This window comes from Medicago sativa, chromosome 3 (genome assembly GCF_051527215.1).
Source record: "Medicago sativa cultivar Bolivia chromosome 3, Bolivia_mono, whole genome shotgun sequence".
In the NCBI taxonomy this organism is placed as follows: Eukaryota; Viridiplantae; Streptophyta; class Magnoliopsida; order Fabales; family Fabaceae; genus Medicago; species Medicago sativa.
The window spans coordinates 41,538,759-41,610,847 of NC_140751.1; positions in this window are offsets into that span (position 1 = coordinate 41,538,759).

The following is a 72,089-nucleotide window of genomic DNA, read 5'->3' on the forward strand; positions in this document are numbered from 1 at the left end:
AAGGGAGATCGAGGGACAAGTTCAACCTTTATCAAACTTCTAACCATATAGGCTAAAATCTCATTTTCGCGACAAAGTCATTCCAATACTTTCATTTTTCCGAATATAAAACCAAATAGGTTCACATATCATGTTTCGTATCAAGGGAGATCGAGGGACAACTTCAACCTTTATCAAACTTCTAACCATATAGGCTAAAATCTCATTTTTGCGACAAAGTTATTCCAATACTTTCATTTTTCCGAATATAAAACCAAATAGGTTCACATATCATGTTTCGCATCAAGGGACATCGAGGGACAAGTTTAACCTTTATCAAACTTCTAACCACATAGGCTAACATTTCATTTTCGCGACAAGGGTCATTTCAATACTTTCATTTTACCGAATTTCAAACCAAATAGGTTCACATATCATGTTTCGCATCAAGGGACATCGAGGGACATGTTCAACCTTCGTATTTAACAAACATGCAACAATATAAGCTAAAATCTCGTTTTCGCGATAAGGGTCATCTCATTACTTTCTATTTACCAAATTTAAAACGAAATTCGTTCAAATATTATGTTACGCAATAAAGGACATCGAGGGACAAATTCAACATTAATATTTATCAAACTTTTAACCATATAGGCTAAAATCTCATTTTTGGGACAATGCTCATTCAAATAATTTCATTTTGCCGAATACAAAACCAAATAGGTTCACATATCATGTTTCGTATCAAGGGAGATCGAGGGACAAGTTCAACCTTTATCAAACTTCTAACCATATAAGGCTAAAATCTCATTTTCGCGACAAAGTGATTCCAATACTTTCATTTTTCCGAATATAAAACCAAATAAGTTCACATATCATGTTTCGCATCAAGGGACATCGAGGGACAAGTTCACTGTTTATCAAACTTCTAACCACATAGGCTAACATTTCATTTTCGCGACAAGGGTCATTTCAATACTTTCATTTTACCGAATGTCAAACCAAATAGGTTCACATATCATGTTTCACATCAACGGACATCGAGGGACATGTTCAACCTTCATATTTAACAAACATGCAACAATATAAGCTAAAATCTCGTTTTCGCGATAAGGGTCATCTCATTACTTTCTATTTACCAAATTTAAAACGAAATTGGTTCAAATATTATGTTACGCAATAAAGGACATCGAGGGACAAATTCAACATTAATATTTATCAAACTTTTAACCATATAGGCTAAAATCTCATTTTTGGGACAATGCTCATTCAAATAATTTCATTTTGCCGAATACAAAACCAAATAGGTTCACATATCATGTTTCGTATCAAAGGAGATCGAGGGACAAGTTCAACCTTTATCAAACTTCTAACCATATAAGGCTAAAATCTCATTTTCGCGACAAAGTGATTCCAATACTTTCATTTTTCCGAATATAAAACCAAATAAGTTCACATATCATGTTTCGCATCATGGGACATCGAGGGACAAGTTCACTGTTTATCAAACTTCTAACCACATAGGCTAACATATCATTTTCGCGACAAGGGTCATTTCAATACTTTCATTTTACCAAATTTCAAACCAAATAGGTTCACATATCATGTTTCACATCAACGGACATCGAGGGACATGTTTAACCTTCATATTTAACAAACATGCAACAATATAAGCTAAAATCTCGTTTTTGCGATAAGGGTCATCTCATTACTTTCTATTTACCAAATTTAAAACAAAATTGGTTCAAATATTATGTTACGCAATAAAGGACATCGAGGGACAAATTCAACATTAATATTTCTCAAACTTTTAACCATATAGGCTAAAATCTCTTTTTTGGGACAATGGTCATTCAAATAATTTCATTTTGCCGAATACAAAACCAAATAGGTTCACATATCATGTTTCGTATCAAGGGAGATCGAGGGACAAGTTCAACCTTTATCAAACTTCTAACCATATAGGCTAAAATCTCATTTTCGCGACAAAGTCATTCCAATACTTTCATTTTTCCGAATATAAAACCAAATAGGTTCACATATCATGTTTCGTATCAAGGGAGATCGAGGGACAAGTTCAACCTTTATCAAACTTCTAGCCATATAGGCTAAAATCTCATTTTTGCGACAAAGTTATTCCAATACTTTCATTTTTCCGAATATAAAACCAAATAGGTTCACATATCATGTTTCGCATCAAGGGACATCGAGGGACAAGTTTAACCTTTATCAAACTTCTAACCACATAGGCTAACATTTCATTTTCGCGACAAGGGTCATTTCAATACTTTCATTTTACCGAATTTCAAACCAAATAGGTTCACATATCATGTTTCGCATCAAGGGACATCGATGGACATGTTCAACCTTCGTATTTAACAAACATGCAACAATATAAGCTAAAATCTCGTTTTCGCGATAAGGGTCATATCATTACTTTCTATTTACCAAATTTAAAACGAAATTGGTTCAAATATTATGTTACGCAATAAAGGACATCGAGGGACAAATTCAACATTAATATTTATCAAACTTTTAACCATATAGGCTAAAATCTCATTTTTGGGACAATGCTCATTCAAATAATTTCATTTTGCCGAATACAAAACCAAATAGGTTCACATATCATGTTTCGTATCAAGGGAGATCGAGGGACAAGTTCAACCTTTATCAAACTTCTAACCATATAAGGCTAAAATCTCATTTTCGCGACAAAGTGATTCCAATACTTTCATTTTTCCGAATATAAAACCAAATAAGTTCACATATCATGTTTCGCATCAAGGGACATCGAGGGACAAGTTCACTGTTTATCAAACTTCTAACCACATAGGCTAACATTTCATTTTCGCGACAAGGGTCATTTCAATACTTTCATTTTACCGAATGTCAAACCAAATAGGTTCACATATCATGTTTCACATCAACGGACATCGAGGGACATGTTCAACCTTCATATTTAACAAACATGCAACAATATAAGCTAAAATCTCGTTTTCGCGATAAGGGTCATCTCATTACTTTCTATTTACCAAATTTAAAACGAAATTGGTTCAAATATTATGTTACGCAATAAAGGACATCGAGGGACAAATTCAACATTAATATTTATCAAACTTTTAACCATATAGGCTAAAATCTCATTTTTGGGATAATGCTCATTCAAATAATTTCATTTTGCCGAATACAAAACCAAATAGGTTCACATATCATGTTTCGTATCAAGGGAGATCGAGGGACAAGTTCAACCTTTATCAAACTTCTAACCATATAGGCTAAAATCTCATTTTCGCGACAAAGTCATTCCAATACTTTCATTTTTCCGAATATAAAACCAAATAGGTTCACATATCATGTTTCGTATCAAGGGAGATCGAGGGACAACTTCAACCTTTATCAAACTTCTAACCATATAGGCTAAAATCTCATTTTTGCGACAAAGTTATTCCAATACTTTCATTTTTCCGAATATAAAACCAAATAGGTTCACATATCATGTTTCGCATCAAGGGACATCGAGGGACAAGTTTAACCTTTATCAAACTTCTAACCACATAGGCTAACATTTCATTTTCGCGACAAGGGTCATTTCAATACTTTCATTTTACCGAATTTCAAACCAAATAGGTTCACATATCATGTTTCGCATCAAGGGACATCGAGGGACATGTTCAACCTTCGTATTTAACAAACATGCAACAATATAAGCTAAAATCTCGTTTTCGCGATAAGGGTCATCTCATTACTTTCTATTTACCAAATTTAAAACAAAATTCGTTCAAATATTATGTTACGCAATAAAGGACATCGAGGGACAAATTCAACATTAATATTTATCAAACTTTTAACCATATAGGCTAAAATCTCATTTTTGGGACAATGCTCATTCAAATAATTTCATTTTGCCGAATACAAAACCAAATAGGTTCACATATCATGTTTCGTATCAAGGGAGATCGAGGGACAAGTTCAACCTTTATCAAACTTCTAACCATATAAGGCTAAAATCTCATTTTCGCGACAAAGTGATTCCAATACTTTCATTTTTCCGAATATAAAACCAAATAAGTTCACATATCATGTTTCGCATCAAGGGACATCGAGGGACAAGTTCACTGTTTATCAAACTTCTAACCACATAGGCTAACATTTCATTTTCGCGACAAGGGTCATTTCAATACTTTCATTTTACCGAATGTCAAACCAAATAGGTTCACATATCATGTTTCACATCAACGGACATCGAGGGACATGTTCAACCTTCATATTTAACAAACATGCAACAATATAAGCTAAAATCTCGTTTTCGCGATAAGGGTCATCTCATTACTTTCTATTTACCAAATTTAAAACGAAATTGGTTCAAATATTATGTTACGCAATAAAGGACATCGAGGGACAAATTCAACATTAATATTTATCAAACTTTTAACCATATAGGCTAAAATCTCATTTTTGGGACAATGCTCATTCAAATAATTTCATTTTGCCGAATACAAAACCAAATAGGTTCACATATCATGTTTCGTATCAAAGGAGATCGAGGGACAAGTTCAACCTTTATCAAACTTCTAACCATATAAGGCTAAAATCTCATTTTCGCGACAAAGTGATTCCAATACTTTCATTTTTCCGAATATAAAACCAAATAAGTTCACATATCATGTTTCGCATCATGGGACATCGAGGGACAAGTTCACTGTTTATCAAACTTCTAACCACATAGGCTAACATATCATTTTCGCGACAAGGGTCATTTCAATACTTTCATTTTACCAAATTTCAAACCAAATAGGTTCACATATCATGTTTCACATCAACGGACATCGAGGGACATGTTTAACCTTCATATTTAACAAACATGCAACAATATAAGCTAAAATCTCGTTTTTGCGATAAGGGTCATCTCATTACTTTCTATTTACCAAATTTAAAACAAAATTGGTTCAAATATTATGTTACGCAATAAAGGACATCGAGGGACAAATTCAACATTAATATTTCTCAAACTTTTAACCATATAGGCTAAAATCTCTTTTTTGGGACAATGGTCATTCAAATAATTTCATTTTGCCGAATACAAAACCAAATAGGTTCACATATCATGTTTCGTATCAAGGGAGATCGAGGGACAAGTTCAACCTTTATCAAACTTCTAACCATATAGGCTAAAATCTCATTTTCGCGACAAAGTCATTCCAATACTTTCATTTTTCCGAATATAAAACCAAATAGGTTCACATATCATGTTTCGTATCAAGGGAGATCGAGGGACAAGTTCAACCTTTATCAAACTTCTAGCCATATAGGCTAAAATCTCATTTTTGCGACAAAGTTATTCCAATACTTTCATTTTTCCGAATATAAAACCAAATAGGTTCACATATCATGTTTCGCATCAAGGGACATCGAGGGACAAGTTTAACCTTTATCAAACTTCTAACCACATAGGCTAACATTTCATTTTCGCGACAAGGGTCATTTCAATACTTTCATTTTACCGAATTTCAAACCAAATAGGTTCACATATCATGTTTCGCATCAAGGGACATCGATGGACATGTTCAACCTTCGTATTTAACAAACATGCAACAATATAAGCTAAAATCTCGTTTTCGCGATAAGGGTCATATCATTACTTTCTATTTACCAAATTTAAAACGAAATTGGTTCAAATATTATGTTACGCAATAAAGGACATCGAGGGACAAATTCAACATTAATATTTATCAAACTTTTAACCATATAGGCTAAAATCTCATTTTTGGGACAATGCTCATTCAAATAATTTCATTTTGCCGAATACAAAACCAAATAGGTTCACATATCATGTTTCGTATCAAGGGAGATCGAGGGACAAGTTCAACCTTTATCAAACTTCTAACCATATAAGGCTAAAATCTCATTTTCGCGACAAAGTGATTCCAATACTTTCATTTTTCCGAATATAAAACCAAATAAGTTCACATATCATGTTTCGCATCAAGGGACATCGAGGGACAAGTTCACTGTTTATCAAACTTCTAACCACATAGGCTAACATTTCATTTTCGCGACAAGGGTCATTTCAATACTTTCATTTTACCGAATGTCAAACCAAATAGGTTCACATATCATGTTTCACATCAACGGACATCGAGGGACATGTTCAACCTTCATATTTAACAAACATGCAACAATATAAGCTAAAATCTCGTTTTCGCGATAAGGGTCATCTCATTACTTTCTATTTACCAAATTTAAAACGAAATTGGTTCAAATATTATGTTACGCAATAAAGGACATCGAGGGACAAATTCAACATTAATATTTATCAAACTTTTAACCATATAGGCTAAAATCTCATTTTTGGGATAATGCTCATTCAAATAATTTCATTTTGCCGAATACAAAACCAAATAGGTTCACATATCATGTTTCGTATCAAGGGAGATCGAGGGACAAGTTCAACCTTTATCAAACTTCTAACCATATAGGCTAAAATCTCATTTTCGCGACAAAGTCATTCCAATACTTTCATTTTTCCGAATATAAAACCAAATAGGTTCACATATCATGTTTCGTATCAAGGGAGATCGAGGGACAACTTCAACCTTTATCAAACTTCTAACCATATAGGCTAAAATCTCATTTTTGCGACAAAGTTATTCCAATACTTTCATTTTTCCGAATATAAAACCAAATAGGTTCACATATCATGTTTCGCATCAAGGGACATCGAGGGACAAGTTTAACCTTTATCAAACTTCTAACCACATAGGCTAACATTTCATTTTCGCGACAAGGGTCATTTCAATACTTTCATTTTACCGAATTTCAAACCAAATAGGTTCACATATCATGTTTCGCATCAAGGGACATCGAGGGACATGTTCAACCTTCGTATTTAACAAACATGCAACAATATAAGCTAAAATCTCGTTTTCGCGATAAGGGTCATCTCATTACTTTCTATTTACCAAATTTAAAACGAAATTCGTTCAAATATTATGTTACGCAATAAAGGACATCGAGGGACAAATTCAACATTAATATTTATCAAACTTTTAACCATATAGGCTAAAATCTCATTTTTGGGACAATGCTCATTCAAATAATTTCATTTTGCCGAATACAAAACCAAATAGGTTCACATATCATGTTTCGTATCAAGGGAGATCGAGGGACAAGTTCAACCTTTATCAAACTTCTAACCATATAAGGCTAAAATCTCATTTTCGCGACAAAGTGATTCCAATACTTTCATTTTTCCGAATATAAAACCAAATAAGTTCACATATCATGTTTCGCATCAAGGGACATCGAGGGACAAGTTCACTGTTTATCAAACTTCTAACCACATAGGCTAACATTTCATTTTCGCGACAAGGGTCATTTCAATACTTTCATTTTACCGAATGTCAAACCAAATAGGTTCACATATCATGTTTCACATCAACTGACATCGAGGGACATGTTCAACCTTCATATTTAACAAACATGCAACAATATAAGCTAAAATCTCGTTTTCGCGATAAGGGTCATCTCATTACTTTCTATTTACCAAATTTAAAACGAAATTGGTTCAAATATTATGTTACGCAATAAAGGACATCGAGGGACAAATTCAACATTAATATTTATCAAACTTTTAACCATATAGGCTAAAATCTCATTTTTGGGATAATGCTCATTCAAATAATTTCATTTTGCCGAATACAAAACCAAATAGGTTCACATATCATGTTTCGTATCAAGGGAGATCGAGGGACAAGTTCAACCTTTATCAAACTTCTAACCATATAGGCTAAAATCTCATTTTCGCGACAAAGTCATTCCAATACTTTCATTTTTCCGAATATAAAACCAAATAGGTTCACATATCATGTTTCGTATCAAGGGAGATCGAGGGACAACTTCAACCTTTATCAAACTTCTAACCATATAGGCTAAAATCTCATTTTTGCGACAAAGTTATTCCAATACTTTCATTTTTCCGAATATAAAACCAAATAGGTTCACATATCATGTTTCGCATCAAGGGACATCGAGGGACAAGTTTAACCTTTATCAAACTTCTAACCACATAGGCTAACATTTCATTTTCGCGACAAGGGTCATTTCAATACTTTCATTTTACCGAATTTCAAACCAAATAGGTTCACATATCATGTTTCGCATCAAGGGACATCGAGGGACATGTTCAACCTTCGTATTTAACAAACATGCAACAATATAAGCTAAAATCTCGTTTTCGCGATAAGGGTCATCTCATTACTTTCTATTTACCAAATTTAAAACGAAATTCGTTCAAATATTATGTTACGCAATAAAGGACATCGAGGGACAAATTCAACATTAATATTTATCAAACTTTTAACCATATAGGCTAAAATCTCATTTTTGGGACAATGCTCATTCAAATAATTTCATTTTGCCGAATACAAAACCAAATAGGTTCACATATCATGTTTCGTATCAAGGGAGATCGAGGGACAAGTTCAACCTTTATCAAACTTCTAACCATATAAGGCTAAAATCTCATTTTCGCGACAAAGTGATTCCAATACTTTCATTTTTCCGAATATAAAACCAAATAAGTTCACATATCATGTTTCGCATCAAGGGACATCGAGGGACAAGTTCACTGTTTATCAAACTTCTAACCACATAGGCTAACATTTCATTTTCGCGACAAGGGTCATTTCAATACTTTCATTTTACCGAATGTCAAACCAAATAGGTTCACATATCATGTTTCACATCAACGGACATCGAGGGACATGTTCAACCTTCATATTTAACAAACATGCAACAATATAAGCTAAAATCTCGTTTTCGCGATAAGGGTCATCTCATTACTTTCTATTTACCAAATTTAAAACGAAATTGGTTCAAATATTATGTTACGCAATAAAGGACATCGAGGGACAAATTCAACATTAATATTTATCAAACTTTTAACCATATAGGCTAAAATCTCATTTTTGGGACAATGCTCATTCAAATAATTTCATTTTGCCGAATACAAAACCAAATAGGTTCACATATCATGTTTCGTATCAAAGGAGATCGAGGGACAAGTTCAACCTTTATCAAACTTCTAACCATATAAGGCTAAAATCTCATTTTCGCGACAAAGTGATTCCAATACTTTCATTTTTCCGAATATAAAACCAAATAAGTTCACATATCATGTTTCGCATCATGGGACATCGAGGGACAAGTTCACTGTTTATCAAACTTCTAACCACATAGGCTAACATATCATTTTCGCGACAAGGGTCATTTCAATACTTTCATTTTACCAAATTTCAAACCAAATAGGTTCACATATCATGTTTCACATCAACGGACATCGAGGGACATGTTTAACCTTCATATTTAACAAACATGCAACAATATAAGCTAAAATCTCGTTTTTGCGATAAGGGTCATCTCATTACTTTCTATTTACCAAATTTAAAACAAAATTGGTTCAAATATTATGTTACGCAATAAAGGACATCGAGGGACAAATTCAACATTAATATTTCTCAAACTTTTAACCATATAGGCTAAAATCTCTTTTTTGGGACAATGGTCATTCAAATAATTTCATTTTGCCGAATACAAAACCAAATAGGTTCACATATCATGTTTCGTATCAAGGGAGATCGAGGGACAAGTTCAACCTTTATCAAACTTCTAACCATATAGGCTAAAATCTCATTTTCGCGACAAAGTCATTCCAATACTTTCATTTTTCCGAATATAAAACCAAATAGGTTCACATATCATGTTTCGTATCAAGGGAGATCGAGGGACAAGTTCAACCTTTATCAAACTTCTAGCCATATAGGCTAAAATCTCATTTTTGCGACAAAGTTATTCCAATACTTTCATTTTTCCGAATATAAAACCAAATAGGTTCACATATCATGTTTCGCATCAAGGGACATCGAGGGACAAGTTTAACCTTTATCAAACTTCTAACCACATAGGCTAACATTTCATTTTCGCGACAAGGGTCATTTCAATACTTTCATTTTACCGAATTTCAAACCAAATAGGTTCACATATCATGTTTCGCATCAAGGGACATCGATGGACATGTTCAACCTTCGTATTTAACAAACATGCAACAATATAAGCTAAAATCTCGTTTTCGCGATAAGGGTCATATCATTACTTTCTATTTACCAAATTTAAAACGAAATTGGTTCAAATATTATGTTACGCAATAAAGGACATCGAGGGACAAATTCAACATTAATATTTATCAAACTTTTAACCATATAGGCTAAAATCTCATTTTTGGGACAATGCTCATTCAAATAATTTCATTTTGCCGAATACAAAACCAAATAGGTTCACATATCATGTTTCGTATCAAGGGAGATCGAGGGACAAGTTCAACCTTTATCAAACTTCTAACCATATAAGGCTAAAATCTCATTTTCGCGACAAAGTGATTCCAATACTTTCATTTTTCCGAATATAAAACCAAATAAGTTCACATATCATGTTTCGCATCAAGGGACATCGAGGGACAAGTTCACTGTTTATCAAACTTCTAACCACATAGGCTAACATTTCATTTTCGCGACAAGGGTCATTTCAATACTTTCATTTTACCGAATGTCAAACCAAATAGGTTCACATATCATGTTTCACATCAACGGACATCGAGGGACATGTTCAACCTTCATATTTAACAAACATGCAACAATATAAGCTAAAATCTCGTTTTCGCGATAAGGGTCATCTCATTACTTTCTATTTACCAAATTTAAAACGAAATTGGTTCAAATATTATGTTACGCAATAAAGGACATCGAGGGACAAATTCAACATTAATATTTATCAAACTTTTAACCATATAGGCTAAAATCTCATTTTTGGGATAATGCTCATTCAAATAATTTCATTTTGCCGAATACAAAACCAAATAGGTTCACATATCATGTTTCGTATCAAGGGAGATCGAGGGACAAGTTCAACCTTTATCAAACTTCTAACCATATAGGCTAAAATCTCATTTTCGCGACAAAGTCATTCCAATACTTTCATTTTTCCGAATATAAAACCAAATAGGTTCACATATCATGTTTCGTATCAAGGGAGATCGAGGGACAACTTCAACCTTTATCAAACTTCTAACCATATAGGCTAAAATCTCATTTTTGCGACAAAGTTATTCCAATACTTTCATTTTTCCGAATATAAAACCAAATAGGTTCACATATCATGTTTCGCATCAAGGGACATCGAGGGACAAGTTTAACCTTTATCAAACTTCTAACCACATAGGCTAACATTTCATTTTCGCGACAAGGGTCATTTCAATACTTTCATTTTACCGAATTTCAAACCAAATAGGTTCACATATCATGTTTCGCATCAAGGGACATCGAGGGACATGTTATACCTTCGTATTTAACAAACATGCAACAATATAAGCTAAAATCTCGTTTTCGCGATAAGGGTCATCTCATTACTTTCTATTTACCAAATTTAAAACAAAATTGGTTCAAATATTATGTTACGCAATAAAGGACATCGAGGGACAAATTCAACATTAATATTTCTCAAACTTTTAACCATATAGGCTAAAATCTCTTTTTTGGGACAATGGTCATTCAAATAATTTCATTTTGCCGAATACAAAACCAAATAGGTTCACATATCATGTTTCGTATCAAGGGAGATCGAGGGACAAGTTCAACCTTTATCAAACTTCTAACCATATAGGCTAAAATCTCATTTTCGCGACAAAGTCATTCCAATACTTTCATTTTTCCGAATATAAAACCAAATAGGTTCACATATCATGTTTCGTATCAAGGGAGATCGAGGGACAAGTTCAACCTTTATCAAACTTCTAGCCATATAGGCTAAAATCTCATTTTTGCGACAAAGTTATTCCAATACTTTCATTTTTCCGAATATAAAACCAAATAGGTTCACATATCATGTTTCGCATCAAGGGACATCGAGGGACAAGTTTAACCTTTATCAAACTTCTAACCACATAGGCTAACATTTCATTTTCGCGACAAGGGTCATTTCAATACTTTCATTTTACCGAATTTCAAACCAAATAGGTTCACATATCATGTTTCGCATCAAGGGACATCGATGGACATGTTCAACCTTCGTATTTAACAAACATGCAACAATAAAAGCTAAAATCTCGTTTTCGCGATAAGGGTCATATCATTACTTTCTATTTACCAAATTTAAAACGAAATTGGTTCAAATATTATGTTACGCAATAAAGGACATCGAGGGACAAATTCAACATTAATATTTATCAAACTTTTAACCATATAGGCTAAAATCTCATTTTTGGGACAATGCTCATTCAAATAATTTCATTTTGCCGAATACAAAACCAAATAGGTTCACATATCATGTTTCGTATCAAGGGAGATCGAGGGACAAGTTCAACCTTTATCAAACTTCTAACCATATAAGGCTAAAATCTCATTTTCGCGACAAAGTGATTCCAATACTTTCATTTTTCCGAATATAAAACCAAATAAGTTCACATATCATGTTTCGCATCAAGGGACATCGAGGGACAAGTTCACTGTTTATCAAACTTCTAACCACATAGGCTAACATTTCATTTTCGCGACAAGGGTCATTTCAATACTTTCATTTTACCGAATGTCAAACCAAATAGGTTCACATATCATGTTTCACATCAACGGACATCGAGGGACATGTTCAACCTTCATATTTAACAAACATGCAACAATATAAACTAAAATCTCGTTTTCGCGATAAGGGTCATCTCATTACTTTCTATTTACCAAATTTAAAACGAAATTGGTTCAAATATTATGTTACGCAATAAAGGACATCGAGGGACAAATTCAACATTAATATTTATCAAACTTTTAACCATATAGGCTAAAATCTCATTTTTGGGATAATGCTCATTCAAATAATTTCATTTTGCCGAATACAAAACCAAATAGGTTCACATATCATGTTTCGTATCAAGGGAGATCGAGGGACAAGTTCAACCTTTATCAAACTTCTAACCATATAGGCTAAAATCTCATTTTCGCGACAAAGTCATTCCAATACTTTCATTTTTCCGAATATAAAACCAAATAGGTTCACATATCATGTTTCGTATCAAGGGAGATCGAGGGACAACTTCAACCTTTATCAAACTTCTAACCATATAGGCTAAAATCTCATTTTTGCGACAAAGTTATTCCAATACTTTCATTTTTCCGAATATAAAACCAAATAGGTTCACATATCATGTTTCGCATCAAGGGACATCGAGGGACAAGTTTAACCTTTATCAAACTTCTAACCACATAGGCTAACATTTCATTTTCGCGACAAGGGTCATTTCAATACTTTCATTTTACCGAATTTCAAACCAAATAGGTTCACATATCATGTTTCGCATCAAGGGACATCGAGGGACATGTTCAACCTTCGTATTTAACAAACATGCAACAATATAAGCTAAAATCTCGTTTTCGCGATAAGGGTCATCTCATTACTTTCTATTTACCAAATTTAAAACGAAATTCGTTCAAATATTATGTTACGCAATAAAGGACATCGAGGGACAAATTCAACATTAATATTTATCAAACTTTTAACCATATAGGCTAAAATCTCATTTTTGGGACAATGCTCATTCAAATAATTTCATTTTGCCGAATACAAAACCAAATAGGTTCACATATCATGTTTCGTATCAAGGGAGATCGAGGGACAAGTTCAACCTTTATCAAACTTCTAACCATATAAGGCTAAAATCTCATTTTCGCGACAAAGTGATTCCAATACTTTCATTTTTCCGAATATAAAACCAAATAAGTTCACATATCATGTTTCGCATCAAGGGACATCGAGGGACAAGTTCACTGTTTATCAAACTTCTAACCACATAGGCTAACATTTCATTTTCGCGACAAGGGTCATTTCAATACTTTCATTTTACCGAATGTCAAACCAAATAGGTTCACATATCATGTTTCACATCAACGGACATCGAGGGACATGTTCAACCTTCATATTTAACAAACATGCAACAATATAAGCTAAAATCTCGTTTTCGCGATAAGGGTCATCTCATTACTTTCTATTTACCAAATTTAAAACGAAATTGGTTCAAATATTATGTTACGCAATAAAGGACATCGAGGGACAAATTCAACATTAATATTTATCAAACTTTTAACCATATAGGCTAAAATCTCATTTTTGGGACAATGCTCATTCAAATAATTTCATTTTGCCGAATACAAAACCAAATAGGTTCACATATCATGTTTCGTATCAAAGGAGATCGAGGGACAAGTTCAACCTTTATCAAACTTCTAACCATATAAGGCTAAAATCTCATTTTCGCGACAAAGTGATTCCAATACTTTCATTTTTCCGAATATAAAACCAAATAAGTTCACATATCATGTTTCGCATCATGGGACATCGAGGGACAAGTTCACTGTTTATCAAACTTCTAACCACATAGGCTAACATATCATTTTCGCGACAAGGGTCATTTCAATACTTTCATTTTACCAAATTTCAAACCAAATAGGTTCACATATCATGTTTCACATCAACGGACATCGAGGGACATGTTTAACCTTCAAATTTAACAAACATGCAACAATATAAGCTAAAATCTCGTTTTCGCGATAAGGGTCATCTCATTACTTTCTATTTACCAAATTTAAAACAAAATTGGTTCAAATATTATGTTACGCAATAAAGGACATCGAGGGACAAATTCAACATTAATATTTCTCAAACTTTTAACCATATAGGCTAAAATCTCTTTTTTGGGACAATGGTCATTCAAATAATTTCATTTTGCCGAATACAAAACCAAATAGGTTCACATATCATGTTTCGTATCAAGGGAGATCGAGGGACAAGTTCAACCTTTATCAAACTTCTAACCATATAGGCTAAAATCTCATTTTCGCGACAAAGTCATTCCAATACTTTCATTTTTCCGAATATAAAACCAAATAGGTTCACATATCATGTTTCGTATCAAGGGAGATCGAGGGACAAGTTCAACCTTTATCAAACTTCTAGCCATATAGGCTAAAATCTCATTTTTGCGACAAAGTTATTCCAATACTTTCATTTTTCCGAATATAAAACCAAATAGGTTCACATATCATGTTTCGCATCAAGGGACATCGAGGGACAAGTTTAACCTTTATCAAACTTCTAACCACATAGGCTAACATTTCATTTTCGCGACAAGGGTCATTTCAATACTTTCATTTTACCGAATTTCAAACCAAATAGGTTCACATATCATGTTTCGCATCAAGGGACATCGATGGACATGTTCAACCTTCGTATTTAACAAACATGCAACAATATAAGCTAAAATCTCGTTTTCGCGATAAGGGTCATCTCATTACTTTCTATTTACCAAATTTAAAACAAAATTGGTTCAAATATTATGTTACGCAATAAAGGACATCGAGGGACAAATTCAACATTAATATTTCTCAAACTTTTAACCATATAGGCTAAAATCTCTTTTTTGGGACAATGGTCATTCAAATAATTTCATTTTGCCGAATACAAAACCAAATAGGTTCACATATCATGTTTCGTATCAAGGGAGATCGAGGGACAAGTTCAACCTTTATCAAACTTCTAACCATATAGGCTAAAATCTCATTTTCGCGACAAAGTCATTCCAATACTTTCATTTTTCCGAATATAAAACCAAATAGGTTCACATATCATGTTTCGTATCAAGGGAGATCGAGGGACAAGTTCAACCTTTATCAAACTTCTAGCCATATAGGCTAAAATCTCATTTTTGCGACAAAGTTATTCCAATACTTTCATTTTTCCGAATATAAAACCAAATAGGTTCACATATCATGTTTCGCATCAAGGGACATCGAGGGACAAGTTTAACCTTTATCAAACTTCTAACCACATAGGCTAACATTTCATTTTCGCGACAAGGGTCATTTCAATACTTTCATTTTACCGAATTTCAAACCAAATAGGTTCACATATCATGTTTCGCATCAAGGGACATCGATGGACATGTTCAACCTTCGTATTTAACAAACATGCAACAATAAAAGCTAAAATCTCGTTTTCGCGATAAGGGTCATATCATTACTTTCTATTTACCAAATTTAAAACGAAATTGGTTCAAATATTATGTTACGCAATAAAGGACATCGAGGGACAAATTCAACATTAATATTTATCAAACTTTTAACCATATAGGCTAAAATCTCATTTTTGGGACAATGCTCATTCAAATAATTTCATTTTGCCGAATACAAAACCAAATAGGTTCACATATCATGTTTCGTATCAAGGGAGATCGAGGGACAAGTTCAACCTTTATCAAACTTCTAACCATATAAGGCTAAAATCTCATTTTCGCGACAAAGTGATTCCAATACTTTCATTTTTCCGAATATAAAACCAAATAAGTTCACATATCATGTTTCGCATCAAGGGACATCGAGGGACAAGTTCACTGTTTATCAAACTTCTAACCACATAGGCTAACATTTCATTTTCGCGACAAGGGTCATTTCAATACTTTCATTTTACCGAATGTCAAACCAAATAGGTTCACATATCATGTTTCACATCAACGGACATCGAGGGACATGTTCAACCTTCATATTTAACAAACATGCAACAATATAAGCTAAAATCTCGTTTTCGCGATAAGGGTCATCTCATTACTTTCTATTTACCAAATTTAAAACGAAATTGGTTCAAATATTATGTTACGCAATAAAGGACATCGAGGGACAAATTCAACATTAATATTTATCAAACTTTTAACCATATAGGCTAAAATCTCATTTTTGGGATAATGCTCATTCAAATAATTTCATTTTGCCGAATACAAAACCAAATAGGTTCACATATCATGTTTCGTATCAAGGGAGATCGAGGGACAAGTTCAACCTTTATCAAACTTCTAACCATATAGGCTAAAATCTCATTTTCGCGACAAAGTCATTCCAATACTTTCATTTTTCCGAATATAAAACCAAATAGGTTCACATATCATGTTTCGTATCAAGGGAGATCGAGGGACAACTTCAACCTTTATCAAACTTCTAACCATATAGGCTAAAATCTCATTTTTGCGACAAAGTTATTCCAATACTTTCATTTTTCCGAATATAAAACCAAATAGGTTCACATATCATGTTTCGCATCAAGGGACATCGAGGGACAAGTTTAACCTTTATCAAACTTCTAACCACATAGGCTAACATTTCATTTTCGCGACAAGGGTCATTTCAATACTTTCATTTTACCGAATTTCAAACCAAATAGGTTCACATATCATGTTTCGCATCAAGGGACATCGAGGGACATGTTCAACCTTCGTATTTAACAAACATGCAACAATATAAGCTAAAATCTCGTTTTCGCGATAAGGGTCATCTCATTACTTTCTATTTACCAAATTTAAAACGAAATTCGTTCAAATATTATGTTACGCAATAAAGGACATCGAGGGACAAATTCAACATTAATATTTATCAAACTTTTAACCATATAGGCTAAAATCTCATTTTTGGGACAATGCTCATTCAAATAATTTCATTTTGCCGAATACAAAACCAAATAGGTTCACATATCATGTTTCGTATCAAGGGAGATCGAGGGACAAGTTCAACCTTTATCAAACTTCTAACCATATAAGGCTAAAATCTCATTTTCGCGACAAAGTGATTCCAATACTTTCATTTTTCCGAATATAAAACCAAATAAGTTCACATATCATGTTTCGCATCAAGGGACATCGAGGGACAAGTTCACTGTTTATCAAACTTCTAACCACATAGGCTAACATTTCATTTTCGCGACAAGGGTCATTTCAATACTTTCATTTTACCGAATGTCAAACCAAATAGGTTCACATATCATGTTTCACATCAACGGACATCGAGGGACATGTTCAACCTTCATATTTAACAAACATGCAACAATATAAGCTAAAATCTCGTTTTCGCGATAAGGGTCATCTCATTACTTTCTATTTACCAAATTTAAAACAAAATTGGTTCAAATATTATGTTACGCAATAAAGGACATCGAGGGACAAATTCAACATTAATATTTCTCAAACTTTTAACCATATAGGCTAAAATCTCTTTTTTGGGACAATGGTCATTCAAATAATTTCATTTTGCCGAATACAAAACCAAATAGGTTCACATATCATGTTTCGTATCAAGGGAGATCGAGGGACAAGTTCAACCTTTATCAAACTTCTAACCATATAGGCTAAAATCTCATTTTCGCGACAAAGTCATTCCAATACTTTCATTTTTCCGAATATAAAACCAAATAGGTTCACATATCATGTTTCGTATCAAGGGAGATCGAGGGACAAGTTCAACCTTTATCAAACTTCTAGCCATATAGGCTAAAATCTCATTTTTGCGACAAAGTTATTCCAATACTTTCATTTTTCCGAATATAAAACCAAATAGGTTCACATATCATGTTTCGCATCAAGGGACATCGAGGGACAAGTTTAACCTTTATCAAACTTCTAACCACATAGGCTAACATTTCATTTTCGCGACAAGGGTCATTTCAATACTTTCATTTTACCGAATTTCAAACCAAATAGGTTCACATATCATGTTTCGCATCAAGGGACATCGATGGACATGTTCAACCTTCGTATTTAACAAACATGCAACAATATAAGCTAAAATCTCGTTTTCGCGATAAGGGTCATCTCATTACTTTCTATTTACCAAATTTAAAACAAAATTGGTTCAAATATTATGTTACGCAATAAAGGACATCGAGGGACAAATTCAACATTAATATTTCTCAAACTTTTAACCATATAGGCTAAAATCTCTTTTTTGGGACAATGGTCATTCAAATAATTTCATTTTGCCGAATACAAAACCAAATAGGTTCACATATCATGTTTCGTATCAAGGGAGATCGAGGGACAAGTTCAACCTTTATCAAACTTCTAACCATATAGGCTAAAATCTCATTTTCGCGACAAAGTCATTCCAATACTTTCATTTTTCCGAATATAAAACCAAATAGGTTCACATATCATGTTTCGTATCAAGGGAGATCGAGGGACAAGTTCAACCTTTATCAAACTTCTAGCCATATAGGCTAAAATCTCATTTTTGCGACAAAGTTATTCCAATACTTTCATTTTTCCGAATATAAAACCAAATAGGTTCACATATCATGTTTCGCATCAAGGGACATCGAGGGACAAGTTTAACCTTTATCAAACTTCTAACCACATAGGCTAACATTTCATTTTCGCGACAAGGGTCATTTCAATACTTTCATTTTACCGAATTTCAAACCAAATAGGTTCACATATCATGTTTCGCATCAAGGGACATCGATGGACATGTTCAACCTTCGTATTTAACAAACATGCAACAATAAAAGCTAAAATCTCGTTTTCGCGATAAGGGTCATATCATTACTTTCTATTTACCAAATTTAAAACGAAATTGGTTCAAATATTATGTTACGCAATAAAGGACATCGAGGGACAAATTCAACATTAATATTTATCAAACTTTTAACCATATAGGCTAAAATCTCATTTTTGGGACAATGCTCATTCAAATAATTTCATTTTGCCGAATACAAAACCAAATAGGTTCACATATCATGTTTCGTATCAAGGGAGATCGAGGGACAAGTTCAACCTTTATCAAACTTCTAACCATATAAGGCTAAAATCTCATTTTCGCGACAAAGTGATTCCAATACTTTCATTTTTCCGAATATAAAACCAAATAAGTTCACATATCATGTTTCGCATCAAGGGACATCGAGGGACAAGTTCACTGTTTATCAAACTTCTAACCACATAGGCTAACATTTCATTTTCGCGACAAGGGTCATTTCAATACTTTCATTTTACCGAATGTCAAACCAAATAGGTTCACATATCATGTTTCACATCAACGGACATCGAGGGACATGTTCAACCTTCATATTTAACAAACATGCAACAATATAAGCTAAAATCTCGTTTTCGCGATAAGGGTCATCTCATTACTTTCTATTTACCAAATTTAAAACGAAATTGGTTCAAATATTATGTTACGCAATAAAGGACATCGAGGGACAAATTCAACATTAATATTTATCAAACTTTTAACCATATAGGCTAAAATCTCATTTTTGGGATAATGCTCATTCAAATAATTTCATTTTGCCGAATACAAAACCAAATAGGTTCACATATCATGTTTCGTATCAAGGGAGATCGAGGGACAAGTTCAACCTTTATCAAACTTCTAACCATATAGGCTAAAATCTCATTTTCGCGACAAAGTCATTCCAATACTTTCATTTTTCCGAATATAAAACCAAATAGGTTCACATATCATGTTTCGTATCAAGGGAGATCGAGGGACAACTTCAACCTTTATCAAACTTCTAACCATATAGGCTAAAATCTCATTTTTGCGACAAAGTTATTCCAATACTTTCATTTTTCCGAATATAAAACCAAATAGGTTCACATATCATGTTTCGCATCAAGGGACATCGAGGGACAAGTTTAACCTTTATCAAACTTCTAACCACATAGGCTAACATTTCATTTTCGCGACAAGGGTCATTTCAATACTTTCATTTTACCGAATTTCAAACCAAATAGGTTCACATATCATGTTTCGCATCAAGGGACATCGAGGGACATGTTCAACCTTCGTATTTAACAAACATGCAACAATATAAGCTAAAATCTCGTTTTCGCGATAAGGGTCATCTCATTACTTTCTATTTACCAAATTTAAAACGAAATTCGTTCAAATATTATGTTACGCAATAAAGGACATCGAGGGACAAATTCAACATTAATATTTATCAAACTTTTAACCATATAGGCTAAAATCTCATTTTTGGGACAATGCTCATTCAAATAATTTCATTTTGCCGAATACAAAACCAAATAGGTTCACATATCATGTTTCGTATCAAAGGAGATCGAGGGACAAGTTCAACCTTTATCAAACTTCTAACCATATAAGGCTAAAATCTCATTTTCGCGACAAAGTGATTCCAATACTTTCATTTTTCCGAATATAAAACCAAATAAGTTCACATATCATGTTTCGCATCATGGGACATCGAGGGACAAGTTCACTGTTTATCAAACTTCTAACCACATAGGCTAACATATCATTTTCGCGACAAGGGTCATTTCAATACTTTCATTTTACCAAATTTCAAACCAAATAGGTTCACATATCATGTTTCACATCAACGGACATCGAGGGACATGTTTAACCTTCAAATTTAACAAACATGCAACAATATAAGCTAAAATCTCGTTTTCGCGATAAGGGTCATCTCATTACTTTCTATTTACCAAATTTAAAACAAAATTGGTTCAAATATTATGTTACGCAATAAAGGACATCGAGGGACAAATTCAACATTAATATTTCTCAAACTTTTAACCATATAGGCTAAAATCTCTTTTTTGGGACAATGGTCATTCAAATAATTTCATTTTGCCGAATACAAAACCAAATAGGTTCACATATCATGTTTCGTATCAAGGGAGATCGAGGGACAAGTTCAACCTTTATCAAACTTCTAACCATATAGGCTAAAATCTCATTTTCGCGACAAAGTCATTCCAATACTTTCATTTTTCCGAATATAAAACCAAATAGGTTCACATATCATGTTTCGTATCAAGGGAGATCGAGGGACAAGTTCAACCTTTATCAAACTTCTAGCCATATAGGCTAAAATCTCATTTTTGCGACAAAGTTATTCCAATACTTTCATTTTTCCGAATATAAAACCAAATAGGTTCACATATCATGTTTCGCATCAAGGGACATCGAGGGACAAGTTTAACCTTTATCAAACTTCTAACCACATAGGCTAACATTTCATTTTCGCGACAAGGGTCATTTCAATACTTTCATTTTACCGAATTTCAAACCAAATAGGTTCACATATCATGTTTCGCATCAAGGGACATCGATGGACATGTTCAACCTTCGTATTTAACAAACATGCAACAATATAAGCTAAAATCTCGTTTTCGCGATAAGGGTCATATCATTACTTTCTATTTACCAAATTTAAAACGAAATTGGTTCAAATATTATGTTACGCAATAAAGGACATCGAGGGACAAATTCAACATTAATATTTATCAAACTTTTAACCATATAGGCTAAAATCTCATTTTTGGGACAATGCTCATTCAAATAATTTCATTTTGCCGAATACAAAACCAAATAGGTTCACATATCATGTTTCGTATCAAGGGAGATCGAGGGACAAGTTCAACCTTTATCAAACTTCTAACCATATAAGGCTAAAATCTCATTTTCGCGATAAAGTGATACCAATACTTTCATTTTTCTGAATATAAAACCAAATAAGTTCACATATCATGTTTCGCATCAAGGGACATCGAGGGACAAGTTCACTGTTTATCAAACTTCTAACCACATAGGCTAACATTTCATTTTCGCGACAAGGGTCATTTCAATACTTTCATATTACCGAACTTCAAACCAAATAGGTTCACATATCATGTTTCACATCAACGGACATCGAGGGACATGTTCAACCTTCCTATTCAACAAACATGCAACAATATAAGCTAAAATCTCGTTTTCGCGATAAGGGTCATCTCATTACTTTCTATTTACCAAATTTAAAACGAAATTGGTTCAAATATTATGTTACGCAATAAAGGACATCGAGGGACAAATTCAACATTAATATTTATCAAACTTTTAACCATATAGGCTAAAATCTCATTTTTGGGACAATGCTCATTCAAATAATTTCATTTTGCCGAATACAAAACCAAATAGGTTCACATATCATGTTTCGTATCAAGGGAGATCGAGGGACAAGTTCAACCTTTATCAAACTTCTAACCATATAAGGCTAAAATCTCATTTTCGCGATAAAGTGATACCAATACTTTCATTTTTCTGAATATAAAACCAAATAAGTTCACATATCATGTTTCGCATCAAGGGACATCGAGGGACAAGTTCACTGTTTATCAAACTTCTAACCACATAGGCTAACATTTCATTTTCGCGACAAGGGTCATTTCAATACTTTCATATTACCGAACTTCAAACCAAATTGGTTCACATATCATGTTTCACATCAACGGACATCGAGGGACATGTTCAACCTTCCTATTCAACAAACATGCAACAATATAAGCTAAAATCTCGTTTTCGCGATAAGGGTCATCTCATTACTTTCTATTTACCAAATTTAAAACGAAATTGGTTCAAATATTATGTTACGCAATAAAGGACATCGAGGGACAAATTCAACATTAATATTTATCAAACTTTTAACCATATAGGCTAAAATCTCATTTTTGGGACAATGCTCATTCAAATAATTTCATTTTGCCGAATACAAAACCAAATAGGTTCACATATCATGTTTCGTATCAAAGGAGATCGAGGGACAAGTTCAACCTTTATCAAACTTCTAACCATATAAGGCTAAAATCTCATTTTCGCGACAAAGTGATTCCAATACTTTCATTTTTCCGAATATAAAACCAAATAATTTCACATATCATGTTTCGCATCAAGGGACATCGAGGGACAAGTTCACTGTTTATCAAACTTCTAACCACATAGGCTAACATTTCATTTTCGCGACAAGGGTCATTTCAATACTTTCATTTTACCGAATTTTAAACCAAATAGGTTCACATATCATGTTTCACATCAACGGACATCGAGGGACATGTTCAACCTTCATATTTAACAAACATGCAACAATATAAGCTAAAATCTCGTTTTCGCCATAAGGGTCATCTCATTACTTTCTATTTACCAAATTTAAAACAAAATTGGTTCAAATATTATGTTACGCAATAAAGGACATCGAGGGACAAATTCAACATTAATATTTCTCAAACTTTTAACCATATAGGCTAAAATCTCTTTTTTGGGACAATGGTCAGTCAAATAATTTCATTTTGCCGAATACAAAACCAAATAGGTTCACATATCATGTTTCGTATCAAGGGAGATTGAGGGACAAGTTCAACCTTTATCAAACTTCTAACCATATAGGCTAAAATCTCATTTTCGCGACAAAGTCATTCCAATACTTTCATTTTTCCGAATATAAAACCAAATAGGTTCACATATCATGTTTCGTATCAAGGGAGATCGAGGGACAAGTTCAACCTTTATCAAACTTCTAACCATATAGGCTAAAATCTCATTTTCGCGACAAAGTGATTCCAATACTTTCATTTTTCCGAATATAAAACCAAATAATTTCACATATCATGTTTCGCATCAAGGGACATCGAGGGACAAGTTCACTGTTTATCAAACTTCTAACCACATAGGCTAACATTTCATTTTCGCGACAAGGGTCATTTCAATACTTTCATTTTACCGAATTTCAAACCAAATAGGTTCACATATCATGTTTCGCATCAAGGGACATCGAGGGACATGTTCAACTTTCATATTTAACAAACATGCAACAATAAAAGCTAAAATCTCGTTTTCGCGATAAGGGTCATCTCATTACTTTCTATTTACCAAATTTAAAACGAAATTGGTTCAAATATTATGTTACGCAATAAAGGACATCGAGGGACAAATTCAACATTAATATTTATCAAACTTTTAACCATATAGGCTAAAATCTCATTTTTGGGACAATGCTCATTCAAATAATTTCATTTTGCCGAATACAAAACCAAATAGGTTCACATATCATGTTTCGTATCAAAGGAGATCGAGGGACAAGTTCAACCTTTATCAAACTTCTAACCATATAAGGCTAAAATCTCATTTTCGCGACAAAGTGATTCCAATACTTTCATTTTTCCGAATATAAAACCAAATAAGTTCACATATCATGTTTCGCATCAAGGGACATCGAGGGACAACTTCACTGTTTATCAAACTTTTAACCACATAGGCTAACATTTCATTCTCGCGACAAGGGTCATTTCAATACTTTCATTTTACCGAATTTCAAACCAAATAGGTTCACATATCATGTTTCACATCAACGGACATCGAGGGACATGTTCAACCTTCATATTTAACAACATGCAACAATATAAGCTAAAATCTCGTTTTCGCGATAAGGGTCATCTCATTACTTTCTATTTACCAAATTTAAAACGAAATTGGTTCAAATATTATGTTACGCAATAAAGGACATCGAGGGACAAATTCAACATTAATATTTATCAAACTTTTAACCATATAGGCTAAAATCTCATTTTTGGGACAATGCTCATTCAAATAATTTCATTTTGCCAAATACAAAACCAAATAGGTTCACATATCATGTTTCGTATCAAGGGAGATCGAGGGACAAGTTCAACCTTTATCAAACTTCTAACCATATAAGGCTAAAATCTCATTTTTGCGACAAAGTGATTCCAATACTTTCATTTTTCCAAATATAAAACCAAATAAGTTCACATATCATGTTTCGCATCAAGGAACATCGAGGGACAAGTTCACTGTTTATCAAACTTCTAACCACATAGGCTAACATTTCATTTTCGCGACAAGGGTCATTTCAATACTTTCATTTTACCGAATTTCAAACCAAATAGGTTCACATATCATGTTTCACATCAACGGACATCGAGGGACATGTTCAACCTTCATATTTAACAAACATGCAACAATATAAGCTAAAATCTCGTTTTCGCGATAAGGGTCATCTCATTACTTTCTATTTACCAAATTTAAAACAAAATTGGTTCAAATATTATGTTACGCAATAAAGGACATCGAGGGACAAATTCAACATTAATATTTCTCAAACTTTTAACCATATAGGCTACAATCTCTTTTTTGGGACAATGGTCATTCAAATAATTTCATTTTGCCGAATACAAAACCAAATAGGTTCACATATCATGTTTCGTATCAAGGGAGATCGAGGGACAAGTTCAACCTTTATCAAACTTTTAACCATATAGGCTAAAATCTCATTTTCGCGACAAAGTCATTCCAATACTTTCATTTTTCCGAATATAAAACCAAATAGGTTCACATATCATGTTTCGTATCAAGGGAGATCGAGGGACAAGTTCAACCTTTATCAAACTTCTAACCATATAGGCTAAAATCTCATTTTCGCGACAAAGTCATTCCAATACTTTCATTTTTCCGAATATAAAACCAAATAGGTTCACATATCATGTTTCGTATCAAGGGAGATCGAGGGACAAGTTCAACCTTTATCAAACTTCTAACCATATAGGCTAAAATCTCATTTTTGCGACAAAGTTATTCCAATACTTTCATTTTTCCGAATATAAAACCAAATAGGTTCACATATCATGTTTCGCATCAAGGGACATCGAGGGACAAGTTTAACCTTTATCAAACTTCTAACCACATAGGCTAACATTTCATTTTCGCGACAAGGGTCATTTCAATACTTTCATTTTACCGAATTTCAAACCAAATAGGTTCACATATCATGTTTCGCATCAAGGGACATCGAGGGACATGTTCAACCTTCATATTTAACAAACATGCAACAATATAAGCTAAAATCTCGTTTTCGCGATAAGGGTCATCTCATTACTTTCTATTTACAAAATTTAAAACAAAATTGGTTCAAATATTATGTTACGCAATAAAGGACATCGAGGGACAAATTCAACATTAATATTTATCAAACTTTTAACCATATAGGCTAAAATCTCATTTTTGGGACAATGCTCATTCAAATAATTTCATTTTGCCGAATACAAAACCAAATAGGTTCACATATCATGTTTCGTATCAAGGGAGATCGAGGGACAAGTTCAACCTTTATCAAACTTCTAACCATATAAGGCTAAAATCTCATTTTCGCGATAAAGTGATTCCAATACTTTCATTTTTCCGAATATAAAACCAAATAAGTTCACATATCATGTTTCGCATCAAGGAACATCGAGGGACAAGTTCACTGTTTATCAAACTTCTAACCACATAGGCTAACATTTCATTCTCGCGACAAGGGTCATTTCAATACTTTCATTTTACCGAATTTCAAACCAAATAGGTTCACATATCATGTTTCACATCAACGGACATCGAGGGACATGTTCAACCTTCATATTTAACAAACATGCAACAATATAAGCTAAAATCTTGTTTTCGCAATAAGGGTCATCTCATTACTTTCTATTTACCAAATTTAAAACGAAATTGGTTCTAATATTATGTTACGCAATAAAGGACATCGAGGGACAAATTCAACATTAATATTTATCAAACTTTTAACCATATAGGCTAAAATTTCATTTTTGGGACAATGCTCATTCAAATAATTTCATTTTGCCGAATACAAAACCAAATAGGTTCACATATCATGTTTCGTATCAAGGATATCGAGGGACAAGTTCAACCTTTATCAAACTTCTAACCATATAAGGCTAAAATCTCATTTTTGCGACAAAGTGATTCCAATACTTTCATTTTTCCAAATATAAAACCAAATAACTTGACATATCATGTTTCGCATCAAGGAACATCGAGGGACAAGTTCACTGTTTATCAAACTTCTAACCACATAGGCTAACATTTCATTTTCGCGACAAGGGTCATTTCAATACTTTCATTTGACCGAATTTCAAACCAAATAGGTTCACATATCATGTTTCCCATCAACGGACATCGAGGGACATGTTCAACCTTCATATTTAACAAACATGCAACAATATAAGCTAAAATCTCGTTTTCGCGATAAGGGTCATCTCATTACTTTCTATTTACCAAATTTAAAACGAAATTGGTTCAAATATTATGTTACGCAATAAAGGACATCGAGGGACAAATTCAACATTAATATTTCTCAAACTTTTAACCATATAGGCTAAAATCTCTTTTTTGGGACAATGGTCATTCAAATAATTTCATTTTGCCGAATACAAAACCAAATAGGTTCACATATCATGTTTCGTATCAAGGGAGATCGAGGGACAAGTTCAACCTTTATCAAACTTCTAACCATATAGGCTAAAATCTCATTTTCGCGACAAAGTCATTCCAATACTTTCATTTTTCCGAATATAAAACCAAATAGGTTCACATATCATGTTTCGTATCAAGGGAGATCGAGGGACAAGTTCAACCTTTATCAAACTTCTAACCATATAGGCTAAAATCTCATTTTCGCGACAAAGTCATTCCAATACTTTCATTTTTCCGAATAAAAAACCAAATAGGTTCACATATCATGTTTTGCATCAAGGGACATCGAGGGACAAGTTTAACCTTTATCAAACTTCTAACCACATAGGCTAACATTTCATTTTCGCGACAAGGGTCATTTCAATACTTTCATTTTACCGAATTTCAAACCAAATAGGTTCACATATCATGTTTCGCATCAAGGGACATCGAGGGACATGTTCAACCTTCATATTTAACAAACATGCAACAATATAAGCTAAAATCTCGTTTTCGCGATAATGGTCATCTCATTACTTTCTATTTACCAAATTTAAAACGAAATTGGTTCAAATATTATGTTACGCAATAAAGGACATCGAGGGACAAATTCAACATTAATATTTCTCAAACTTTTAACCATATAGGCTAAAATATCTTTTTTGGGACAATGGTCATTCAAATAATTTCATTTTGCCGAATACAAAACAAAATAGGTTCACATATCATGTTTCGTATCAAGGGAGATCGAGGGACAAGTTCAACCTTTATCAAACTTCTAACCATATAAGGCTAAAATCTCATTTTTGCGACAAAGTGATTCCAATACTTTCATTTTTCCAAATATAAAACCAAATAAGTTCACATATCATGTTTCGCATCATGGAACATCGAGGGACAAGTTCACTGTTTATCAAACTTCTAACCACGTAGGCTAACATTTCATTTTCGCGACAAGGGTCATTTCAATACTTTCATTTTACCGAATTTCAAACCAAATAGGTTCACATATCATGTTTCACATCATCGGACATCGAGGGACATGTTCAACCTTCATATTTAACAAACATGCAACAATATAAGCTAAAATCTCGTTTTCGCGATAAGGGTCATCTCATTACTTTCTATTTACCAAATTTAAAACGAAATTGGTTCAAATATTATGTTACGCAATAAAGGACATCGAGGGACAAATTCAACATTAATATTTCTCAAACTTTTAACCATATAGGCTAAAATCTCTTTTTTGGGACAATGGTCATTCAAATAATTTCATTTTGCCGAATACAAAACCAAATAGGTTCACATATCATGTTTCGTATCAAGGAAGATTGAGGGACAAGTTCAACCTTTATCAAACTTCTAATCATATAGGCTAAAATCTCATTTTCGCGACAAAGTCATTCCAATACTTTCATTTTTCCGAATATAAAACCAAATTGGTTCACATATCATGTTTCGTATCAAGGGAGATCGAGGGACAAGTTCAACCTTTATCAAACTTCTAATCATATAGGCTAAAATCTCATTTTCGCGACAAAGTCATTCCAATACTTTCATTTTTCCGAATATAAAACCAAATAGGTTCACATATCATGTTTCGTATCAAGGGAGATCGAGGGACAAGTTCAACCTTTATCAAACTTCTAACCATATAAGGCTAAAATCTCATTTTTGCGACAAAGTGATTCCAATACTTTCATTTTTCCAAATATAAAACCAAATAACTTCACATATCATGTTTCGCATCAAGGAACATCGAGGGACAAGTTCACTGTTTATCAAACTTCTAACCACATAGGCTAACATTTCATTTTCGCGACAAGGGTCATTTCAATACTTTCATTTTACCGAATTTCAAACCAAATAGGTTCACATATCATGATTCACATCAACGGACATCGAGGGACATGTTCAACCTTCATATTTAACAAACATGCAACAATATAAGCTAAAATCTTGTTTTCGCGATAAGGGTCATCTCATTACTTTCTATTTACCAAATTTAAAACGAAATTGGTTCAAATATTATGTTACGCAATAAAGGACATCGAGGGACAAATTCAACATTAATATTTCTCAAACTTTTAACCATATAGGCTAAAATCTCTTTTTTGGGACAATGGTCATTCAAATAATTTCATTTTGCCGAATACAAAACCAAATAGGTTCACATATCATGTTTCGTATCAAGGGAGATCGAGGGACAAGTTCAACCTTTATCAAACTTCTAACCATATAGGCTAAAATCTCATTTTCGCGACAAAGTCATTCCAATACTTTCATTTTTCCGAATATAAAACCAAATAGGTTCACATATCATATTTCGTATCAAGGGAGATCGAGGGACAAGTTCAACCTTTATCAAACTTCTAACCATATAGGCTAAAATCTTATTTTCGCGACAAAGTCATTCCAATACTTTCATTTTTCCGAATATAAAACCAAATAGGTTCAAATATCATGTTTCGTATCAAGGGAGATCGAGGGACAAGTTCAACCTTTATCAAACTTCTAACCATATAGGCTAAAATCTCATTTTTGCGACAAAGTTATTCCAATACTTTCATTTTTCCGAATAAAAAATCAAATAGGTTCACATATCTTGTTTTGCATCAAGGGACATCGAGGGACAAGTTTAACCTTTATCAAACTTCTAACCACATAGGCTAACATTTCATTTTCGCGACAAGGGTCATTTCAATACTTTCATTTTACCGAATTTCAAACCAAATAGGTTCACATATCATGTTTCACATCAACGGACATCGAGGGACATGTTCAACCTTCCTATTTAACAAACATGCAACAATATAAGCTAAAATCTCGTTTTCGCGATAAGGGTCATCTCATTACTTTCTATTTACCAAATTTAAATCGAAATTGGTTCAAATATTATGTTACGCAATAAAGGACATCGAGGGACAAATTCAACATTAACATTTCTCAAACTTTTAACCATATAGGCTAAAATCTCATTTTTGGGACAATGCTCATTCAAATAATTTCATTTTGCCGAATACAAAACCAAATAGGTTCACATATCATGTTTCGTATCAAGGGAGATCGAGGGACAAGTTCAACCTTTATCAAACTTCTAACCATATAAGGCTAAAATCTCATTTTCGCGATAAAGTGATTCCAATACTTTCATTTTTCCGAATATAAAACCAAATAAGTTCACATATCATGTTTCGCATCAAGGAACATCGAGGGACAAGTTCACTGTTTATCAAACTTCTAACCACATAGGCTAACATTTCATTCTCGCGACAAGGGTCATTTCAATACTTTCATTTTACCGAATTTCAAACCAAATAGGTTCACATATCATGTTTCACATCAACGGACATCGAGGGACATGTTCAACCTTCATATTTAACAACATGCAACAATATAAGCTAAAATCTCGTTTTCGCGATAAGGGTCATCTCATTACTTTCTATTTACCAAATTTAAAACGAAATTGGTTCAAATATTATGTTACGCAATAAAGGACATCGAGGGACAAATTCAACATTAATATTTATCAAACTTTTAACCATATAGGCTAAAATCTCATTTTTGGGACAATGCTCATTCAAATAATTTCATTTTGCCGAATACAAAACCAAATAGGTTCACATATCATGTTTCGTATCAAGGGAGATCGAGGGACAAGTTCAACCTTTATCAAACTTCTAACCATATAAGGCTAAAATCTCATTTTTGCGACAAAGTGATTCCAATACTTTCATTTTTCCAAATATAAAACCAAATAAGTTCACATATCATGTTTCGCATCAAGGAACATCGAGGGACAAGTTCACTGTTTATCAAACTTCTAACCACATAGGCTAACATTTCATTTTCGCGACAAGGGTCTTTTCAATACTTTCATTTTACCGAATTTCAAACCAAATAGGTTCACATATCATGTTTCACATCAACGGACATCGAGGGACATGTTCAACCTTCATATTTAACAAACATGCAACAATATAAGCTAAAATCTCGTTTTCGCGATAAGGGTCATCTCATTACTTTCTATTTACCAAATTTAAAACAAAATTGGTTCAAATATTATGTTACGCAATAAAGGACATCGAGGGACAAATTCAACATTAATATTTCTCAAACTTTTAACCATATAGGCTACAATCTCTTTTTTGGGACAATGGTCATTCAAATAATTTCATTTTGCCGAATACAAAACCAAATAGGTTCACATATCATGTTTCGTATCAAGGGAGATCGAGGGACAAGTTCAACCTTTATCAAACTTTTAACCATATAGGCTAAAATCTCATTTTCGCGACAAAGTCATTCCAATACTTTCATTTTTCCGAATATAAAACCAAATAGGTTCACATATCATATTTCGTATCAAGGGAGATCGAGGGACAAGTTCAACCTTTATCAAACTTCTAACCATATAGGCTAAAATCTTATTTTCGCGACAAAGTCATTCCAATACTTTCATTTTTCCGAATATAAAACCAAATAGGTTCAAATATCATGTTTCGTATCAAGGGAGATCGAGGGACAAGTTCAACCTTTATCAAACTTCTAACCATATAGGCTAAAATCTCATTTTTGCGACAAAGTTATTCCAATACTTTCATTTTTCCGAATAAAAAATCAAATAGGTTCACATATCTTGTTTTGCATCAAGGGACATCGAGGGACAAGTTTAACCTTTATCAAACTTCTAACCACATAGGCTAACATTTCATTTTCGCGACAAGGGTCATTTCAATACTTTCATTTTACCGAATTTCAAACCAAATAGGTTCACATATCATGTTTCACATCAACGGACATCGAGGGACATGTTCAACCTTCCTATTTAACAAACATGCAACAATATAAGCTAAAATCTCGTTTTCGCGATAAGGGTCATCTCATTACTTTCTATTTACCAAATTTAAATCGAAATTGGTTCAAATATTATGTTACGCAATAAAGGACATCGAGGGACAAATTCAACATTAACATTTCTCAAACTTTTAACCATATAGGCTAAAATCTCATTTTTGGGACAATGCTCATTCAAATAATTTCATTTTGCCGAATACAAAACCAAATAGGTTCACATATCATGTTTCGTATCAAGGGAGATCGAGGGACAAGTTCAACCTTTATCAAACTTCTAACCATATAAGGCTAAAATCTCATTTTCGCGATAAAGTGATTCCAATACTTTCATTTTTCCGAATATAAAACCAAATAAGTTCACATATCATGTTTCGCATCAAGGAACATCGAGGGACAAGTTCACTGTTTATCAAACTTCTAACCACATAGGCTAACATTTCATTCTCGCGACAAGGGTCATTTCAATACTTTCATTTTACCGAATTTCAAACCAAATAGGTTCACATATCATGTTTCACATCAACGGACATCGAGGGACATGTTCAACCTTCATATTTAACAACATGCAACAATATAAGCTAAAATCTCGTTTTCGCGATAAGGGTCATCTCATTACTTTCTATTTACCAAATTTAAAACGAAATTGGTTCAAATATTATGTTACGCAATAAAGGACATCGAGGGACAAATTCAACATTAATATTTATCAAACTTTTAACCATATAGGCTAAAATCTCATTTTTGGGACAATGCTCATTCAAATAATTTCATTTTGCCGAATACAAAACCAAATAGGTTCACATATCATGTTTCGTATCAAGGGAGATCGAGGGACAAGTTCAACCTTTATCAAACTTCTAACCATATAAGGCTAAAATCTCATTTTTGCGACAAAGTGATTCCAATACTTTCATTTTTCCAAATATAAAACCAAATAAGTTCACATATCATGTTTCGCATCAAGGAACATCGAGGGACAAGTTCACTGTTTATCAAACTTCTAACCACATAGGCTAACATTTCATTTTCGCGACAAGGGTCTTTTCAATACTTTCATTTTACCGAATTTCAAACCAAATAGGTTCACATATCATGTTTCACATCAACGGACATCGAGGGACATGTTCAACCTTCATATTTAACAAACATGCAACAATATAAGCTAAAATCTCGTTTTCGCGATAAGGGTCATCTCATTACTTTCTATTTACCAAATTTAAAACAAAATTGGTTCAAATATTATGTTACGCAATAAAGGACATCGAGGGACAAATTCAACATTAATATTTCTCAAACTTTTAACCATATAGGCTACAATCTCTTTTTTGGGACAATGGTCATTCAAATAATTTCATTTTGCCGAATACAAAACCAAATAGGTTCACATATCATGTTTCGTATCAAGGGAGATCGAGGGACAAGTTCAACCTTTATCAAACTTTTAACCATATAGGCTAAAATCTCATTTTCGCGACAAAGTCATTCCAATACTTTCATTTTTCCGAATATAAAACCAAATAGGTTCACATATCATGTTTCGTATCAAGGGAGATCGAGGGACAAGTTCAACCTTTATCAAACTTCTAACCATATAGGCTAAAATCTCATTTTCGCGACAAAGTCATTCCAATACTTTCATTTTTCCGAATATAAAACCAAATAGGTTCACATATCATGTTTCGTATCAAGGGAGATCGAGGGACAAGTTCAACCTTTATCAAACTTCTAACCATATAGGCTAAAATCTCATTTTTGCGACAAAGTTATTCCAATACTTTCATTTTTCCGAATATAAAACCAAATAGGTTCACATATCATGTTTCGCATCAAGGGACATCGAGGGACAAGTTTAACCTTTATCAAACTTCTAACCACATAGGCTAACATTTCATTTTCGCGACAAGGGTCATTTCAATACTTTCATTTTACCGAATTTCAAACCAAATAGGTTCACATATCATGTTTCGCATCAAGGGACATCGAGGGACATGTTCAACCTTCATATTTAACAAACATGCAACAATATAAGCTAAAATCTCGTTTTCGCGATAAGGGTCATCTCATTACTTTCTATTTACAAAATTTAAAACAAAATTGGTTCAAATATTATGTTACGCAATAAAGGACATCGAGGGACAAATTCAACATTAATATTTATCAAACTTTTAACCATATAGGCTAAAATCTCATTTTTGGGACAATGCTCATTCAAATAATTTCATTTTGCCGAATACAAAACCAAATAGGTTCACATATCATGTTTCGTATCAAGGGAGATCGAGGGACAAGTTCAACCTTTATCAAACTTCTAACCATATAAGGCTAAAATCTCATTTTCGCGATAAAGTGATTCCAATACTTTCATTTTTCCGAATATAAAACCAAATAAGTTCACATATCATGTTTCGCATCAAGGAACATCGAGGGACAAGTTCACTGTTTATCAAACTTCTAACCACATAGGCTAACATTTCATTCTCGCGACAAGGGTCATTTCAATACTTTCATTTTACCGAATTTCAAACCAAATAGGTTCACATATCATGTTTCACATCAACGGACATCGAGGGACATGTTCAACCTTCATATTTAACAAACATGCAACAATATAAGCTAAAATCTTGTTTTCGCAATAAGGGTCATCTCATTACTTTCTATTAACCAAATTTAAAACGAAATTGGTTCTAATATTATGTTACGCAATAAAGGACATCGAGGGACAAATTCAACATTAATATTTATCAAACTTTTAACCATATAGGCTAAAATCTCATTTTTGGGACAATGCTCATTCAAATAATTTCATTTTGCCGAATACAAAACCAAATAGGTTCACATATCATGTTTCGTATCAAGGATATCGAGGGACAAGTTCAACCTTTATCAAACTTCTAACCATATAAGGCTAAAATCTCATTTTTGCGACAAAGTGATTCCAATACTTTCATTTTTCCAAATATAAAACCAAATAACTTGACATATCATGTTTCGCATCAAGGAACATCGAGGGACAAGTTCACTGTTTATCAAACTTCTAACCACATAGGCTAACATTTCATTTTCGCGACAAGGGTCATTTCAATACTTTCATTTGACCGAATTTCAAACCAAATAGGTTCACATATCATGTTTCACATCAACGGACATCGAGGGACATGTTCAACCTTCATATTTAACAAACATGCAACAATATAAGCTAAAATCTCGTTTTCGCGATAAGGGTCATCTCATTACTTTCTATTTACCAAATTTAAAACGAAATTGGTTCAAATATTATGTTACGCAATAAAGGACATTGAGGGACAAATTCAACATTAATATTTCTCAAACTTTTAACCATATAGGCTAAAATCTCTTTTTTGGGACAATGGTCATTCAAATAATTTCATTTTGCCGAATACAAAACCAAATAGGTTCACATATCATGTTTCGTATCAAGGGAGATCGAGGGACAAGTTCAACCTTTATCAAACTTCTAACCATATAGGCTAAAATCTCATTTTCGCGACAAAGTCATTCCAATACTTTCATTTTTCCGAATATAAAACCAAATAGGTTCACATATCATGTTTCGTATCAAGGGAGATCGAGGGACAAGTTCAACCTTTATCAAACTTCTAACCATATAGGCTAAAATCTCATTTTCGCGACAAAGTCATTCCAATACTTTCATTTTTCCGAATAAAAAACCAAATAGGTTCACATATCATGTTTTGCATCAAGGGACATCGAGGGACAAGTTTAACCTTTATCAAACTTCTAACCACATAGGCTAACATTTCATTTTCGCGACAAGGGTCATTTCAATACTTTCATTTTACCGAATTTCAAACCAAATAGGTTCACATATCATGTTTCGCATCAAGGGACATCGAGGGACATGTTCAACCTTCATATTTAACAAACATGCAACAATATAAGCTAAAATCTCGTTTTCGCGATAATGGTCATCTCATTACTTTCTATTTACCAAATTTAAAACGAAATTGGTTCAAATATTATGTTACGCAATAAAGGACATCGAGGGACAAATTCAACATTAATATTTCTCAAACTTTTAACCATATAGGCTAAAATATCTTTTTTGGGACAATGGTCATTCAAATAATTTCATTTTGCCGAATACAAAACAAAATAGGTTCACATATCATGTTTCGTATCAAGGGAGATCGAGGGACAAGTTCAACCTTTATCAAACTTCTAACCATATAAGGCTAAAATCTCATTTTTGCGACAAAGTGATTCCAATACTTTCATTTTTCCAAATATAAAACCAAATAAGTTCACATATCATGTTTCGCATCATGGAACATCGAGGGACAAGTTCACTGTTTATCAAACTTCTAACCACGTAGGCTAACATTTCATTTTCGCGACAAGGGTCATTTCAATACTTTCATTTTACCGAATTTCAAACCAAATAGGTTCACATATCATGTTTCACATCATCGGACATCGAGGGACATGTTCAACCTTCATATTTAACAAACATGCAACAATATAAGCTAAAATCTCGTTTTCGCGATAAGGGTCATCTCATTACTTTCTATTTACCAAATTTAAAACGAAATTGGTTCAAATATTATGTTACGCAATAAAGGACATCGAGGGACAAATTCAACATTAATATTTCTCAAACTTTTAACCATATAGGCTAAAATCTCTTTTTTGGGACAATGGTCATTCAAATAATTTCATTTTGCCGAATACAAAACCAAATAGGTTCACATATCATGTTTCGTATCAAGGAAGATTGAGGGACAAGTTCAACCTTTATCAAACTTCTAATCATATAGGCTAAAATCTCATTTTCGCGACAAAGTCATTCCAATACTTTCATTTTTCCGAATATAAAACCAAATTGGTTCACATATCATGTTTCGTATCAAGGGAGATCGAGGGACAAGTTCAACCTTTATCAAACTTCTAATCATATAGGCTAAAATCTCATTTTCGCGACAAAGTCATTCCAATACTTTCATTTTTCCGAATATAAAACCAAATAGGTTCACATATCATGTTTCGTATCAAGGGAGATCGAGGGACAAGTTCAACCTTTATCAAACTTCTAACCATATAAGGCTAAAATCTCATTTTTGCGACAAAGTGATTCCAATACTTTCATTTTTCCAAATATAAAACCAAATAACTTCACATATCATGTTTCGCATCAAGGAACATCGAGGGACAAGTTCACTGTTTATCAAACTTCTAACCACATAGGCTAACATTTCATTTTCGCGACAAGGGTCATTTCAATACTTTCATTTTACCGAATTTCAAACCAAATAGGTTCACATATCATGATTCACATCAACGGACATCGAGGGACATGTTCAACCTTCATATTTAACAAACATGCAACAATATAAGCTAAAATCTCGTTTTCGCGATAAGGGTCATCTCATTACTTTCTATTTACCAAATTTAAAACGAAATTGGTTCAAATATTATGTTACGCAATAAAGGACATCGAGGGACAAATTCAACATTAATATTTCTCAAACTTTTAACCATATAGGCTAAAATCTCTTTTTTGGGACAATGGTCATTCAAATAATTTCATTTTGCCGAATACAAAACCAAATAGGTTCACATATCATGTTTCGTATCAAGGGAGATCGAGGGACAAGTTCAACCTTTATCAAACTTCAACCATATAGGCTAAAATCTCATTTTCGCGACAAAGTCATTCCAATACTTTCATTTTTCCGAATATAAAACCAAATAGGTTCACATATCATATTTCGTATCAAGGGAGATCGAGGGACAAGTTCAACCTTTATCAAACTTCTAACCATATAGGCTAAAATCTTATTTTCGCGACAAAGTCATTCCAATACTTTCATTTTTCCGAATATAAAACCAAATAGGTTCAAATATCATGTTTCGTATCAAGGGAGATCGAGGGACAAGTTCAACCTTTATCAAACTTCTAACCATATAGGCTAAAATCTCATTTTTGCGACAAAGTTATTCCAATACTTTCATTTTTCCGAATAAAAAATCAAATAGGTTCACATATCTTGTTTTGCATCAAGGGACATCGAGGGACAAGTTTAACCTTTATCAAACTTCTAACCACATAGGCTAACATTTCATTTTCGCGACAAGGGTCATTTCAATACTTTCATTTTACCGAATTTCAAACCAAATAGGTTCACATATCATGTTTCACATCAACGGACATCGAGGGACATGTTCAACCTTCCTATTTAACAAACATGCAACAATATAAGCTAAAATCTCGTTTTCGCGATAAGGGTCATCTCATTACTTTCTATTTACCAAATTTAAATCGAAATTGGTTCAAATATTATGTTACGCAATAAAGGACATCGAGGGACAAATTCAACATTAACATTTCTCAAACTTTTAACCATATAGGCTAAAATCTCATTTTTGGGACAATGCTCATTCAAATAATTTCATTTTGCCGAATACAAAACCAAATAGGTTCACATATCATGTTTCGTATCAAGGGAGATCGAGGGACAAGTTCAACCTTTATCAAACTTCTAACCATATAAGGCTAAAATCTCATTTTCGCGATAAAGTGATTCCAATACTTTCATTTTTCCGAATATAAAACCAAATAAGTTCACATATCATGTTTCGCATCAAGGAACATCGAGGGACAAGTTCACTGTTTATCAAACTTCTAACCACATAGGCTAACATTTCATTCTCGCGACAAGGGTCATTTCAATACTTTCATTTTACCGAATTTCAAACCAAATAGGTTCACATATCATGTTTCACATCATCGGACATCGAGGGACATGTTCAACCTTCATATTTAACAAACATGCAACAATATAAGCTAAAATCTCGTTTTCGCGATAAGGGTCATCTCATTACTTTCTATTTACCAAATTTAAAACGAAATTGGTTCAAATATTATGTTACGCAATAAAGGACATCGAGGGACAAATTCAACATTAATATTTCTCAAACTTTTAACCATATAGGCTAAAATCTCTTTTTTGGGACAATGGTCATTCAAATAATTTCATTTTGCCGAATACAAAACCAAATAGGTTCACATATCATGTTTCGTATCAAGGAAGATTGAGGGACAAGTTCAACCTTTATCAAACTTCTAATCATATAGGCTAAAATCTCATTTTCGCGACAAAGTCATTCCAATACTTTCATTTTTCCGAATATAAAACCAAATTGGTTCACATATCATGTTTCGTATCAAGGGAGATCGAGGGACAAGTTCAACCTTTATCAAACTTCTAATCATATAGGCTAAAATCTCATTTTCGCGACAAAGTCATTCCAATACTTTCATTTTTCCGAATATAAAACCAAATAGGTTCACATATCATGTTTCGTATCAAGGGAGATCGAGGGACAAGTTCAACCTTTATCAAACTTCTAACCATATAAGGCTAAAATCTCATTTTTGCGACAAAGTGATTCCAATACTTTCATTTTTCCAAATATAAAACCAAATAACTTCACATATCATGTTTCGCATCAAGGAACATCGAGGGACAAGTTCACTGTTTATCAAACTTCTAACCACATAGGCTAACATTTCATTTTCGCGACAAGGGTCATTTCAATACTTTCATTTTACCGAATTTCAAACCAAATAGGTTCACATATCATGATTCACATCAACGGACATCGAGGGACATGTTCAACCTTCATATTTAACAAACATGCAACAATATAAGCTAAAATCTCGTTTTCGCGATAAGGGTCATCTCATTACTTTCTATTTACCAAATTTAAAACGAAATTGGTTCAAATATTATGTTACGCAATAAAGGACATCGAGGGACAAATTCAACATTAATATTTCTCAAACTTTTAACCATATAGGCTAAAATCTCTTTTTTGGGACAATGGTCATTCAAATAATTTCATTTTGCCGAATACAAAACCAAATAGGTTCACATATCATGTTTCGTATCAAGGGAGATCGAGGGACAAGTTCAACCTTTATCAAACTTCAACCATATAGGCTAAAATCTCATTTTCGCGACAAAGTCATTCCAATACTTTCATTTTTCCGAATATAAAACCAAATAGGTTCACATATCATATTTCGTATCAAGGGAGATCGAGGGACAAGTTCAACCTTTATCAAACTTCTAACCATATAGGCTAAAATCTTATTTTCGCGACAAAGTCATTCCAATACTTTCATTTTTCCGAATATAAAACCAAATAGGTTCAAATATCATGTTTCGTATCAAGGGAGATCGAGGGACAAGTTCAACCTTTATCAAACTTCTAACCATATAGGCTAAAATCTCATTTTTGCGACAAAGTTATTCCAATACTTTCATTTTTCCGAATAAAAAATCAAATAGGTTCACATATCTTGTTTTGCATCAAGGGACATCGAGGGACAAGTTTAACCTTTATCAAACTTCTAACCACATAGGCTAACATTTCATTTTCGCGACAAGGGTCATTTCAATACTTTCATTTTACCGAATTTCAAACCAAATAGGTTCACATATCATGTTTCACATCAACGGACATCGAGGGACATGTTCAACCTTCCTATTTAACAAACATGCAACAATATAAGCTAAAATCTCGTTTTCGCGATAAGGGTCATCTCATTACTTTCTATTTACCAAATTTAAATCGAAATTGGTTCAAATATTATGTTACGCAATAAAGGACATCGAGGGACAAATTCAACATTAACATTTCTCAAACTTTTAACCATATAGGCTAAAATCTCATTTTTGGGACAATGCTCATTCAAATAATTTCATTTTGCCGAATACAAAACCAAATAGGTTCACATATCATGTTTCGTATCAAGGGAGATCGAGGGACAAGTTCAACCTTTATCAAACTTCTAACCATATAAGGCTAAAATCTCATTTTCGCGATAAAGTGATTCCAATACTTTCATTTTTCCGAATATAAAACCAAATAAGTTCACATATCATGTTTCGCATCAAGGAACATCGAGGGACAAGTTCACTGTTTATCAAACTTCTAACCACATAGGCTAACATTTCATTCTCGCGACAAGGGTCATTTCAATACTTTCATTTTACCGAATTTCAAACCAAATAGGTTCACATATCATGTTTCACATCAACGGACATCGAGGGACATGTTCAACCTTCATATTTAACAAACATGCAACAATATAAGCTAAAATCTTGTTTTCGCAATAAGGGTCATCTCATTACTTTCTATTTACCAAATTTAAAACGAAATTGGTTCTAATATTATGTTACGCAATAAAGGACATCGAGGGACAAATTCAACATTAATATTTATCAAACTTTTAACCATATAGGCTAAAATCTCATTTTTGGGACAATGCTCATTCAAATAATTTCATTTTGCCGAATACAAAACCAAATAGGTTCACATATCATGTTTCGTATCAAGGATATCGAGGGACAAGTTCAACCTTTATCAAACTTCTAACCATATAAGGCTAAAATCTCATTTTTGCGACAAAGTGATTCCAATACTTTCATTTTTCCAAATATAAAACCAAATAACTTGACATATCATGTTTCGCATCAAGGAACATCGAGGGACAAGTTCACTGTTTATCGAACTTCTAACCACATAGGCTAACATTTCATTTTCGCGACAAGGGTCATTTCAATACTTTCATTTGACCGAATTTCAAACCAAATAGGTTCACATATCATGTTTCACATCAACGGACATCGAGGGACATGTTCAACCTTCATATTTAACAAACATGCAACAATATAAGCTAAAATCTCGTTTTCGCGATAAGGGTCATCTCATTACTTTCTATTTACCAAATTTAAAACGAAATTGGTTCAAATATTATGTTACGCAATAAAGGACATCGAGGGACAAATTCAACATTAATATTTCTCAAACTTTTAACCATATAGGCTAAAATCTCTTTTTTGGGACAATGGTCATTCAAATAATTTCATTTTGCCGAATACAAAACCAAATAGGTTCACATATCATGTTTCGTATCAAGGGAGATCGAGGGACAAGTTCAACCTTTATCAAACTTCTAACCATATAGGCTAAAATCTCATTTTCGCGACAAAGTCATTCCAATACTTTCATTTTTCCGAATATAAAACCAAATAGGTTCACATATCATGTTTCGTATCAAGGGAGATCGAGGGACAAGTTCAACCTTTATCAAACTTCTAACCATATAGGCTAAAATCTCATTTTCGCGACAAAGTCATTCCAATACTTTCATTTTTCCGAATAAAAAACCAAATAGGTTCACATATCATGTTTTGCATCAAGGGACATCGAGGGACAAGTTTAACCTTTATCAAACTTCTAACCACATAGGCTAACATTTCATTTTCGCGACAAGGGTCATTTCAATACTTTCATTTTACCGAATTTCAAACCAAATAGGTTCACATATCATGTTTCGCATCAAGGGACATCGAGGGACATGTTCAACCTTCATATTTAACAAACATGCAACAATATAAGCTAAAATCTCGTTTTCGCGATAATGGTCATCTCATTACTTTCTATTTACCAAATTTAAAACGAAATTGGTTCAAATATTATGTTACGCAATAAAGGACATCGAGGGACAAATTCAACATTAATATTTCTCAAACTTTTAACCATATAGGCTAAAATATCTTTTTTGGGACAATGGTCATTCAAATAATTTCATTTTGCCGAATACAAAACAAAATAGGTTCACATATCATGTTTCGTATCAAGGGAGATCGAGGGACAAGTTCAACCTTTATCAAACTTCTAACCATATAAGGCTAAAATCTCATTTTTGCGACAAAGTGATTCCAATACTTTCATTTTTCCAAATATAAAACCAAATAAGTTCACATATCATGTTTCGCATCATGGAACATCGAGGGACAAGTTCACTGTTTATCAAACTTCTAACCACGTAGGCTAACATTTCATTTTCGCGACAAGGGTCATTTCAATACTTTCATTTTACCGAATTTCAAACCAAATAGGTTCACATATCATGTTTCACATCATCGGACATCGAGGGACATGTTCAACCTTCATATTTAACAAACATGCAACAATATAAGCTAAAATCTCGTTTTCGCGATAAGGGTCATCTCATTACTTTCTATTTACCAAATTTAAAACGAAATTGGTTCAAATATTATGTTACGCAATAAAGGACATCGAGGGACAAATTCAACATTAATATTTCTCAAACTTTTAACCATATAGGCTAAAATCTCTTTTTTGGGACAATGGTCATTCAAATAATTTCATTTTGCCGAATACAAAACCAAATAGGTTCACATATCATGTTTCGTATCAAGGAAGATTGAGGGACAAGTTCAACCTTTATCAAACTTCTAATCATATAGGCTAAAATCTCATTTTCGCGACAAAGTCATTCCAATACTTTCATTTTTCCGAATATAAAACCAAATTGGTTCACATATCATGTTTCGTATCAAGGGAGATCGAGGGACAAGTTCAACCTTTATCAAACTTCTAATCATATAGGCTAAAATCTCATTTTCGCGACAAAGTCATTCCAATACTTTCATTTTTCCGAATATAAAACCAAATAGGTTCACATATCATGTTTCGTATCAAGGGAGATCGAGGGACAAGTTCAACCTTTATCAAACTTCTAACCATATAAGGCTAAAATCTCATTTTTGCGACAAAGTGATTCCAATACTTTCATTTTTCCAAATATAAAACCAAATAACTTCACATATCATGTTTCGCATCAAGGAACATCGAGGGACAAGTTCACTGTTTATCAAACTTCTAACCACATAGGCTAACATTTCATTGTCGCGACAAGGGTCATTTCAATACTTTCATTTTACCGAATTTCAAACCAAATAGGTTCACATATCATGATTCACATCAACGGACATCGAGGGACATGTTCAACCTTCATATTTAACAAACATGCAACAATATAAGCTAAAATCTCGTTTTCGCGATAAGGGTCATCTCATTACTTTCTATTTACCAAATTTAAAACGAAATTGGTTCAAATATTATGTTACGCAATAAAGGACATCGAGGGACAAATTCAACATTAATATTTCTCAAACTTTTAACCATATAGGCTAAAATCTCTTTTTTGGGACAATGGTCATTCAAATAATTTCATTTTGCCGAATACAAAACCAAATAGGTTCACATATCATGTTTCGTATCAAGGGAGATCGAGGGACAAGTTCAACCTTTATCAAACTTCTAACCATATAGGCTAAAATCTCATTTTCGCGACAAAGTCATTCCAATACTTTCATTTTTCCGAATATAAAACCAAATAGGTTCACATATCATATTTCGTATCAAGGGAGATCGAGGGACAAGTTCAACCTTTATCAAACTTCTAACCATATAGGCTAAAATCTTATTTTCGCGACAAAGTCATTCCAATACTTTCATTTTTCCGAATATAAAACCAAATAGGTTCAAATATCATGTTTCGTATCAAGGGAGATCGAGGGACAAGTTCAACCTTTATCAAACTTCTAACCATATAGGCTAAAATCTCATTTTTGCGACAAAGTTATTCCAATACTTTCATTTTTCCGAATAAAAAATCAAATAGGTTCACATATCTTGTTTTGCATCAAGGGACATCGAGGGACAAGTTTAACCTTTATCAAACTTCTAACCACATAGGCTAACATTTCATTTTCGCGACAAGGGTCATTTCAATACTTTCATTTTACCGAATTTCAAACCAAATAGGTTCACATATCATGTTTCACATCAACGGACATCGAGGGACATGTTCAACCTTCCTATTTAACAAACATGCAACAATATAAGCTAAAATCTCGTTTTCGCGATAAGGGTCATCTCATTACTTTCTATTTACCAAATTTAAATCGAAATTGGTTCAAATATTATGTTACGCAATAAAGGACATCGAGGGACAAATTCAACATTAACATTTCTCAAACTTTTAACCATATAGGCTAAAATCTCTTTTTTGGGACAATGGTCATTCAAATAATTTCATTTTGCCGAATACAAAACAAAATAGGTTCACATATCATGTTTCGTATCAAGGGAGATCGAGGGACAAGTTCAACCTTTATCAAACTTCTAACCATATAAGGCTAAAACCTCATTTTTGCGACAAAGTGATTCCAATACTTTCATTTTTCCAAATATAAAACCAAATAACTTGACATATCATGTTTCGCATCAAGGAACATCGAGGGACAAGTTCACTGTTTATCGAACTTCTAACCACATAGGCTAACATTTCATTTTCGCGACAAGGGTCATTTCAATACTTTCATTTGACCGAATTTCAAACCAAATAGGTTCAGATATCATGTTTCACATCAACGGACATCGAGGGACATGTTCAACCTTCATATTTAACAAACATGCAACAATATAAGCTAAAATCTCGTTTTCGCGATAAGGGTCATCTCATTACTTTCTATTTACCAAATTTAAAACGAAATTGGTTCAAATATTATGTTACGCAATAAAGGACATCGAGGGACAAATTCAACATTAATATTTCTCAAACTTTTAACCATATAGGCTAAAATCTCTTTTTTGGGACAATGGTCATTCAAATAATTTCATTTTGCCGAATACAAAACCAAATAGGTTCACATATCATGTTTCGTATCAAGGGAGATCGAGGGACAAGTTCAACCTTTATCAAACTTCTAACCATATAGGCTAAAATCTCATTTTCGCGACAAAGTCATTCCAATACTTTCATTTTTCCGAATATAAAACCAAATAGGTTCACATATCATGTTTCGTATCAAGGGAGATCGAGGGACAAGTTCAACCTTTATCAAACTTCTAACCATATAAGGCTAAAACCTCATTTTTGCGACAAAGTGATTCCAATACTTTCATTTTTCCAAATATAAAACCAAATAACTTGACATATCATGTTTCGCATCAAGGAACATCGAGGGACAAGTTCACTGTTTATCGAACTTCTAACCACATAGGCTAACATTTCATTTTCGCGACAAGGGTCATTTCAATACTTTCATTTGACCGAATTTCAAACCAAATAGGTTCAGATATCATGTTTCACATCAACGGACATCGAGGGACATGTTCAACCTTCATATTTAACAAACATGCAACAATATAAGCTAAAATCTCGTTTTCGCGATAAGGGTCATCTCATTACTTTCTATTTACCAAATTTAAAACGAAATTGGTTCAAATATTATGTTACGCAATAAAGGACATCGAGGGACAAATTCAACATTAATATTTCTCAAACTTTTAACCATATAGGCTAAAATCTCTTTTTTGGGACAATGGTCATTCAAATAATTTCATTTTGCCGAATACAAAACCAAATAGGTTCACATATCATGTTTCGTATCAAGGGAGATCGAGGGACAAGTTCAACCTTTATCAAACTTCTAACCATATAGGCTAAAATCTCATTTTCGCGACAAAGTCATTCCAATACTTTCATTTTTCCGAATATAAAACCAAATAGGTTCACATATCATATTTCGTATCAAGGGAGATCGAGGGACAAGTTCAACCTTTATCAAACTTCTAACCATATAGGCTAAAATCTTATTTTCGCGACAAAGTCATTCCAATACTTTCATTTTTCCGAATATAAAACCAAATAGGTTCAAATATCATGTTTCGTATCAAGGGAGATCGAGGGACAAGTTCAACCTTTATCAAACTTCTAACCATATAGGCTAAAATCTCATTTTTGCGACAAAGTTATTCCAATACTTTCATTTTTCCGAATAAAAAATCAAATAGGTTCACATATCTTGTTTTGCATCAAGGGACATCGAGGGACAAGTTTAACCTTTATCAAACTTCTAACCACATAGGCTAACATTTCATTTTCGCGACAAGGGTCATTTCAATACTTTCATTTTACCGAATTTCAAACCAAATAGGTTCACATATCATGTTTCACATCAACGGACATCGAGGGACATGTTCAACCTTCCTATTTAACAAACATGCAACAGTATAAGCTAAAATCTCGTTTTCGCGATAAGGGTCATCTCATTACTTTCTATTTACCAAATTTAAATCGAAATTGGTTCAAATATTATGTTACGCAATAAAGGACATCGAGGGACAAATTCAACATTAACATTTCTCAAACTTTTAACCATATAGGCTAAAATCTCTTTTTTGGGACAATGGTCATTCAAATAATTTCATTTTGCCGAATACAAAACAAAATAGGTTCACATATCATGTTTCGTATCAAGGGAGATCGAGGGACAAGTTCAACCTTTATCAAACTTCTAACCATATAAGGCTAAAACCTCATTTTTGCGACAAAGTGATTCCAATACTTTCATTTTTCCAAATATAAAACCAAATAACTTGACATATCATGTTTCGCATCAAGGAACATCGAGGGACAAGTTCACTGTTTATCGAACTTCTAACCACATAGGCTAACATTTCATTTTCGCGACAAGGGTCATTTCAATACTTTCATTTGACCGAATTTCAAACCAAATAGGTTCACATATCATGTTTCACATCAACGGACATCGAGGGACATGTTCAACCTTCATATTTAACAAACATGCAACAATATAAGCTAAAATCTCGTTTTCGCGATAAGGGTCATCTCATTACTTTCTATTTACCAAATTTAAAACGAAATTGGTTCAAATATTATGTTACGCAATAAAGGACATCGAGGGACAAATTCAACATTAATATTTCTCAAACTTTTAACCATATAGGCTAAAATCTCTTTTTTGGGACAATGGTCATTCAAATAATTTCATTTTGCCGAATACAAAACCAAATAGGTTCACATATCATGTTTCGTATCAAGGGAGATCGAGGGACAAGTTCAACCTTTATCAAACTTCTAACCATATAGGCTAAAATCTCATTTTCGCGACAAAGTCATTCCAATACTTTCATTTTTCCGAATATAAAACCAAATAGGTTCACATATCATGTTTCGTATCAAGGGAGATCGAGGGACAAGTTCAACCTTTATCAAACTTCTAACCATATAGGCTAAAATCTCATTTTCGCGACAAAGTCATTCCAATACTTTCATTTTTCCGAATAAAAAACCAAATAGGTTCACATATCATGTTTTGCATCAAGGGACATCGAGGGACAAGTTTAACCTTTATCAAACTTCTAACCACATAGGCTAACATTTCATTTTCCCGACAAGGGTCATTTCAATACTTTCATTTTACCGAATTTCAAACCAAATAGGTTCACATATCATGTTTCGCATCAAGGGACATCGAGGGACATGTTCAACCTTCATATTTAACAAACATGCAACAATATAAGCTAAAATCTCGTTTTCGCGATAATGGTCATCTCATTACTTTCTATTTACCAAATTTAAAACGAAATTGGTTCAAATATTATGTTACGCAATAAAGGACATCGAGGGACAAATTCAACATTAATATTTCTCAAACTTTTAACCATATAGGCTAAAATATCTTTTTTGGGACAATGGTCATTCAAATAATTTCATTTTGCCGAATACAAAACAAAATAGGTTCACATATCATGTTTCGTATCAAGGGAGATCGAGGGACAAGTTCAACCTTTATCAAACTTCTAACCATATAAGGCTAAAATCTCATTTTTGCGACAAAGTGATTCCAATACTTTCATTTTTCCAAATATAAAACCAAATAAGTTCACATATCATGTTTCGCATCATGGAACATCGAGGGACAAGTTCACTGTTTATCAAACTTCTAACCACGTAGGCTAACATTTCATTTTCGCGACAAGGGTCATTTCAATACTTTCATTTTACCGAATTTCAAACCAAATAGGTTCACATATCATGTTTCACATCATCGGACATCGAGGGACATGTTCAACCTTCATATTTAACAAACATGCAACAATATAAGCTAAAATCTCGTTTTCGCGATAAGGGTCATCTCATTACTTTCTATTTACCAAATTTAAAACGAAATTGGTTCAAATATTATGTTACGCAATAAAGGACATCGAGGGACAAATTCAACATTAATATTTCTCAAACTTTTAACCATATAGGCTAAAATCTCTTTTTTGGGACAATGGTCATTCAAATAATTTCATTTTGCCGAATACAAAACCAAATAGGTTCACATATCATGTTTCGTATCAAGGAAGATTGAGGGACAAGTTCAACCTTTATCAAACTTCTAATCATATAGGCTAAAATCTCATTTTCGCGACAAAGTCATTCCAATACTTTCATTTTTCCGAATATAAAACCAAATAGGTTCACATATCATGTTTCGTATCAAGGGAGATCGAGGGACAAGTTCAACCTTTATCAAACTTCTAACCATATAAGGCTAAAATCTCATTTTTGCGACAAAGTGATTCCAATACTTTCATTTTTCCAAATATAAAACCAAATAACTTCACATATCATGTTTCGCATCAAGGAACATCGAGGGACAAGTTCACTGTTTATCAAACTTCTAACCACATAGGCTAACATTTCATTTTCGCGACAAGGGTCATTTCAATACTTTCATTTTACCGAATTTCAAACCAAATAGGTTCACATATCATGATTCACATCAACGGACATCGAGGGACATGTTCAACCTTCATATTTAACAAACATGCAACAATATAAGCTAAAATCTCGTTTTCGCGATAAGGGTCATCTCATTACTTTCTATTTACCAAATTTAAAACGAAATTGGTTCAAATATTATGTTACGCAATAAAGGACATCGAGGGACAAATTCAACATTAATATTTCTCAAACTTTTAACCATATAGGCTAAAATCTCTTTTTTGGGACAATGGTCATTCAAATAATTTCATTTTGCCGAATACAAAACCAAATAGGTTCACATATCATGTTTCGTATCAAGGGAGATCGAGGGACAAGTTCAACCTTTATCAAACTTCTAACCATATAGGCTAAAATCTCATTTTCGCGACAAAGTCATTCCAATACTTTCATTTTTCCGAATATAAAACCAAATAGGTTCACATATCATATTTCGTATCAAGGGAGATCGAGGGACAAGTTCAACCTTTATCAAACTTCTAACCATATAGGCTAAAATCTTATTTTCGCGACAAAGTCATTCCAATACTTTCATTTTTCCGAATATAAAACCAAATAGGTTCAAATATCATGTTTCGTATCAAGGGAGATCGAGGGACAAGTTCAACCTTTATCAAACTTCTAACCATATAGGCTAAAATCTCATTTTTGCGACAAAGTTATTCCAATACTTTCATTTTTCCGAATAAAAAATCAAATAGGTTCACATATCTTGTTTTGCATCAAGGGACATCGAGGGACAAGTTTAACCTTTATCAAACTTCTAACCACATAGGCTAACATTTCATTTTCGCGACAAGGGTCATTTCAATACTTTCATTTTACCGAATTTCAAACCAAATAGGTTCACATATCATGTTTCACATCAACGGACATCGAGGGACATGTTCAACCTTCCTATTTAACAAACATGCAACAATATAAGCTAAAATCTCGTTTTCGCGATAAGGGTCATCTCATTACTTTCTATTTACCAAATTTAAATCGAAATTGGTTCAAATATTATGTTACGCAATAAAGGACATCGAGGGACAAATTCAACATTAACATTTCTCAAACTTTTAACCATATAGGCTAAAATCTCTTTTTTGGGACAATGGTCATTCAAATAATTTCATTTTGCCGAATACAAAACAAAATAGGTTCACATATCATGTTTCGTATCAAGGGAGATCGAGGGACAAGTTCAACCTTTATCAAACTTCTAACCATATAAGGCTAAAACCTCATTTTTGCGACAAAGTGATTCCAATACTTTCATTTTTCCAAATATAAAACCAAATAACTTGACATATCATGTTTCGCATCAAGGAACATCGAGGGACAAGTTCACTGTTTATCGAACTTCTAACCACATAGGCTAACATTTCATTTTCGCGACAAGGGTCATTTCAATACTTTCATTTGACCGAATTTCAAACCAAATAGGTTCAGATATCATGTTTCACATCAACGGACATCGAGGGACATGTTCAACCTTCATATTTAACAAACATGCAACAATATAAGCTAAAATCTCGTTTTCGCGATAAGGGTCATCTCATTACTTTCTATTTACCAAATTTAAAACGAAATTGGTTCAAATATTATGTTACGCAATAAAGGACATCGAGGGACAAATTCAACATTAATATTTCTCAAACTTTTAACCATATAGGCTAAAATCTCTTTTTTGGGACAATGGTCATTCAAATAATTTCATTTTGCCGAATACAAAACCAAATAGGTTCACATATCATGTTTCGTATCAAGGGAGATCGAGGGACAAGTTCAACCTTTATCAAACTTCTAACCATATAGGCTAAAATCTCATTTTCGCGACAAAGTCATTCCAATACTTTCATTTTTCCGAATATAAAACCAAATAGGTTCACATATCATGTTTCGTATCAAGGGAGATCGAGGGACAAGTTCAACCTTTATCAAACTTCTAACCATATAAGGCTAAAACCTCATTTTTGCGACAAAGTGATTCCAATACTTTCATTTTTCCAAATATAAAACCAAATAACTTGACATATCATGTTTCGCATCAAGGAACATCGAGGGACAAGTTCACTGTTTATCGAACTTCTAACCACATAGGCTAACATTTCATTTTCGCGACAAGGGTCATTTCAATACTTTCATTTGACCGAATTTCAAACCAAATAGGTTCAGATATCATGTTTCACATCAACGGACATCGAGGGACATGTTCAACCTTCATATTTAACAAACATGCAACAATATAAGCTAAAATCTCGTTTTCGCGATAAGGGTCATCTCATTACTTTCTATTTACCAAATTTAAAACGAAATTGGTTCAAATATTATGTTACGCAATAAAGGACATCGAGGGACAAATTCAACATTAATATTTCTCAAACTTTTAACCATATAGGCTAAAATCTCTTTTTTGGGACAATGGTCATTCAAATAATTTCATTTTGCCGAATACAAAACCAAATAGGTTCACATATCATGTTTCGTATCAAGGGAGATCGAGGGACAAGTTCAACCTTTATCAAACTTCTAACCATATAGGCTAAAATCTCATTTTCGCGACAAAGTCATTCCAATACTTTCATTTTTCCGAATATAAAACCAAATAGGTTCACATATCATGTTTCGTATCAAGGGAGATCGAGGGACAAGTTCAACCTTTATCAAACTTCTAACCATATAGGCTAAAATCTCATTTTCGCGACAAAGTCATTCCAATACTTTCATTTTTCCGAATAAAAAACCAAATAGGTTCACATATCATGTTTTGCATCAAGGGACATCGAGGGACAAGTTTAACCTTTATCAAACTTCTAACCACATAGGCTAACATTTCATTTTCGCGACAAGGGTCATTTCAATACTTTCATTTTACCGAATTTCAAACCAAATAGGTTCACATATCATGTTTCGCATCAAGGGACATCGAGGGACATGTTCAACCTTCATATTTAACAAACATGCAACAATATAAGCTAAAATCTCGTTTTCGCGATAATGGTCATCTCATTACTTTCTATTTACCAAATTTAAAACGAAATTGGTTCAAATATTATGTTACGCAATAAAGGACATCGAGGGACAAATTCAACATTAATATTTCTCAAACTTTTAACCATATAGGCTAAAATATCTTTTTTGGGACAATGGTCATTCAAATAATTTCATTTTGCCGAATACAAAACAAAATAGGTTCACATATCATGTTTCGTATCAAGGGAGATCGAGGGACAAGTTCAACCTTTATCAAACTTCTAACCATATAAGGCTAAAATCTCATTTTTGCGACAAAGTGATTCCAATACTTTCATTTTTCCAAATATAAAACCAAATAAGTTCACATATCATGTTTCGCATCATGGAACATCGAGGGACAAGTTCACTGTTTATCAAACTTCTAACCACGTAGGCTAACATTTCATTTTCGCGACAAGGGTCATTTCAATACTTTCATTTTACCGAATTTCAAACCAAATAGGTTCACATATCATGTTTCACATCATCGGACATCGAGGGACATGTTCAACCTTCATATTTAACAAACATGCAACAATATAAGCTAAAATCTCGTTTTCGCGATAAGGGTCATCTCATTACTTTCTATTTACCAAATTTAAAACGAAATTGGTTCAAATATTATGTTACGCAATAAAGGACATCGAGGGACAAATTCAACATTAATATTTCTCAAACTTTTAACCATATAGGCTAAAATCTCTTTTTTGGGACAATGGTCATTCAAATAATTTCATTTTGCCGAATACAAAACCAAATAGGTTCACATATCATGTTTCGTATCAAGGAAGATTGAGGGACAAGTTCAACCTTTATCAAACTTCTAATCATATAGGCTAAAATCTCATTTTCGCGACAAAGTCATTCCAATACTTTCATTTTTCCGAATATAAAACCAAATTGGTTCACATATCATGTTTCGTATCAAGGGAGATCGAGGGACAAGTTCAACCTTTATCAAACTTCTAATCATATAGGCTAAAATCTCATTTTCGCGACAAAGTCATTCCAATACTTTCATTTTTCCGAATATAAAACCAAATAGGTTCACATATCATGTTTCGTATCAAGGGAGATCGAGGGACAAGTTCAACCTTTATCAAACTTCTAACCATATAAGGCTAAAATCTCATTTTTGCGACAAAGTGATTCCAATACTTTCATTTTTCCAAATATAAAACCAAATAACTTCACATATCATGTTTCGCATCAAGGAACATCGAGGGACAAGTTCACTGTTTATCAAACTTCTAAATACATAGGCTAACAATTCATTTTCGCGACAAGGGTCATTTCAATACTTTCATTTTACCGAATTTCAAACCAAATAGGTTCACATATCATGATTCACATCAACGGACATCGAGGGACATGTTCAACCTTCATATTTAACAAACATGCAACAATATAAGCTAAAATCTCGTTTTCGCGATAAGGGTCATCTCATTACTTTCTATTTACCAAATTTAAAACGAAATTGGTTCAAATATTATGTTACGCAATAAAGGACATCGAGGGACAAATTCAACATTAATATTTCTCAAACTTTTAACCATATAGGCTAAAATCTCTTTTTTGGGACAATGGTCATTCAAATAATTTCATTTTGCCGAATACAAAACCAAATAGGTTCACATATCATGTTTCGTATCAAGGGAGATCGAGGGACAAGTTCAACCTTTATCAAACTTCTAACCATATAGGCTAAAATCTCATTTTCGCGACAAAGTCATTCCAATACTTTCATTTTTCCGAATATAAAACCAAATAGGTTCACATATCATATTTCGTATCAAGGGAGATCGAGGGACAAGTTCAACCTTTATCAAACTTCTAACCATATAGGCTAAAATCTTATTTTCGCGACAAAGTCATTCCAATACTTTCATTTTTCCGAATATAAAACCAAATAGGTTCAAATATCATGTTTCGTATCAAGGGAGATCGAGGGACAAGTTCAACCTTTATCAAACTTCTAACCATATAGGCTAAAATCTCATTTTTGCGACAAAGTTATTCCAATACTTTCATTTTTCCGAATAAAAAATCAAATAGGTTCACATATCTTGTTTTGCATCAAGGGACATCGAGGGACAAGTTTAACCTTTATCAAACTTCTAACCACATAGGCTAACATTTCATTTTCGCGACAAGGGTCATTTCAATACTTTCATTTTACCGAATTTCAAACCAAATAGGTTCACATATCATGTTTCACATCAACGGACATCGAGGGACATGTTCAACCTTCCTATTTAACAAACATGCAACAATATAAGCTAAAATCTCGTTTTCGCGATAAGGGTCATCTCATTACTTTCTATTTACCAAATTTAAATCGAAATTGGTTCAAATATTATGTTACGCAATAAAGGACATCGAGGGACAAATTCAACATTAACATTTCTCAAACTTTTAACCATATAGGCTAAAATCTCTTTTTTGGGACAATGGTCATTCAAATAATTTCATTTTGCCGAATACAAAACAAAATAGGTTCACATATCATGTTTCGTATCAAGGGAGATCGAGGGACAAGTTCAACCTTTATCAAACTTCTAACCATATAAGGCTAAAACCTCATTTTTGCGACAAAGTGATTCCAATACTTTCATTTTTCCAAATATAAAACCAAATAACTTGACATATCATGTTTCGCATCAAGGAACATCGAGGGACAAGTTCACTGTTTATCGAACTTCTAACCACATAGGCTAACATTTCATTTTCGCGACAAGGGTCATTTCAATACTTTCATTTGACCGAATTTCAAACCAAATAGGTTCAGATATCATGTTTCACATCAACGGACATCGAGGGACATGTTCAACCTTCATATTTAACAAACATGCAACAATATAAGCTAAAATCTCGTTTTCGCGATAAGGGTCATCTCATTACTTTCTATTTACCAAATTTAAAACGAAATTGGTTCAAATATTATGTTACGCAATAAAGGACATCGAGGGACAAATTCAACATTAATATTTCTCAAACTTTTAACCATATAGGCTAAAATCTCTTTTTTGGGACAATGGTCATTCAAATAATTTCATTTTGCCGAATACAAAACCAAATAGGTTCACATATCATGTTTCGTATCAAGGGAGATCGAGGGACAAGTTCAACCTTTATCAAACTTCTAACCATATAGGCTAAAATCTCATTTTCGCGACAAAGTCATTCCAATACTTTCATTTTTCCGAATATAAAACCAAATAGGTTCACATATCATGTTTCGTATCAAGGGAGATCGAGGGACAAGTTCAACCTTTATCAAACTTCTAACCATATAAGGCTAAAACCTCATTTTTGCGACAAAGTGATTCCAATACTTTCATTTTTCCAAATATAAAACCAAATAACTTGACATATCATGTTTCGCATCAAGGAACATCGAGGGACAAGTTCACTGTTTATCGAACTTCTAACCACATAGGCTAACATTTCATTTTCGCGACAAGGGTCATTTCAATACTTTCATTTGACCGAATTTCAAACCAAATAGGTTCAGATATCATGTTTCACATCAACGGACATCGAGGGACATGTTCAACCTTCATATTTAACAAACATGCAACAATATAAGCTAAAATCTCGTTTTCGCGATAAGGGTCATCTCATTACTTTCTATTTACCAAATTTAAAACGAAATTGGTTCAAATATTATGTTACGCAATAAAGGACATCGAGGGACAAATTCAACATTAATATTTCTCAAACTTTTAACCATATAGGCTAAAATCTCTTTTTTGGGACAATGGTCATTCAAATAATTTCATTTTGCCGAATACAAAACCAAATAGGTTCACATATCATGTTTCGTATCAAGGGAGATCGAGGGACAAGTTCAACCTTTATCAAACTTCTAACCATATAGGCTAAAATCTCATTTTCGCGACAAAGTCATTCCAATACTTTCATTTTTCCGAATATAAAACCAAATAGGTTCACATATCATGTTTCGTATCAAGGGAGATCGAGGGACAAGTTCAACCTTTATCAAACTTCTAACCATATAGGCTAAAATCTCATTTTCGCGACAAAGTCATTCCAATACTTTCATTTTTCCGAATAAAAAACCAAATAGGTTCACATATCATGTTTTGCATCAAGGGACATCGAGGGACAAGTTTAACCTTTATCAAACTTCTAACCACATAGGCTAACATTTCATTTTCGCGACAAGGGTCATTTCAATACTTTCATTTTACCGAATTTCAAACCAAATAGGTTCACATATCATGTTTCGCATCAAGGGACATCGAGGGACATGTTCAACCTTCATATTTAACAAACATGCAACAATATAAGCTAAAATCTCGTTTTCGCGATAATGGTCATCTCATTACTTTCTATTTACCAAATTTAAAACGAAATTGGTTCAAATATTATGTTACGCAATAAAGGACATCGAGGGACAAATTCAACATTAATATTTCTCAAACTTTTAACCATATAGGCTAAAATATCTTTTTTGGGACAATGGTCATTCAAATAATTTCATTTTGCCGAATACAAAACAAAATAGGTTCACATATCATGTTTCGTATCAAGGGAGATCGAGGGACAAGTTCAACCTTTATCAAACTTCTAACCATATAAGGCTAAAATCTCATTTTTGCGACAAAGTGATTCCAATACTTTCATTTTTCCAAATATAAAACCAAATAAGTTCACATATCATGTTTCGCATCATGGAACATCGAGGGACAAGTTCACTGTTTATCAAACTTCTAACCACGTAGGCTAACATTTCATTTTCGCGACAAGGGTCATTTCAATACTTTCATTTTACCGAATTTCAAACCAAATAGGTTCACATATCATGTTTCACATCATCGGACATCGAGGGACATGTTCAACCTTCATATTTAACAAACATGCAACAATATAAGCTAAAATCTCGTTTTCGCGATAAGGGTCATCTCATTACTTTCTATTTACCAAATTTAAAACGAAATTGGTTCAAATATTATGTTACGCAATAAAGGACATCGAGGGACAAATTCAACATTAATATTTCTCAAACTTTTAACCATATAGGCTAAAATCTCTTTTTTGGGACAATGGTCATTCAAATAATTTCATTTTGCCGAATACAAAACCAAATAGGTTCACATATCATGTTTCGTATCAAGGAAGATTGAGGGACAAGTTCAACCTTTATCAAACTTCTAATCATATAGGCTAAAATCTCATTTTCGCGACAAAGTCATTCCAATACTTTCATTTTTCCGAATATAAAACCAAATTGGTTCACATATCATGTTTCGTATCAAGGGAGATCGAGGGACAAGTTCAACCTTTATCAAACTTCTAATCATATAGGCTAAAATCTCATTTTCGCGACAAAGTCATTCCAATACTTTCATTTTTCCGAATATAAAACCAAATAGGTTCACATATCATGTTTCGTATCAAGGGAGATCGAGGGACAAGTTCAACCTTTATCAAACTTCTAACCATATAAGGCTAAAATCTCATTTTTGCGACAAAGTGATTCCAATACTTTCATTTTTCCAAATATAAAACCAAATAACTTCACATATCATGTTTCGCATCAAGGAACATCGAGGGACAAGTTCACTGTTTATCAAACTTCTAAATACATAGGCTAACAATTCATTTTCGCGACAAGGGTCATTTCAATACTTTCATTTTACCGAATTTCAAACCAAATAGGTTCACATATCATGATTCACATCAACGGACATCGAGGGACATGTTCAACCTTCATATTTAACAAACATGCAACAATATAAGCTAAAATCTCGTTTTCGCGATAAGGGTCATCTCATTACTTTCTATTTACCAAATTTAAAACGAAATTGGTTCAAATATTATGTTACGCAATAAAGGACATCGAGGGACAAATTCAACATTAATATTTCTCAAACTTTTAACCATATAGGCTAAAATCTCTTTTTTGGGACAATGGTCATTCAAATAATTTCATTTTGCCGAATACAAAACCAAATAGGTTCACATATCATGTTTCGTATCAAGGGAGATCGAGGGACAAGTTCAACCTTTATCAAACTTCTAACCATATAGGCTAAAATCTCATTTTCGCGACAAAGTCATTCCAATACTTTCATTTTTCCGAATATAAAACCAAATAGGTTCACATATCATATTTCGTATCAAGGGAGATCGAGGGACAAGTTCAACCTTTATCAAACTTCTAACCATATAGGCTAAAATCTTATTTTCGCGACAAAGTCATTCCAATACTTTCATTTTTCCGAATATAAAACCAAATAGGTTCAAATATCATGTTTCGTATCAAGGGAGATCGAGGGACAAGTTCAACCTTTATCAAACTTCTAACCATATAGGCTAAAATCTCATTTTTGCGACAAAGTTATTCCAATACTTTCATTTTTCCAAATAAAAAATCAAATAGGTTCACATATCTTGTTTTGCATCAAGGGACATCGAGGGACAAGTTTAACCTTTATCAAACTTCTAACCACATAGGCTAACATTTCATTTTCGCGACAAGGGTCATTTCAATACTTTCATTTTACCGAATTTCAAACCAAATAGGTTCACATATCATGTTTCACATCAACGGACATCGAGGGACATGTTCAACCTTCCTATTTAACAAACATGCAACAATATAAGCTAAAATCTCGTTTTCGCGATAAGGGTCATCTCATTACTTTCTATTTACCAAATTTAAATCGAAATTTGTTCAAATATTATGTTACGCAATAAAGGACATCGAGGGACAAATTCAACATTAACATTTCTCAAACTTTTAACTATATAGGCTAAAATCTCTTTTTTGGGACAATGGTCATTCAAATAATTTCATTTTGCCGAATACAAAACAAAATAGGTTCACATATCATGTTTCGTATCAAGGGAGATCGAGGGACAAGTTCAACCTTTATCAAACTTCTAACCATATAAGGCTAAAACCTCATTTTTGCGACAAAGTGATTCCAATACTTTCATTTTTCCAAATATAAAACCAAATAAGTTCACATATCATGTTTCGCATCATGGAACATCGAGGGACAAGTTCACTGTTTATCAAACTTCTAACCACATAGGCTAACATTTCATTTTCGCGACAAGGGTCATTTCAATACTTTCATTTTACCGAATTTCAAACCAAATAGGTTCACATATCATGTTTCACATCAACGGACATCGAGGGACATGTTCAACCTTCATATTTAACAAACAGGCAACAATATAAGCTAAAATCTCGTTTTCGCGATAAGGGTCATCTCATTACTTTCTATTTACCAAATTTAAAACGAAATTGGTTCAAATATTATGTTACGCAATAAAGGACATCGAGGGACAAATTCAACATTAATATTTCTCAAACTTTTAACCATATAGGCTAAAATCTCTTTTTTGGGACAATGGTCATTCAAATAATTTCATTTTGCCGAATACAAAACCAAATAGGTTCACATATCATGTTTCGTATCAAGGAAGATTGAGGGACAAGTTCAACCTTTATCAAACTTCTAATCATATAGGCTAAAATCTCATTTTCGCGACAAAGTCATTCCAATACTTTCATTTTTCCGAATATAAAACCAAATAGGTTCACATATCATGTTTCGTATCAAGGGAGATCGAGGGACAAATTCAACCTTTATCAAACTTCTAATCATATAGGCTAAAATCTCATTTTCGCGACAAAGTCATTCCAATACTTTCATTTTTCCGAATATAAAACCAAATAGGTTCACATATCATGTTTCGTATCAAGGGAGATCGAGGGACAAGTTCAACCTTTATCAAACTTCTAACCATATAGGCTAAAATCTCATTTTTGCGACAAAGTTATTCCAATACTTTCATTTTTCCGAATATAAAACCAAATAGGTTCACATATCATGTTTCGCATCAAGGGACATCGAGGGACAAGTTCAACCTTTATCAAATTTCTAACCACATAGGCTAACATTTCATTTTCGCGACAAGGGTCATTTCAATACTTTCATTTTACCGAATTTCAAACCAAATAGGTTCACATATCATGTTTCGCATCAAGGGACATCGAGGGACATGTTCAACCTTCGTATTTAACAAACATGCAACAATATAAGCTAAAATCTCGTTTTCGCGATAAGGGTCATCTCATTACTTTCTATTTACCAAATTTAAAACGAAATTGGTTCAAATATTATGTTACGCAATAAAGGACATCGAGGGACAAATTCAACATTAATATTTATCAAACTTTTAACCATATAGGCTAAAATCTCATTTTTGGGACAATGCTCATTCAAATAATTTCATTTTGCCGAATACAAAACCAAATAGTTCACATATCATGTTTCGTATCAAGGGAGATCGAGGGACAAGTTCAACCTTTATCAAACTTCTAACCATATAAGGCTAAGATCTCATTTTTGCGACAAAGTGATTCCAATACTTTCATTTTTCCAAATATAAAACCAAATAAGTTCACATATCATGTTTCGCATCAAGGAACATCGAGGGACAAGTTCACTGTTTATCAAACTTCTAACCACATAGGCTAACATTTCATTTTCGCGACAAGGGTCATTTCAATACTTTCATTTTACCGAATTTCAAACCAAATAGGTTCACATATCATGTTTCACATCAACGGACATCGAGGGACATGTTCAACCTTCCTATTTAACAAACATGCAACAATATAAGCTAAAATCTCGTTTTCGCGATAAGGGTCATCTCATTACTTTCTATTTACCAAATTTAAATCGAAATTGGTTCAAATATTATGTTACGCAATAAAGGACATCGAGGGACAAATTCAACATTAACATTTCTCAAACTTTTAACCATATAGGCTAAAATCTCTTTTTTGGGACAATGGTCATTCAAATAATTTCATTTTGCCGAATACAAAACAAAATAGGTTCACATATCATGTTTCGTATCAAGGGAGATCGAGGGACAAGTTCAACCTTTATCAAACTTCTAACCATATAAGGCTAAAACCTCATTTTTGCGACAAAGTGATTCCAATACTTTCATTTTTCCAAATATAAAACCAAATAAGTTCACATATCATGTTTCGCATCATGGAACATCGAGGGACAAGTTCACTGTTTATCAAACTTCTAACCACATAGGCTAACATTTCATTTTCGCGACAAGGGTCATTTCAATACTTTCATTTTACCGAATTTCAAACCAAATAGGTTCACATATCATGTTTCACATCAACGGACATCGAGGGACATGTTCAACCTTCCTATTTAACAAACATGCAACAATATAAGCTAAAATCTCGTTTTCGCGATAAGGGTCATCTCATTACTTTCTATTTACCAAATTTAAAACGAAATTGGTTCAAATATTATGTTACGCAATAAAGGACATCGAGGGACAAATTCAACATTAATATTTCTCAAACTTTTAACCATATAGGCTAAAATCTCTTTTTTGGGACAATGGTCATTCAAATAATTTCATTTTGCCGAATACAAAACCAAATAGGTTCACATATCATGTTTCGTATCAAGGAAGATTGAGGGACAAGTTCAACCTTTATCAAACTTCTAATCATATAGGCTAAAATCTCATTTTCGCGACAAAGTCATTCCAATACTTTCATTTTTCCGAATATAAAACCAAATTGGTTCACATATCATGTTTCGTATCAAGGGAGATCGAGGGACAAGTTCAACCTTTATCAAACTTCTAATCATATAGGCTAAAATCTCATTTTCGCGACAAAGTCATTCCAATACTTTCATTTTTCCGAATATAAAACCAAATAGGTTCACATATCATGTTTCGTATCAAGGGAGATCGAGGGACAAGTTCAACCTTTATCAAACTTCTAACCATATAAGGCTAAAATCTCATTTTTGCGACAAAGTGATTCCAATACTTTCATTTTTCCAAATATAAAACCAAATAACTTCACATATCATGTTTCGCATCAAGGAACATCGAGGGACAAGTTCACTGTTTATCAAACTTCTAAATACATAGGCTAACAATTCATTTTCGCGACAAGGGTCATTTCAATACTTTCATTTTACCGAATTTCAAACCAAATAGGTTCACATATCATGATTCACATCAACGGACATCGAGGGACATGTTCAACCTTCATATTTAACAAACATGCAACAATATAAGCTAAAATCTCGTTTTCGCGATAAGGGTCATCTCATTACTTTCTATTTACCAAATTTAAAACGAAATTGGTTCAAATATTATGTTACGCAATAAAGGACATCGAGGGACAAATTCAACATTAATATTTCTCAAACTTTTAACCATATAGGCTAAAATCTCTTTTTTGGGACAATGGTCATTCAAATAATTTCATTTTGCCGAATACAAAACCAAATAGGTTCACATATCATGTTTCGTATCAAGGGAGATCGAGGGACAAGTTCAACCTTTATCAAACTTCTAACCATATAGGCTAAAATCTCATTTTCGCGACAAAGTCATTCCAATACTTTCATTTTTCCGAATATAAAACCAAATAGGTTCACATATCATATTTCGTATCAAGGGAGATCGAGGGACAAGTTCAACCTTTATCAAACTTCTAACCATATAGGCTAAAATCTTATTTTCGCGACAAAGTCATTCCAATACTTTCATTTTTCCGAATATAAAACCAAATAGGTTCAAATATCATGTTTCGTATCAAGGGAGATCGAGGGACAAGTTCAACCTTTATCAAACTTCTAACCATATAGGCTAAAATCTCATTTTTGCGACAAAGTTATTCCAATACTTTCATTTTTCCGAATAAAAAATCAAATAGGTTCACATATCTTGTTTTGCATCAAGGGACATCGAGGGACAAGTTTAACCTTTATCAAACTTCTAACCACATAGGCTAACATTTCATTTTCGCGACAAGGGTCATTTCAATACTTTCATTTTACCGAATTTCAAACCAAATAGGTTCACATATCATGTTTCACATCAACGGACATCGAGGGACATGTTCAACCTTCCTATTTAACAAACATGCAACAATATAAGCTAAAATCTCGTTTTCGCGATAAGGGTCATCTCATTACTTTCTATTTACCAAATTTAAATCGAAATTGGTTCAAATATTATGTTACGCAATAAAGGACATCGAGGGACAAATTCAACATTAACATTTCTCAAACTTTTAACTATATAGGCTAAAATCTCTTTTTTGGGACAATGGTCATTCAAATAATTTCATTTTGCCGAATACAAAACAAAATAGGTTCACATATCATGTTTCGTATCAAGGGAGATCGAGGGACAAGTTCAACCTTTATCAAACTTCTAACCATATAAGGCTAAAACCTCATTTTTGCGACAAAGTGATTCCAATACTTTCATTTTTCCAAATATAAAACCAAATAAGTTCACATATCATGTTTCGCATCATGGAACATCGAGGGACAAGTTCACTGTTTATCAAACTTCTAACCACATAGGCTAACATTTCATTTTCGCGACAAGGGTCATTTCAATACTTTCATTTTACCGAATTTCAAACCAAATAGGTTCACATATCATGTTTCACATCAACGGACATCGAGGGACATGTTCAACCTTCATATTTAACAAACAGGCAACAATATAAGCTAAAATCTCGTTTTCGCGATAAGGGTCATCTCATTACTTTCTATTTACCAAATTTAAAACGAAATTGGTTCAAATATTATGTTACGCAATAAAGGACATCGAGGGACAAATTCAACATTAATATTTCTCAAACTTTTAACCATATAGGCTAAAATCTCTTTTTTGGGACAATGGTCATTCAAATAATTTCATTTTGCCGAATACAAAACCAAATAGGTTCACATATCATGTTTCGTATCAAGGAAGATTGAGGGACAAGTTCAACCTTTATCAAACTTCTAATCATATAGGCTAAAATCTCATTTTCGCGACAAAGTCATTCCAATACTTTCATTTTTCCGAATATAAAACCAAATAGGTTCACATATCATGTTTCGTATCAAGGGAGATCGAGGGACAAATTCAACCTTTATCAAACTTCTAATCATATAGGCTAAAATCTCATTTTCGCGACAAAGTCATTCCAATACTTTCATTTTTCCGAATATAAAACCAAATAGGTTCACATATCATGTTTCGTATCAAGGGAGATCGAGGGACAAGTTCAACCTTTATCAAACTTCTAACCATATAGGCTAAAATCTCATTTTTGCGACAAAGTTATTCCAATACTTTCATTTTTCCGAATATAAAACCAAATAGGTTCACATATCATGTTTCGCATCAAGGGACATCGAGGGACAAGTTCAACCTTTATCAAATTTCTAACCACATAGGCTAACATTTCATTTTCGCGACAAGGGTCATTTCAATACTTTCATTTTACCGAATTTCAAACCAAATAGGTTCACATATCATGTTTCGCATCAAGGGACATCGAGGGACATGTTCAACCTTCGTATTTAACAAACATGCAACAATATAAGCTAAAATCTCGTTTTCGCGATAAGGGTCATCTCATTACTTTCTATTTACCAAATTTAAAACGAAATTGGTTCAAATATTATGTTACGCAATAAAGGACATCGAGGGACAAATTCAACATTAATATTTATCAAACTTTTAACCATATAGGCTAAAATCTCATTTTTGGGACAATGCTCATTCAAATAATTTCATTTTGCCGAATACAAAACCAAATAGTTCACATATCATGTTTCGTATCAAGGGAGATCGAGGGACAAGTTCAACCTTTATCAAACTTCTAACCATATAAGGCTAAGATCTCATTTTTGCGACAAAGTGATTCCAATACTTTCATTTTTCCAAATATAAAACCAAATAAGTTCACATATCATGTTTCGCATCAAGGAACATCGAGGGACAAGTTCACTGTTTATCAAACTTCTAACCACATAGGCTAACATTTCATTTTCGCGACAAGGGTCATTTCAATACTTTCATTTTACCGAATTTCAAACCAAATAGGTTCACATATCATGTTTCACATCAACGGACATCGAGGGACATGTTCAACCTTCCTATTTAACAAACATGCAACAATATAAGCTAAAATCTCGTTTTCGCGATAAGGGTCATCTCATTACTTTCTATTTACCAAATTTAAATCGAAATTGGTTCAAATATTATGTTACGCAATAAAGGACATCGAGGGACAAATTCAACATTAACATTTCTCAAACTTTTAACCATATAGGCTAAAATCTCTTTTTTGGGACAATGGTCATTCAAATAATTTCATTTTGCCGAATACAAAACAAAATAGGTTCACATATCATGTTTCGTATCAAGGGAGATCGAGGGACAAGTTCAACCTTTATCAAACTTCTAACCATATAAGGCTAAGATCTCATTTTTGCGACAAAGTGATTCCAATACTTTCATTTTTCCAAATATAAAACCAAATAAGTTCACATATCATGTTTCGCATCAAGGAACATCGAGGGACAAGTTCACTGTTTATCAAACTTCTAACCACATAGGCTAACATTTCATTTTCGCGACAAGGGTCATTTCAATACTTTCATTTTACCGAATTTCAAACCAAATAGGTTCACATATCATGTTTCCCATCAACGGACATCGAGGGACATGTTCAACCTTCCTATTTAACAAACATGCAACAATATAAGCTAAAATCTCGTTTTTGCGATAAGGGTCATCTCATTACTTTCTATTTACCAAATTTAAATCGAAATTGGTTCAAATATTATGTTACGCAATAAAGGACATCGAGGGACAAATTCAACATTAATATTTCTCAAACTTTTAACCATATAGGCTAAAATCTCTTTTTTGGGACAATGGTCATTCAAATAATTTCATTTTGCCGAATACAAAACCAAATAGGTTCACATATCATGTTTCGTATCAAGGGATATCGAGGGACAAGTTCAACCTTTATCAAACTTCTAACCATATAGGCTAAAATCTCATTTTCGCGACAAAGTCATTCCAATACTTTCATTTTTCCGAATATAAAACCAAATAGGTTCACATATCATGTTTCGTATCAAGGGAGATCGAGGGACAAGTTCAACCTTTATCAAACTTCTAACCATATAAGGCTAAAATCTCATTTTCGCGACAAAGTCATTCCAATACTTTCATTTTTCCGAATATAAAACCAAATAGGTTCACATATCATGTTTCGTATCAAGGGAGATCGAGGGACAAGTTCAACCTTTATCAAACTTCTAACCATATAGGCTAAAATCTCATTTTTGCGACAAAGTTATTCCAATACTTTCATTTTTCCGAATATAAAACCAAATAGGTTCACATATCATGTTTCTCATCAAGGGACATCGAGGGACAAGTTCAACCTTTATCAAATTTCTAACCACATAGGCTAACATTTCATTTTCGCGACAAGGGTCATTTCAATACTTTCATTTTACCGAATTTCAAACCAAATAGGTTCACATATCATGTTTCGCATCAAGGGACATCGAGGGACATGTTCAACCTTCGTATTTAACAAACATGCAACAATATAAGCTAAAATCTCGTTTTCGCGATAAGGGTCATCTCATTACTTTCTATTTACCAAATTTAAAACGAAATTGGTTCAAATATTATGTTACGCAATAAAGGACATCGAGGGACAAATTCAACATTAATATTTATCAAACTTTTAACCATGTAGGCTAAAATCTCATTTTTGGGACAATGCTCATTCAAATAATTTCATTTTGCCGAATACAAAACCAAATAGTTCACATATCATGTTTCGTATCAAGGGAGATCGAGGGACAAGTTCAACCTTTATCAAACTTCTAACCATATAAGGCTAAGATCTCATTTTTGCGACAAAGTGATTCCAATACTTTCATTTTTCCAAATATAAAACCAAATAAGTTCACATATCATGTTTCGCATCAAGGAACATCGAGGGACAAGTTCACTGTTTATCAAACTTCTAACCACATAGGCTAACATTTCATTTTCGCGACAAGGGTCATTTCAATACTTTCATTTTACCGAATTTCAAACCAAATAGGTTCACATATCATGTTTCCCATCAACGGACATCGAGGGACATGTTCAACCTTCCTATTTAACAAACATGCAACAATATAAGCTAAAATCTCGTTTTTGCGATAAGGGTCATCTCATTACTTTCTATTTACCAAATTTAAATCGAAATTGGTTCAAATATTATGTTACGCAATAAAGGACATCGAGGGACAAATTCAACATTAACATTTCTCAAACTTTTAACCATATAGGCTAAAATCTCTTTTTTGGGACAATGGTCATTCAAATAATTTCATTTTGCCGAATACAAAACCAAATAGGTTCACATATCATGTTTCGTATCAAGGGATATCGAGGGACAAGTTCAACCTTTATCAAACTTCTAACCATATAGGCTAAAATCTCATTTTCGCGACAAAGTCATTCCAATACTTTCATTTTTCCGAATATAAAACCAAATAGGTTCACATATCATGTTTCGTATCAAGGGAGATCGAGGGACAAGTTCAACCTTTATCAAACTTCTAACCATATAAGGCTAAAATCTCATTTTCGCGACAAAGTCATTCCAATACTTTCATTTTTCCGAATATAAAACCAAATAGGTTCACATATCATGTTTCGTATCAAGGGAGATCGAGGGACAAGTTCAACCTTTATCAAACTTCTAACCATATAGGCTAAAATCTCATTTTTGCGACAAAGTTATTCCAATACTTTCATTTTTCCGAATATAAAACCAAATAGGTTCACATATCATGTTTCTCATCAAGGGACATCGAGGGACAAGTTCAACCTTTATCAAATTTCTAACCACATAGGCTAACATTTCATTTTCGCGACAAGGGTCATTTCAATACTTTCATTTTACCGAATTTCAAACCAAATAGGTTCACATATCATGTTTCGCATCAAGGGACATCGAGGGACATGTTCAACCTTCGTATTTAACAAACATGCAACAATATAAGCTAAAATCTCGTTTTCGCGATAAGGGTCATCTCATTACTTTCTATTTACCAAATTTAAAACGAAATTGGTTCAAATATTATGTTACGCAATAAAGGACATCGAGGGACAAATTCAACATTAATATTTATCAAACTTTTAACCATATAGGCTAAAATCTCATTTTTGGGACAATGCTCATTCAAATAATTTCATTTTGCCGAATACAAAACAAAATAGGTTCACATATCATGTTTCGTATCAAGGGAGATCGAGGGACAAGTTCAACCTTTATCAAACTTCTAACCATATAAGGCTAAAACCTCATTTTTGCGACAAAGTGATTCCAATACTTTCATTTTTCCAAATATAAAACCAAATAAGTTCACATATCATGTTTCGCATCATGGAACATCGAGGGACAAGTTCACTGTTTATCAAACTTCTACCCACATAGGCTAACATTTCATTTTCGCGACAAGGGTCATTTCAATACTTTCATTTTACCGAATTTCAAACCAAATAGGTTCACATATCATGTTTCACATCAACGGACATCGAGGGACATGTTCAACCTTCATATTTAACAAACAGGCAACAATATAAGCTAAAATCTCGTTTTCGCGATAAGGGTCATCTCATTACTTTCTATTTACCAAATTTAAAACGAAATTGGTTCAAATATTATGTTACGCAATAAAGGACATCGAGGGACAAATTCAACATTAATATTTCTCAAACTTTTAACCATATAGGCTAAAATCTCTTTTTTGGGACAATGGTCATTCAAATAATTTCATTTTGCCGAATACAAAACCAAATAGGTTCACATATCATGTTTCGTATCAAGGAAGATTGAGGGACAAGTTCAACCTTTATCAAACTTCTAATCATATAGGCTAAAATCTCATTTTCGCGACAAAGTCATTCCAATACTTTCATTTTTCCGAATATAAAACCAAATAGGTTCACATATCATGTTTCGTATCAAGGGAGATCGAGGGACAAATTCAACCTTTATCAAACTTCTAATCATATAGGCTAAAATCTCATTTTCGCGACAAAGTCATTCCAATACTTTCATTTTTCCGAATATAAAACCAAATAGGTTCACATATCATGTTTCGTATCAAGGGAGATCGAGGGACAAGTTCAACCTTTATCAAACTTCTAACCATATAGGCTAAAATCTCATTTTTGCGACAAAGTTATTCCAATACTTTCATTTTTCCGAATATAAAACCAAATAGGTTCACATATCATGTTTCTCATCAAGGGACATCGAGGGACAAGTTCAACCTTTATCAAATTTCTAACCACATAGGCTAACATTTCATTTTCGCGACAAGGGTCATTTCAATACTTTCATTTTACCGAATTTCAAACCAAATAGGTTCACATATCATGTTTCGCATCAAGGGACATCGAGGGACATGTTCAACCTTCGTATTTAACAAACATGCAACAATATAAGCTAAAATCTCGTTTTCGCGATAAGGGTCATCTCATTACTTTCTATTTACCAAATTTAAAACGAAATTGGTTCAAATATTATGTTACGCAATAAAGGACATCGAGGGACAAATTCAACATTAATATTTATCAAACTTTTAACCATATAGGCTAAAATCTCATTTTTGGGACAATGCTCATTCAAATAATTTCATTTTGCCGAATACAAAACAAAATAGGTTCACATATCATGTTTCGTATCAAGGGAGATCGAGGGACAAGTTCAACCTTTATCAAACTTCTAACCATATAAGGCTAAAACCTCATTTTTGCGACAAAGTGATTCCAATACTTTCATTTTTCCAAATATAAAACCAAATAAGTTCACATATCATGTTTCGCATCATGGAACATCGAGGGACAAGTTCACTGTTTATCAAACTTCTACCCACATAGGCTAACATTTCATTTTCGCGACAAGGGTCATTTCAATACTTTCATTTTACCGAATTTCAAACCAAATAGGTTCACATATCATGTTTCACATCAACGGACATCGAGGGACATGTTCAACCTTCATATTTAACAAACAGGCAACAATATAAGCTAAAATCTCGTTTTCGCGATAAGGGTCATCTCATTACTTTCTATTTACCAAATTTAAAACGAAATTGGTTCAAATATTATGTTACGCAATAAAGGACATCGAGGGACAAATTCAACATTAATATTTCTCAAACTTTTAACCATATAGGCTAAAATCTCTTTTTTGGGACAATGGTCATTCAAATAATTTCATTTTGCCGAATACAAAACCAAATAGATTCACATATCATGTTTCGTATCAAGGAAGATTGAGGGACAAGTTCAACCTTTATCAAACTTCTAATCATATAGGCTAAAATCTCATTTTCGCGACAAAGTCATTCCAATACTTTCATTTTTCCGAATATAAAACCAAATAGGTTCACATATCATGTTTCGTATCAAGGGAGATCGAGGGACAAATTCAACCTTTATCAAACTTCTAATCATATAGGCTAAAATCTCATTTTCGCGACAAAGTCATTCCAATACTTTCATTTTTCCGAATATATAACCAAATAGGTTCACATATCATGTTTCGTATCAAGGGAGATCGAGGGACAAGTTCAACCTTTATCAAACTTCTAACCATATAGGCTAAAATCTCATTTTTGCGACAAAGTTATTCCAATACTTTCATTTTTCCGAATATAAAACCAAATAGGTTCACATATCATGTTTCTCATCAAGGGACATCGAGGGACAAGTTCAACCTTTATCAAATTTCTAACCACATAGGCTAACATTTCATTTTCGCGACAAGGGTCATTTCAATACTTTCATTTTACCGAATTTCAAACCAAATAGGTTCACATATCATGTTTCGCATCAAGGGACATCGAGGGACATGTTCAACCTTCGTATTTAACAAA